General features: G+C 43.8%; 1 protein-coding gene and 1 pseudogene across 1 annotated transcript; both read left to right on the top strand.

Moving 5' to 3' along the window:
• The first annotated feature begins 17,692 nt into the window (after positions 1 to 17,692).
• On the top strand, positions 17,693 to 18,501 carry LOC146862245 (cis-aconitate decarboxylase pseudogene; annotated as a pseudogene).
• Positions 18,502 to 30,457: 11,956 nt separating this feature from the next.
• Positions 30,458 to 32,015, top strand: LOC146862244 (zinc finger MYM-type protein 1-like). Its single transcript, XM_085643248.1, has 2 exons — positions 30,458 to 30,570; positions 30,973 to 32,015. The coding sequence occupies exon 2, from the start codon at positions 31,012 to 31,014 to the stop codon at positions 31,948 to 31,950; it is 939 nt and encodes a 312-aa protein (XP_085499374.1). The 5' UTR covers positions 30,458 to 30,570; positions 30,973 to 31,011; the 3' UTR covers positions 31,951 to 32,015.
• The last annotated feature ends 25,028 nt before the right edge of the window (positions 32,016 to 57,043 follow it).

The following is a 57,043-nucleotide window of genomic DNA, read 5'->3' as shown; positions in this document are numbered from 1 at the left end:
AGTGATTTTAGTCAGACAATTATAAGTCCTCCTGTATGCGGATGATTCGTTAATTTATTTCTAACAAGTCAGTGTTAGACCTGACAGCCCTAGGGTGGTCTTCCCCTACATTTTTTTGCCCTCTTTGCCTACCACTGGACCACATATGTTTGTTGGACTTAGGACTCTGGGCCCCTTACCACTGCTAAACTGTGCTGAGGTGCAGGTGCTCTCCCTTAAAAGCATAGTGACACTAGTGTATCAGCCATAGGCCCTGCTACTGCATTGAGGCCTACTCTTCATTTGCATGCTGGTAGTCTGCACGGTCTGGGACTTTTTGCAACTGTAGCCTTTTGTCCCTATTGACAGACAGGTAGGGAAGCAAGGGAACACCCCAGAGCCTCCTGGATTTTTCCAGAGATTTCCAACCCCCTGGATTCTTCCAGAAGGTGCCGCCCCTCCCGGTCACCTGACCTTAGGGTATAATAGGGAGGGTTCTGGCCACACATCTCTGTTACACTACTGGACCAGCATAACTCTCTGCAGGAGTGGAGACTGCAGTGCCAGGAGTATTGCCACACTGTTGAGGCTGACTGCTCCCAGGATCTGCTGCCCCCAACGTGCTGAGCTGCCCTACTCACTGCTGATCTTGCCCTGCCAGGGAGACTGAGGTAACGTCTCCAGTGTGTCTCCACAATGATTTTTCTCCTGTGACTGGTCCCCTGCTTATTGAACTATAAAGATTCCTAAAGACTACCACAATCGACTTCTCCTGCAACCGACCTGTCAAGCGCTGTGAGGAAGAAGCGCTGTGAACCTAAAAGCACCGCCACCGCCCGGGACTCTAACTGAACTGTAAAGCGCTGTGGCAGGAAAGCGCTGTGTGCCAAAATCATCGCCGCTGCATGTGCACGGAGAACACCTTTCAACTGCCGACATTATTGCCCGTGACCTGACTGCGCTGGGACTGTGGAGCGCTGTGACAGAAACGCGCTGGTTTCCCCAAAGATCACCGTTGCAGGCCGGGCAACCCGACTGCATCCCAAACTAAAAGTTCTGCCAGCCCCGAAGTCACCGCTGCAGGCCCGAGTCGAGGTGCACCAAAATCGCTGCAAGAATCACCGCTGCCGGCCTGGGCGTATAACTGCATTGTAACTGTACCTAACTACAAACTGCCTCTGCAAGCGTTGTGGTGGAAGTGCTGTTAGCCGGGATCACCGCAGCCAGCCCGGGAGACTCGGGGAACCAGTGCGCGGCCCCGCTGACGTCAGAGCGGGGCTGCGCTAGGATTGGTGCAGCTCCAGGAGTGTTGCCCGGCAACGAGGGGCTGGTCCTGGAGCGCGGCCACGTTGAAACCAGAAGGGCTGCCCCGCTCCGGTCCTGACTCCGCCGTGACGAGAAACCCAGCGTCTTGGGAGACCCGCGGAGCCTCAAAGTCAGTGTAATTACTCAGGTAATGCACAGCGTGCCAGTTGAGCTGCCGTGTGGGAGTAGCTGGCGGGAGCGGGTTGTAGGCTGCAGGGACTTCCCTCTTTATGAGCGAGTGTCTGAGACTGCACCAGAATAGCGGGCCTAGCGGGGACTGCCTAAAGTGAGTAACCGGACTGCCGGGGACTGTAACAAACAGACTGCTGGGCCTTTCCTTTTCCAACCGGCGGCCTTTCACCTCTGCATCCCTTTACCGCAAACCAGTAAAGTCGTACTGCCCACGATACGAACAGTGCCAAGAGTGACATGCCCTACTCACCTCTCGATCTCTGCATTTTTGGCATAGACTGCCTACGGCATTTCTCTGATCCCCATTGTCAACGTCCCAAAGGGACTCGGACTCATAAATGCCTCTTTTGGGTGGGGGGTTGGGTGGGTTGGTTTTGGGGTGGCTGGGGTGGGTGGGGTGGTAGGGTAAGGACAAGTGCAGTTTTGGTTGGCTATGTGTTTGGTATTAATGTTATGGTGATAACATTTGTGAAATGTGATATGTCAATTGTTAAATTGCATTACAAACGGTGGATAGAGAGCAAGCAAAGGTTGACCTGTCCCTTTTGTCCACAGCCTTACTGTGATGGGTAAATTCTCAATATGTTCATGGAATGTTTGTGGTCTTAATGACCGGAAAAAAGGGGGGTTAAGGCACAAATCTTAACTACTATGCGGGTGGATTTGTTGTGCATACAGGAGACCCACATTTCTTGGAACAATCGGAAATATTTAAAAGATCTAGGCATGCAAGTAATTGGCTGTACTCGACCAAGCTCTACCACAAGAGGGGTTGCGATTTTGCAAAATTTTGGTTGGGGTGTTTGCAAGCGTGTTAAAGAAGATACTTTGGGTAGGTGGGTTATCATTGAACTTTGGGTAGGTGGTGTCCCAATGACGATATGTTCAATTTACGGTCCGAATTTGGATGACCCAGACATGCTGCATTTTCTTAGTATTGAGCTTGCGACATGGCCATCACCGCTACTTATGTGTGGGGATTATAACATTCATTTGGAAGGTGACTTTGACGTAAATAGCGACCAATCATATGTTGGGAAGAAGACTAAAGTATTTAAAGCCACTAGAGGGATTGCTAAAGAATTTGGGCTAGTCGATGCATGGTATGTCATGGGGAAAGGAGCAATGGGGGCAACCTTTTATTCTGCACCCCATAGGAAACATCTGCGCCTAGACTATTTCTTCTTAACAGTCGAGAAAGCTAAAAATGCCAGCGTTCACATTTTGCCCAAAATCATATCAGATCATAATCCCATTGTGTTAGATTTGGATTATAATAGCAGTCGTGGTCTACCAAGAATTTGGACTTTGATCGGAAATTGCTGTCGGATCCTGTATACTGTGAACAAATGAGTAAATGGATTACTGAATTCTTTAAAAATAATAATGGGTCCACTTCAGATTCTATTGTTTGGGACGCATTCAAGGCTGGAGTTCGTGGAGAAACGCTAAGCTATTCTATCAATAAGCAGCGGAAGGTTCGTGACGAAATTCAGTTGGTGATGAATAAGCTAAGGGAATTAGAAATTGAATTTATGGGGTTGGTAATCGGAGGTCAAAACACGACACAAATTATTAGTGATATTGCCTCTCAAAAAATGAAGATCTACCAAAATGTTGCTGAGAAATTAGCTTCTAAGATTGCTATCTATAAGTATGAATTGTATGAGGTTGGTGAGAACTCGGGTCGATTATTAGCAAAAAGATTACATCAGAAAGAAGTAGCTAATAGGATTAATAGGATACAGGACTCTCTTGGCCAGGTACAGGATACTCCAGCTGAAGTGCTTAATGTGTTCAGTAAATTCTACTATGAGTTATATACACCGGATGTTACTATAGCTGCAGAAGAGAAATTAAAGGAGTTTTTCTCCGATTTATATATTAAAAAACTAACAAATGATCAGATGTAGGCATTAGATGAGGATATCACGTGGGATGAAGTGGAAATGGCAATGACATCACTGGCAGTAGGTAAGGCCGTGGGACCCGATGGTATCCCTTTTGAATTTTACCGGACCTTTCGCCAAGTTTTAAAATCTGAACTTTTGGCCTTATGTCTGTCTGCTCAAAGAGGAAGGGTGCCGTCGTCTTGGTGTAAAACCACTATTATTGTTTTTTTGAAGAAGGATAAACCCGAATTGCTGCCTACTTCATACAGACCTATATCATTGATTAACTCCGATAGCAAAGTCTATTCTAAGATTTTAGCTACTCGATTAGCTGGTGTTATATCGGGGCTTGTTTCTAACTTCCAACACGGGCTTATCCCTGGCAGAGATACCACAGATCACGTGTGATCTCTTTCCTGGATTGGGCACAGGCAACTGATACTACATTAGGGGTAATCCTGCTGGATGCCGAGAAGGCATTCGACAGGGTTTCCTGGCCTTATATGTGGGAAGTTTTAAGTTTAAAGGGTTTTGGTCCTCAGTTTCGGCAAGCAATTCAGGCATTATATATCACTCCGGAAGCAAATATTAGAATCTCTTGTCAGGAATTCGATTCATTTAAGATAGGTAGAGGTACAAGGCAGGGCTGCCCTTCCTCTCCTCTTTTATTTGCTTTATATATTGATTTTTTTCTGAATAAATTGAATCAACATACAGATATAGAACCCGTTCAATTACGGCTTATGAAGTACAGAGCATTGGCCTATGCCGATGATATTGTTGTTATAACAAAAGATATAGGATCGGCAATACCTGCGATCAACTCACTGGCAAATCAGTTTGGTAGCTTCTCTGGTTATAAATTAAATATCTCTAAAACCCAGGTTCTTTATGTGGGTGGTGATCCTCCGGCTGAAGTGTTTGTTGTCCCAGAAGTTACATATTTAGGAATCAAAATTTCAACTCCAGTTGGGAATTTCCCAGAATTAAATATGAATCCAGTGTTGGCTGAAGTAAACTCAACATTGGAGCGGTTGGATCATCTACACTTATCTCTTTATGGGAGATCTAATGTATTAAAAATGTTGGTACTGCCAAAGTTTTTATATATGTTTAGAACGATTCTGAGCAGCTAGAGAGGATTTGCTCCAGATTCCTATGGGGTTACAGCCGGCAGAGAAGGTCCTACAAGAAAATGGTACTCCCAAAAGATCGTGGTGGCTGGGGTATCCCACACTTTTTATTGTATTATTGGGCAGCAATGATGCAGTATATGAGCCCTTTGGTAATTGGTGATCGGGCAGCAACTTTGTCCTGTCATAGGCCATCAATATATGAATTTGGGCTGGGGAGGAGATTAATGATTGTTTAGTAAAAATTCTAGAACCAAGTTATTTCAAGAAAACCAAATTTAAAGTCCTCAGTGCTGCCTCTTCTGTATGGAGACAAGTCAAACACAAATTAGGTATCGCTAAGTTTAATGCCAATACCCCATTCTCAGCTCCTTTGCTTCTCCCATTACTTTTCGCGATTAGGTAGCTTATAGATGGGGATTTAAGGGAATCTATAGGTTGGGTGACTTATGTGAAGAAGGTCAACTTATGTCATTTACAGACCTACAAGCGAAATATGGCCTAGCTAAACAAGATTTTTTTAAATTTCTCCAAATTCGAAGCTTTCTAACTAAACAAGGGTATGGATTGGAACACCAGCTTGCTCAGATTGGGCTTATTGAAAATATGAAGAGGAAAACACCTATTGGCCAATCTTATGATCACATATTAGAGATATTCCCAGACGATGTAGATCTATGTCAGGAGAAGTGGGAAAGGAAATTTGGGGTAGAGGAGGTTAATATTAGGGAATCTTTAGGACTTGCTAATCAAGTCTTGATGACAGGTAGGATGCGTGCTCATCATTATATGGCCTTGTTTGATTTGTACTATACCCCAAGCAAGATTTCTAAATGGGGGATAGCTGCGGGGATTAACTGTAAAAGATGTGGCCTTTTTGCAGCTGACTCGGTTCATATGTTTTTTCATGCCCCAAGTTAGGGGTATTTATTGGTGAAATCGAGCAGTTTCTTGGTATAATCATGGGAGCCTCTGTTTGTATAACGGGAGAATTGGTGTTGATTGGGGTCGGATTTGATACGGTAGCACATACAAGATCACGACCCACTAAATCCTTTCTGTTTATTTGTATGGCGGTGTTACGTGCTTGCATCACTAAGGATTGGATCAGTCCTGACCCCCGACCTTTGCGATCTGGCGCTCAAGGCTTTTAGCTATGTATAACTTGGAATTCTCAATATATAAAACTAAGGATATAAGGAAAAGAGTAATGGGAGCCAAGATCTGGTCTCTCATAACAGAATGGATTTAAGAATAATCTGGGTTGATCATATGTTGCATGGTTAATTAGGAACCGAAATTGGCCAAATCCCTTTCTTTTTATCTGTCTCCCATTGATGTATATGAGATCTGTTTGATTGTATATTTTGTTTTCGTTTCATGTGTGTTATATTTATTGTAACTGCATTTAGCCAACTTTACGTATTATTATGTCATCTTAAGATTTCTGTATTTATCCTTACCAAAATAAAAGGGGGTAAAAATAAAAAAAAAATAAAAAAAGAAAAGATAAATATACCTGTAAAATTGGTGTAGTGTCCTTTTGTGAGTGCTTTTACTGTGTTACTGTTGGAGTGTGTTGCACAGATACTTTACACATTGCCTCCTGCGTTTAGCCTACCTGCTTTGCGCCAAGCTACCCTGTCGGAAACAGTGGTTCCTACTTGGACTAGAGTGCATACCCCTGCCAACTAGAGACCCCGGTTCTAACAGACAGCATCTCTAATACAACTTTACCTTAAGAAGCATATCATCCTGGGTATTTGATTTACAGGTTGAGACATTTGGAGATGAGTACTCTTTGGGGTTTCAGTTCATTGTAAATCTACTCATAATTATTTTAGAGCTTCTCAATCTTTGTATTAAATACTTTAGTTTTAAAATATGTGGATATTTGATATGGACTGATGGTGCAACTATATCCTTACTGCTTCCTATTGCAAAGGTTTGTTGTTTGTATTCTTCAGGCCATGTGTTTGCCGCTGACAATGTGACAATTACACTGGATCATTTTAGTCAAATCTAGAGTAGATAATGCGTGCTAGTTTGTAAGCACATCCACATTCCAAGACCGGAATCTCTCACGTGCTACACTGAAAGGAATCAGCCAATGGATGGTTGTGGAAGTGAGACTTACATTGTCCAATCGGCAGATTGAGGCAGCAAGAGAGTATGGTAACTCTTGTTGGCAGCTCACTGTAATCAGACTTGTACCCTTCTAGTTTGCCCAGGTGTGCACGTGTACATGAGTGTTGTGTGGGCAGCAGATCCTCTGTGAGCAGGATTAACCCAGTGCAAGACATGTACCCACTTCAGTGCAGATGATTACATTGGATGGTCAGGGCAACTTCTTTATGTTGATTAGTATATACGTATGATAGAAGACTGCACCATGAAATGTTTATCAGCAGTTCTTGGTTGCACATAGCTGGCATCCCCTCCACTGTAAGTCACTGGCATGGCGATGATGCTTTACATGCAGGGTTGATGTAGGTCAATTTCATTGTAATGTGTATTTCACACTCTTGGGCATCATGGTAATATCAGCATGAGGGTCAGTTATGATTAGCAGACCCCTGGCACTCTGAGAGCACCCCAGCCTAGCTGAGCATCAGCGCTCATCCCTAGTAGGCCCGAGTTTTGAGCACAACTCTCTGGGTGCTGAGCAGCACCACAGAATGCCTGGCATATTGGGCACCATGAGAGTATTCCAGTTGTTAAGGTCCAAGTACTCTCTCACTGGGTAAATAATGCCCCTTTCGTTTATATTCGAGGTAGGACGTGGCTCGGGGGTTGGACCTTCCTTGCCCCTCTTGTTATTAATTGTTGAAGTAGTTAAGTATGTCCTCCTATTTTATTTTTTAAAGATGTTCTTGGTCAATTTATTTGTTTTTTTCGAATCCAGTATGCGAAGAGACACATTGTATCCTGTTTCATTTGCGGTATTGCTTTATAATTCTCAGATCATGATTTACATTATATTCATAGTATCTTGAACAAGGTGATCATTTTTGACCCTGAAAGGTTAACAGGCCATAAAGATGTGGCCACGGGGAGGATAGAAGCCTTCACTCTGTTCACATGGTTGTCAGTGGTAGGGTAATGTGGTGATGGCATCCGATGTATACACATGAAACATCAGCAATACCACACTGCACTGCTTTGATTGTGGCTTTAAAGAGACTCCCTATAGTCTTTCCCAGTCTCACGATTTCAGAATGGAAGGTTTTCCAATAAGCTATGCAACAAGCTATAACTGTGGCTCAGTTATCATATGCAACTACAAGCATTGAGAAAGTGAATAGTGGGGGACCAGGTTTGGGTCCCGGCACCGGTTCGCAAATATTTTGTCCTGGGAACACCATTGAAGGTTCCTTTGCCCAAGTCTGTTTGGCATTAGGCCCGGTGGAGGCAAGATTGGTTGGCCGAGGGTCAGTGCAGCTCAGGTTTGGTGATGCAGCATTCGGGCGCGACCGATTGTACATCGGGTTCGCCGTGGAATAAGGGGAGTTCCAGCCAGAGGGTTACAGCAGTGGATTTGGGAAAGGAATGTGGTTGGGCTGACTACTGTTTTGGTGAAGGTGGCTGGGGTAGGGATGCAGTGTCAGTTGTTTTCCTCCCCATATTCCTATTGCTCATCGTATCCTAGTGGGTGGCTGTTGACGGTAAGAGTCACTGTCGCCCATTCTGTCAGTCCTAACTTTGGACAGAGTGCCAAGGAACCTTTTCATTACAAGGTTAGTGTCTGCAGAAAAGTACACTTTGAAGAATACTTGGTTGCCCCTGTTGGGCCTAGCTATGTAGGGGATTCGTCAGTGCTGGGTTGGACCCCGATTCACACCCTATCAACTTATTTACTTGCATTTGCTATATTACAGGCTAACTGTGCCCGGTATGAGAGACAATTTTATTTTTACAGGTTGAGAATATGAAATAGAATTTGTACTTGACTGTTGCCAAACTGATAAGGGGCTGTGTTGACATGACATGTCTAGCCTGTTGGTGGGTATCATGGACAACCAGAAAGTCTAGGGCAGACAGCGCAGTAGGAAGGATGTGAGCCTTTACAAATTGTTCCATCCCTTAGGGTGGTAAAAAGCAAAACTATGCATTAAAGGCATAAAGGCATTCAGTTAGGCCGCCACATTAAGCCTAAGGTGTCTTGTTCCCTCCAACGTATGCACAGGCAGGGAGATGACTCCGCCACCCCGATGGCTTGAGTTGTCCTGCGCAGGGCTTAGCGTAGTTTCCGAATCCCACGTTAGGGACATGGGACCTCTCCCCGGTTTCCTGAGCCGGGTAACGTAGCTCACCTGGTATGTGCAGCACATAAAACAATCAATGGATGCACATCAGTGTGCGGGCAGGGGTGTACAATACCATGGCTTCTCTTGCAGCAGGGTAGTTGGCCGACAGTGAGGTTGATGTGTTGATGGCTCATCATGTGTTGTTTTCATACTGACACTAGGCTCTGTTTTAGAAGTAGTTATTTGGGTTTCCATAACTGGCATTTCCAGGGCTGACGTCTGGGCACTGGGTTCGTGGTTTCTGTTTACCATGCAACACCTATTAACTTAGCAGAGAGTGGCTGCTGGTCCCTGGCTAGCCCCCAGTATCAGAACTCATTCCTATGGCTTTTGGCTATTTATTGAAGAATAAGTCCGAAATCCAAGTGCATCAGTTGATTTCAGGACAGCCCCCTTTATGAGCAGTGCTAGTGACTCAGGAACATCTAGCATGTTAGGGCTAGCTTATGCCAGTCAGCTATCAATCAATCAATCAATCATAGAATTTGTAGAGCGCACTACTTACCCGCGAGGGTCTCAAGGCGCTGGGGAAAAACAAAAGGGGGGGTGCCGCTAATGGTCGAACAGCCAGGTCTTGAGTAGCCTCCTGAAGGTCAGCAGGTCTTGGGTCTGTTGTAGGCTGAGTGGGAGGGTGTTCCAGGTCTTGGCGGCGAGGTGGGAGAAGGATCTGCTGCCGGTGGTTGTTCTTTAGATGCGTGGGACGGTGGCGAGGGAGAGGTCGGCGGAGCGGAGCTGGCGGTTAGGGATGTAGAAGAGGAGTCGTCTGTTGAGGTAGGCTGGGCCGGTCTTGTGCAGTGCCTTGTGTGCATCGATGAGGAGTTTGAAGGAGATTCTCCTGTCGACAGGGAGCCAGTGCAGGCTTCTCAGGTAGGGGGTGATGTGTCTGTGGCGTGGTACGTCGAGGATGAGGCGTGCAGAGGCGTTTTAAATGCGTTGCAGTCATTTGATGAGCTTGGCCGGGGCTCCAGCGTAGAGGGCGTTTCCATAGTTGAGTCTGCTGCTGGCGAGGGCCTGGGTGACTGTTCTTCTTGTATCTGTTGGGATCCACCTGTAGAGCCTGCGGAGCATGAGGAGGGTGTTGAAGCAGGAGGAGGAGACGGCGTTGACTTGCTTGGTCATGGAGAGCGTTGAGTCGAGGATGACTCCCAGGTTGCGTGCATTGTCGGTGGATGTCGGGGCTGCCCCCAGTGCCATTGGCCACCAGGAGTCGTCCCAGGCTGATGGGTTGGAGCCGAGGATGAGGACCTCCATCTTGTCCGTGTTCAGCTTTAGTTGGCTGCTCTTCATCCAGTCGGCGACGGCCTTCATTCCTTCGTGGAGGTTGGGTTTGGCGGTGAGGGGGTCCTTGATGAGGGAGAGGATCAGTTGAGTGTCGTCGGCGTAGGACATTATGTTGAGGTCGTGCTGTTCGAGCGGGCCATGTAAATGTTGAACAGTGTCGGGCTGAGGGAAGAACCCTGGGGTACGCCGCAGATGATTCCTCTCATAGCACCGGCTATGAGAGGAATGTGGTAAAGCCTGGCTTTACGCTTACCCATGGATTGTTAGGCCTTGGGGCCAAGGCGTCAAGGTGATGATTTGTAGCTTCTTTGATTGCTATAGAATGCTTTCACTATATAGATGTGATGGCGGCCGCTGCAGTCTGGTGCAGCGAAGTGGGGCTTGTGTGTTATCTCGCCAGAGCATAACATGTAGAGAGCACCACTGCTGTAAATGAGTATAAAGACTCCCTTGCCATAGCATCTTGCAATTTTTTTAAATGCAGTGGGACCACTTTTATTGTCACATCCTATGGTATACAAACACAACTGCTCTTTTAATTGTGGTCATGCTAAGTGACATGGGGTCTGACTGGCCCGATTCCTGAAACAGAAATGTGAATAATAGGGATAAAATAGCCACCCACACGGCCAAGTCAGCCATAAAGTTCACCAGTCCTCCAATTTATACTAAGAAGACCCACAATAGGGTGGGCTGTGGAGTATTATGAACCGGCTGCAGAACGTATATCATGCAGTTCGCAAACGCATATAAGGTGAATAGGTTAGTGGGTGACCGCACTAGCCTGAGTGATCCTTTGTACAGCAGTTTAGAAGTTAAAATTCTCAAGCACCCCCCCATAGGACTTTTCAATGTGAGCCACAGCCAAACTTCTAGGTATGGATTTAGCATGATGATATTTCCCAAGCCTCAAAAGGGGTTCTTTAGTAGGGGAGAAGGACCCAGCAGCAAGGGGCGACGCTGTGCAACTGGCATGTTAACTGAGTGAGCAGGGGAAACTAGCACGGACCTGCAGAAGGCAACACAGGTATCCGCTGCACTAAAGGGCCCCTCTGCACTGTGCAAAATGTCACTTCATGGGCGCTGTCTCGAGATTTGGTGTAAGTGGGAAATTTGCTTTCTGCTGGTACAGCGTTTTCCCCCGAAGCCTTGTGTTACGGGTCTAAGTTCAAGCTGTTTCAGGCGCATCTCCACCAACTTCTCCAAGAATACGGGGACAGCTTTGTCAGGAAGGTCTTAAGATACCGGAAATAACTGCAGGAAGTCTATATTAGGCTCCATGCCGTCCATATGTGGTTAGATACCTCTCCAGAGGCGGGTGCATCAGCTCGAAACCTCCCCTAAGCAGCAGCACATTCAGTTGGTGGCTAGTTTGTCTTAAATCACATCAAGTGCGTCAAGGGAGCTAGACTAAGTACCTAGGTCATGCACATTAGGCAGAGTGGTTCCAATAGGATCCAAATAAGTGGGGACCGCACCAAAACATGAAACTGCATCACTTAGATTCCGACATAATGTCTCAGCACCACTCATATAGTTAACAGTTAAACAGCCTTTGAAGATGGGCAGCTGAACAGCACAGGATTCAACTTAACAGACATATTGAAATTACAAAGACTTCAATTTTTTCAAGGCCACCCGTTTCTGAGCACCAGAAACTGCACATTCGCGAAGCTGGTGAGGACTGCCACCAACGTATAATAGTCTTTTGTGTCCACTCAAGCAAGACATTTTCACACTCTTTTACTAACGGGAGCCCTTGTGTGGGAAACAGGAGTGGTGCTTGCTAGTAGTGCAGAGGACATGAGGGTCAAAGAGCATTTCTGGGGCCCCCTGACTTTACGACAAAAGACCACTGCACAGGACGATGGAAAGTGATTACAAAGGGCATAGTATGGGTGATGGCGATGGCAACGCAAGACTGTTAGCTTGCACTGAGTAAACTGGTTCGTATCACCAATTAGAATGGTTCTAGGCGGCAGACCAGTAAACAAGCTAAACAAGGCAGGCCTTCGATATTAGCATTGGATTAATAATACGCAGGACCATCTGGCTATGCGCGGTGAAAATCTTCCAACATGTACTACTAGGTGACTTGAAGGTGAGCCGAACCCGGCTCTGATTCCGTGGAGGGTAATCTATTCCGGGGATAATTAAGCAAACTAGGTCTATTGCTGGTTTAAATACCATGGGCAACAGCTGCTTAGCAGGTAGTGTGTATCTGTAATCGGACTGCAGTTAAGCAAGCCTGGCGGGCTGCGTGAGTTGTCACTCCAAAAAGGGTGTGGTGACTGCAATAGCGTGCACAATACAAACATTCCCTCAAACCAGATTTGACATCATTAATGTGTTAGCCATGGGTTAGCACTCGGAAAGGTCAGTGTGAATGTCTGGTCAAATTCAGCAAAGTATGTGAACTCTGGATCCAAGGGCATGGTGCAGGTTGCTTCAGTTAAGCATAAACCTCCCCACCCTGATAGCCTTAGTAGGTAGGCTGGTTGCGGAAGTTGACATCTAACAGGCATGCCTCTGTTTCAAAAGTTGGGGACACAAAGCTAAAAGGTATTAAGAACATTAGCATATCCATTATTAAGAAGAGGCAGGTACCTGTACGTTTTGTTCCTGTCCCCATCCTCTGGTCTACTCTATGGTACTCAGTAGCAGAAGTTTGGAAGGCACAACTTGCCATCGTCTTGGCAACACACCAGCTCTATAGATTGCAGTCAGTAGGTGAGGGGGTGGCAGACAATATGGTCCAGTATTAAAGTGGTTTACGGGAGGTCAGGCTCAACGCTACAGGTGTTACATTGGCCTTGCATGAGCAGAAGGGCACAGTGCCAGGAACCTCGTAAATAGTGGGTTTTTAGAAAGGGGTTGCGTAAGATTGCCATTCCATTTAAGGGTGTGCTGCTGCGACTCCAATGAGGGGGAGATAGAAGGTTTCGGTGCACTTATGCTGACAGTTCGAGAAAACAGCGTGTATACCTACTTGGAAGGAGCAGGTGAATTTCCACTTTTGGGGCGGTACACGGTTATCAGCTTGAACCGACAAATCTGGGGAATAGTCAGGAACGGGGTTAAACATGGGCTTAGTTAACCCTTAATGTAAGGCACATATTGCACGCAGTGCGCAATGGTTAAGAACAGACATAACCAGGATTTTAAGAAACAGTAGTTTTGCCTTCCTTCTTGGTTAAGAAGTATGACCGACGTGGTACTCCTATACAGGAGGAGGCCAGTTGGCGGAGTTAAGGGTATGGTATTGGCCACAAACAATAACTTGTTAACTATTATACTGTTGTCCTGTGAGGCGAACTCCAATAGGTTTTCCAGCCTATTCTGAAATCAGGGACTGGGCAGTGACGGGTAATGCACGACCTGGCAACACATAACAAGAAGGCCCTTCTTGGCACAGTGCACCATAGGGATTTCACCCTTAACTGCGGGTCAAGTAGAAGAGCAGTTCTGCGGGTAAAGTAGAGAGCAGTTGTTTCAATTCCGGGCGAGCCATCGAACATGCCTACGGACGGGTAAAATAAAACTGAGGTTATATCAGAGAACAGTAGTTCACATTTTAGTGGAGGCGATCAAACTTGCCTACTATGGGGTAAATAAGCCATGCATAAACCCACCAAGCAGGAGGGCTTGATTCCACTTTATTCAAAAGCAAATAAGTGGGCTTGGTAAATAAGCTGATAGGGAAGGGGAACAACTGCTGCAGACTGTTAACTTGTCAGAGATGGATAGGAATTGTCCAGCTAGAAGGACTGGTAACCTGTCAGGTTTAGATGGGAATTGTCTAGCTAGAAGGACTGGTACCAACACGTTGCAGGAGGTTATGGAGCCTGCCATGATGGGGGGCCCTGGATATGGCGGTGGGCACATCCAGGGCTGTGGTGGAGGTACAGGGCGATCCGAAGGCTGATTGGTACGAGGCGTACCCTTTCAGGAGCACAATAAAGGTGCATGATGCCAAAATCTCAGAAGTCTTTACGGCAGGACACTTGTTGAAAGCGACGGCGCCCGCTAGTTCTTCAGGCGGTTGTAAGCCTGAGCAACCGGGGGCTTGTCTGGTTATGCTCTGCCCCTAAAAAGACGTGAGTAGAAGGTATGGACTGGTGGTCCATGATCTGCCTATGACACTGATGCAGACACCCACAGAGTAACTTTCTGCACCATCCTCGAGGTCAGCTGAAATCGTCCGAGTGATGAAAGGAAATGTTATAAACTGTTTTCTGAACTCTGATGTTACATGGTGTAATATTTTTCTGGGGCCTAGAGATTTGCTGGGTGGAAGTACTATATACTCATCACTTAATTCTAATTCAGTATATCCAATGGACTACCCTATTTCTCACCCTATACCTCTATCAATACATCCTCTACATCCACTCTCTCATTTATCCCAAACCCCATACCACTACTATTATTCCCAAAATAACCCTTTCTAGACTCTCCCCATCTCTACTCCTCCTTGCATCAATTGACACCTCTTTTACTATACCATACCAATCCACCCAAAACAAACCTTTCTAAACTCTTCCTTTTGGCCCTTCCCCTCCACATCCCTTTTTACTCATCCCAAGTCACCTTCCACTGCTATGACGTCCCAAAAAGAAAGTCTAAATCCTTCACTCTTCAATCCCTCCACTATCCTTTTCAATCAAAATAACAGACTACATGTCCTCTTCTCAAATTTCATATGTCACTATGCTAATTCACCACTAATCCTTTATGGGTTCCAGGGTAGTGTGATACTCTCAAAAAAAGCGCTTCAACACCTCATCAGGTGTAGCAAGCACTATATAAATGCAACCTTCTTTCCCTCTTCTATCCCGCCACTACCCTTCTCTATCCAAATAATTGAATAACATATCCACAATTCAAATTAATTTAATATTTCACTATACTAATTTTCAACAATAATGCTTCATGGGTTCCAGAGCAGCGTGCTACTCGCTAAAAAAATTGCTTCAACACCCCATCAGGGTTAACAAGCGCCATATAAATACAAACATTTTTTTCCATCTACTATCCTTCCGATATCCTTCTGAATCCAAATAACTGACTATCCTATCCACCACTCAAATTACTTTCACATTTCACTATACTAATTCAACACTAATCCTTTAAGGGTTCCGGAGTAGCGTGCTACTTGCCAAAAAAGCGGTTCGGCACTTCGTCAGGGGTAGTAAGCGCTATATAAATGCAATTACAAAACGATACAATTCAATATGTAAAAGGGATAACCCCCACATAAATGGTAGAACCGAATGGATTGGCCATGGTGCAGTTTGGCCCATCAAGTGGGCAGGGCAGCTTAGGTTAGTCACTGCTGCCTGCCCTTGGATCGCCCATAAGTTAACCCACCAAGTTGACATACTTCTTGTATTTAATATACCTGCAGCAAACTTTCTCTAACAAAATCTTGTCTGATCTTTTATTTTTGCGCAGTGTGACTAATTACTGCTGAGCGGGGTGTTGCCGATATCAGCACTATAAGGCTGCCCGCGGCGCACGCAGTGGGCCACTTAAGAGGGTGGCCCCATGGTGCCTCTTCAGGCACCTCCCCACCTTTTTCACTGGGACTCCTTCACCTGGGAGTCCTCCCTCAGGTCTGGCACCTCCACGGTGTCATTTACGGTGCGCGGGGGACAGGTATTTATACCTGCTCCCACCCAGGCGCCACCCTCTTTGTCCCTCCACTGGACATGCTGTCACCCTCCCAACCGCTTACCCTGTGTGCCGGCGTGAGGGCTGGCTAATGAGGTACACTTTCAAAGGCACAATAAGGGTGCATTATGCCAAAATCCCAGGAGTCTTTACGGCAGGGCCCCGGTTGAAAGTGACGGCACCCCGCTAGTCCTTCGGTGGGTTGTAAGCATGAGCAACTGGGGGCTTGTCTGGTTACGCTCTGCCCCTAAAAAGGCATGAGTAAAAGGTATGGACTGTTGGTCCATGATCTGCCTATGATACTGATGCAGACACCCACAGAGTAACTTTCGGCACCATCCTCGAGGTCAACTGAAATCGTCCGAGTGATTAAAGGAAATATTATAAACTGTTTTCTGAACTCTGTTGTTACATGGTGTGATATTTTCCTGGGGCCTAAAGTTTTGCTTGGGTGGGGGAACTATATATTTATCACTTTCTTCTAATTCAGTATATCCACCATGAAATATTCATCCACTAATCACAGCCCTAGCTGCCATCAGATGTTAAGCAGTTAATATCTTGAGACAATGGCAGGACTGGGAGCATGGACTAGGGTACCAAAATAAGCATTGGAACCTCGGATCCCCTAAACAACTGTCCTTCAGAAACACTACATCTACTCGCAGAGACCACTTGCCTGCTCCTGCATTTCTTCTAATAGACATCACCACATATGCAGTGAATCATCCTCTGTTTAAAGTTAAAAGCACACATTCTCACAAGCTCCGCTGTTCCTCCACCAGGTGTCTGGGTGCACTTTCTATTCCTAACTTAATTCTGTCTCTGACAGGACAAGTACTCCTTGTTTGCCATCAGCTCTGTGTATGTAAGGAAAGGATTGGGACTCCCACTTATGCTGGCTACCTATGTCAATGGAGTAGCGGTAAGGATTTTCAAAGTTATAACTTTATCCATTAATCATACACTACGTGCGATGTGTTTATGAGAATTTTACCTAAATGCTGTCTCCTCCAATGGTCAATCTTGTCTGTTTCCACTTTTGTAAAGAGTCTACATTGAGCAATGGCACAGTCACTCAACCAAATCTTAGAATATGGATCCTACACTTCTGTAAATTGTTTCCATAGGTCGATGACACAATCTCTGTGTTTAACGTCACTTCCTGACACACACTTCTTTAAGGACCTTCTAATCCTCTACCCCTCTTCTAACAGATGCACTCTATGGACTTCAATGACACTTGGCACCCTGCCACTCACCCGTTAGGTGCTGTGCTGCCGGCTCTAATGGCTGCATCTCAGTTGTGGCCCGTGGGCTTCCGACCCAGTGGCTCAGACTTCCTGTTGGCATTCAACGTGGGCATCGAGGTGCAAGGAAGACTCATGCGTTTCTCCAATGAAGCCAGAAATATCCCTAAAAGGTTTCTATGATGTCCACAAGGGGCAGAAATATCCCATAACAAATTCATGATTCCAATAGGGGGCTGCAGTATCTTCCAGGCATGGCTAAGGTGCTCAAAGAGGGAAGAAATATTAGATGAGTTATGTGTGAGATCAATAGAGAGGGGGAATGTTATAACGTGTGCCTGATGTGCACAAAGGGTAGGAATTTCCGCCACAGCAACCTTTAATGTAAACAAAATCATATATGGATAGCACACAATACAATGTAAACATTATTGCGTTTATTTTTCAGTTCGCTGTTACTAGATTTGTGTCAAATGCCTGATTAGATCCTAGCATATTTCTGTTTCCTCGTACTGCATGATAGCATTAATGTCTAACATGCTTTAAGTATATTTCTGTAGTTCACACTTATTGTTAGCATTGCCCCTCATCTAATCCTATTCTGGTATTATCATTATTCCATGTCTCACCCAGTTCTTTGTATTTCCTGCAGGTTCCACCCTCCTTAAGTTGTTGGCACTATGGGCAGTGCTGCTGCTACAGCAAAACTCCTTTCATTGAGTGCAGAACAATGTGTCTATGCTTTGGGAATCGCTGCCTCTGTGGTGGGAGCACTTATGGCCAATGCGGCAACTCTTTCCAAACCTCTCCATATTAGCAATGCGACCCGCTTTGGGATGGAAGCAGCACTTCTAGGTGCCCGTGGGATGGAAGCCAACCCACTTATCTTGGACAATGTGCCCGACTGCTGGGGGTTCAGCGCTTTCTATGGTGACTACCAACCCTCGGCCCTGGCAATGCCATATCAAGATTACAGCTTTCTTTTGGAGAAGCAAGAAATCGCCTTCAAGGGGTTCCCAGCTAACTTGGGCATGCACTGGTGGCACATGCTGCGATCTCAGTCAGAAACTGAGTCACAAATATAATAGGCTCCTTTAACACTGCTGCCATCCGTGATATTCTTCTGAGGGTCCCAGTCTCCAAGTATATCAACAGGCCCTTCCCAGAGTCTGAACACAAGGCGCGACACTCATTCCAGTTGAATGTCTGCACAGCCCTTCTGGATGGTGAGGTGGGCATCTCTTCCTTCAGTGAAGACAACCTTAGGAGACCAGACCTCATCAACTTATTGAAGAGTGTAGATGTAGAGCACCCTGAAGACAATGTGGCTAACTTTGACAAGATGTACAGAGAAGTAGTGCTGCTCCTGGAGAGTGGAGAGATCGTGACCGGCAGACGTGACACCTTCTATGGACACTGGAGGAAGCCCCTCAGCCAAGAATCACTCCATGAGAAGTTCCTCTCCAATGCTACCTGTGTGCTCCACTAAGACCAGGCACAAGCAATTATTGACGTGGTGGAGGAGATGGAGAGCCTTGCAGATTGTTCTCAAATGACATCCTCCCAGCAGTAACCATGTTCAACCAAAATTCATCCCTCTCACAAAGTTGGAGTAAAACTTTAAATGAACTACCAGGTGCAATTATCTTTAGCATAACTTGTTTTACACAAGATTGAAAATCTACTCAAGGAGAGGGACATTACCAATTGATTGTATAAAACAATAAATGTCAATCATATCCTCTCCTAATATGAAAGCTACTGCATGTTTCAGAGTACAACGAGGTCCCCATTTAACCCAATACAAATACAAAAGCATCCGGCTGGCCAGAAGCAATAGGATTAAGATTCATAGAACCTCATCGGTACTTTGTAAGGACTGTTACATGCATTTTGTATTTATTGTTATTTATTATTTGTTTATTTGTTGTTTAATAAAATGTGACCTCATCTCACTGAAATACCATGTCTTCTTCCACTAAGTGATTCTCCCCTGGTTGAAAAATATAGGAAGAGCTGGATATTCAATTTTAGTCTAGTAATGAATTCTCCTTGTGCCCTGCTCTCTCATGTGTACTTTTCTAGAAACACAGGACAAATAGGTCATTACAAGTACTTTCGATTGAAATCTCTCATATTTTGTCAGTGAAATGTATTTTGTACTTTCTCTGGTTATTTATTTAATTTTGAATAAAGTCTCTGAATTTAATGTACAGTGATTTAAATTTTTGATGTGTAAAGCAGCTGACATTTTAGATGCTAACTCACAGGGCGGCTGCGCTTGTTGATATTGCGGCTGGATTCTCTCACATACAGACCTTACATATGAAACTCTATTTTTCAGCTGTTGCTTAACATACTGGCCCTCTTACTAGAGTTTCACAATCTTCACTGTTTTTAGAAACTGCCCTTAAATGCCCAACTACTTATATAACAGCCGGAATATACATATCTGAACAAGAACGAAAGATTGATCCGATCATGGCACAAATGTTTCAGCTGTTGCAATCCAGTTTGCACCACTGTGGTTATTTCTTAATCCCCAGTGCTCACAAACTCGTGCGATGTGCGCTGGAAAGTGGAGCATATTAATAATTAAATATGTGGGAAATACACAGAAAATCATACTTTTTGCCAACCAATTCTGTGACCCACTCCACTCAGTCAAACATACGGACCAATATTTAGAAACGCCATATAGTAAACTTACTTATGATAAAAAAAGAGGTTGGAGGTGGAGTTTTTGGATCCTCTCATACATGCATTTCTGAAGGCTTTGCCCTTTGTGCTGTATGTAATTTCTGGTCTCTATTATGCTCTGTCAAGAAAATATAGGCAAAATATGCCTACTAAATGAAAGTGATTCTAGTCTGACAAAAATACGTCTTCCTTTATGCAGATGATTTCTTAATTTATTTCGTATAAGCGCATCTCTAATGCTACTTTAGCTTAAGAGCAGTGGTGCCCAGCACAGGTAAGAGCAGTGAGTTGGGGCGGGGTGGGTTTAAGTCGAGAGTCGACAGGAGAGGTAAAAATATCTTAAAAAATAAATTAAAAACACTTACCTTGCACCTGCCGCATCGCAGACTGGGCAATGTGGCCGAGTCGCATAGCGCAGGTTAAGTGGTTTTCTTTATTTATTTTTACCACTCTCGTCGATAAAATAAAGTTTGATGATAAAGTTTGCTAGAGGAGTCATGTATATCTTGAAAAGTACGGGGATGAGTGATGATCCTTGTGGGACGCTGCAGATGAGTACCTGATTTGTAGTGTTCTTCTGGAGAGGAAGGAAGATATTCATTTGAGTGTTGGTCCTTGTGTTCCCATAAAGTGTGTAGTCTGGTGATGAGTGTCTGGTGGTGTAGTGTAGTTCCTATATTCCTGATAGGCTCTGTGCACTGGAATAATATACACTATAGTTTTGACATAGGACTGAGGTCAGTATGTCTCTATTGAGTACATTAAACTTAATTACTTGTGTGTGCCAGCTAACTCAGAGGTCACTAGAAACTTCTCGAATAAACAAGAAGGAATTAGTTTCTGACAACCGCATAAACATGACAACTTTGTTTCCCTTAGAATCGGAACAATCTCAGAATCATGGAAACAATAGATAATAGTTTCTCGCAGTCAATCGCGCATGCTTCGTTTCTACAGAGTTACACAGAAATAGATAGGCAGGCGTTTCAATAAAAAGAGTTTATTGAACAGTCTTATTTCTCGTGCAAGAGATATGAACTGCTACAATCGTAAGACAGAATGCGAAGTATAATACGTACAGCATTAGCAGTAAGATAAAATAATACTGCAATAGCATGGTTTATAGCTATGACAGATATTCATAAAAATACATACATAAATAACACAGGCTAAAATATTAATACTCATCTGATGCTACTAGCTAGTTCCACCCCAGTGTACCTAACCTAAGTGTAGTACAAGGTGAGAAGTAGGTGCTGTTTGTTTATAGTCTAGTTTAGATATAGTTGCCAAGATTTGCCAAAAGTCCCTCTAGGTTCTAGTCCGCTCCGCTCCATACCTTAGAATGAGTGAGGTTGGAATCTTTTTCCGAGTCTCGATCTCTAACACCCCGCAAGGGGTTGGGCGCCATGAAGTGTAGTTCCTATATTCCTGATAGGCTCTGCGCATTGGAATAATATACACAATAGTTTTGATATAGGACTGAGGTCAGTATGTCTCTATCGAGTACATTAAACTTAATTACGTGTGTGTGCCAGCTAACTCAGAGGTCACTAGAAACTTCTTGAATAAACAAGAAGGAATTCGTTTCTGGCAACCGCATAAGCATGACAACTTTGTTTCCCTTAGAATCGGAACAATCTCAGAATCATGGAAACAATAGATAATAGTTTCACTCAGTCAATCGTGCATGCTTCGTTTCTACAGAGTTACATAGAAATAGATAGACAGGCGTTTCAATAAAAAGGGTTTATTGAACAGTCTTATTTCTCGTGCAAGAGATATGAACTGCTACAATCGTAAGACAGAATGTGAAGAATAATACATACAGCGTTAGCAGTAAGATAAAATAACACTGAAATAGCATGGTTTATAGCTATGACAGATATTCTTAAAAATACATACATAAATAACATAGGCTAACATTTTTATACTCATCTGCTGCTTCTAGGTAGTTCTACCCCAGTGTACCTAACCTAAGTGTAGTACGAGGTGAGAAGTAGGTGTTGTTTGTCTATAGTCTAGTTTAGATATAGTTGCCAAGATTTGCCAAAAGTCCCTCTAGGTTCTAGTCCGCGCCATACCTTAGAATGAGTGAGGTTGGAATCTCTTTCCGAGTCTCCATCTCTAACACCCCGCAAGGGGAGTCAGAAACACTGGAGCTGGATTAGAATGACAGCGTCTGGTCAGTGCATCAGGTGGGGACTTGACTTCCTTCCGAACTTGCCGTGGCGAGCCGCGTCGTGCAAGTAGGCAGCCGAACCATGGTTTGCCATGGTAAGTGAAGGTATATTTATACCTTGAAGGTGTTTAGGAATACCAGTATTTACGTAAAAGTCGGGCAGAAGAACATCATGAATGAACCCCTAAGGAATAGATGTTCATGCATAATAAATGAGTTCTTGGAGAAATCAATATCCATGCATGGGGAAGTCCTAAACGCTTAAGAGTCTGGTTTTCCAGGAACTCGTTGTGACGTAGATGAACGGATGTAGGTGGCCATGCCTGTATTTGGTTAGCATAGATAAAGCCTAAATAAGGGTAGGATTTCTATGCCTAAATATGGGCAATGCGAATTGTGCCTATATAAGGACATAAATCGGGAAACCTATATACGGTATCTAAATCGACACACAACACCCACTCCACTTTCGTATGAACGACATTACTAAATTCTAAACATGCTAAACATATCTAAAATATAACTACATATAGATGGCTAAGAACATGTCTAAAAATACATTGTAAAATGCATAAAAACTTTCACCATGCATAAAAATGCATTGGTACTGTGCATATTAAAGACATTTTTCATTCCAAGCATATATTTACATCGAATGCTAAATGAATGAACATGCATATATAAACACATTATGAAATGGCTCGTAAATACAGAAGAAAAAAGGCCGAAACCATTTCATGTCAAGTTACATTGTTATTGACAAGGTGACATATTATCTCTGAAAGTGTATCAAAGAATTCTGTTCTCTATGAGTAGTTCTACTAAAAGCAGATTACTGTGCAATAAAAAGAAAAATACAAATTTGGAAAAAATAAATTATCATAGGAAAAAGTTCCAAGTTTAGTATTTGTTTTGAAAAATGAAGGCCAAATTCAGAGTCTTCCCGGTACACTGTGTGCTGAATCAAAAGTCAGTGTATGAGGATGGAGAAAACATGAAATTTTCTAATCCTGTAGACAAAAAGTCATCTACCGTTGTAGGTAAAAGTTGGATTACCTCGTTTAGAAGACTAACCGCACATATATGAGAAGCATCGCCGTCAGCATTGGTTGTATCAGCAATGTTCGCATCGGATGTTACCTGCGTGCCTGTTGTTTCCTCTCGTACCTCAGCAGTAGCAATTTGCGTCTGTGAGATCTCAATGAATGCCGTCATAAGGATTGGTAGCCGCTGGGGACAACACACAGCATGGGCCGTTACCGGTTCCAGCAGAGTATCGATATCCGTAGGCATGACTGATGGGAGTGTTAGACATATGTCTAGCACGCATTCTTCACCGCAAAGCAGGCAGCGTAGAACAGGTAAGATGCAATCTTGCCAGATTGGTCTGAATGACAGAAACCATGTGGTATTTAATTCTCATAGACGAGGTAAACCTAAAATTTAGACGATGCGTTCACGACACCTCATCTCCAATAGAGCTTTCTCTATAGTGCTTGGAGTGACGTCTGCGATTTGGCTTGCCATATTGGAGCAGTATGAGCAAAAATAGGATCCCTGCAACAAGTCCAAAAAGTAGTGGCAGTCCACCAAACACTGAGTGCACGAAGTTGGTTATTATTCCGAGGACTGCTTGAAAAGGTGCTAACAGTCCTGAACACACAGTCTTAAATACATGTACAATCCCGCTCGTATCAGACATGTTTAAAATACGCTCTAACATTTCTGAGAAATGTATAGGGCAGTTTGTATTCAAAAGGGTATGTATCTCGGCAGAAGTCCTTGCGACTTGTTGATCATAGGTTTCTTTGGCCGTATGTGGCACAGTTTGTTGTAAAAGAATGGCTTTCATTCTGTTTAGAGTATCAATTCGTATAGAAGAGATGTTAAGTGAAGGCCATAGAGGTGACTCCCTGATTGTCTGTATTTGTGGAAACAAGACTTTCATACAGCAAGTGACCCTGGATGTAACCGTTACTATATATGGGATACCTGGCAACATGCCGCAGCAGCTGTGATCATTCAACATGAGGTAACTTCCATTCGAAAGTAGTCCAAAAATTGGATTAATCACTGCAGCTGGTGAGCCTTGCAGGTGACAGGATAAGTTTGTAGTGGAACCATCGCAGGCCCCGTGTAAATTAATACCCTGAGAAAGGAGAGAAACGCTTAGTGCGTTTTCAAAGTTTGTACCGCTAAGAAACGCTTCACGGCCCCCACTCCAAAATGTATGTGTGTAAGGTAAATCCCAAGATGTCTTGATGTTTTCTTTACCCAACCTTTCATATTTGCCTGCTGCTATATGTTTCAGGCAATACAGAAAATGGAAAGTTGTAACAGGCAGAGTAATTTTACCATGTATGATCCACTCAGTAGCTGTTTTTTCTGCCACTGTGAATGGTAATTTCTTAAGTTTTTCAATGCTCAGCACCGTATAGTCTGCTCCCCTTTGTGCCAGTTTGATCTGTTTATCAGTGAGATTGAATTCTGAAAACAGTGACGTAGTATTGATTAAACGCCAAGTCACATAGCCTGAACGCAAGTTTTGGAGCGTCCAGCCTAATAGCATTATAGAACGTAATTGAGACTGACCATGTTGCAGCATGACCAAGTCTTGTTCCATGATGTCTATGGCAGAAGACACAATACTGTCCAATGAATATATCCTGGACGACAGAGTCGTTAACCCATTGTCTACTACAGAGAGAGATTTCTCTAAATTAATACGATCAATTTCTCGTATTCGTTCTGCAGTCTCTGCTTGGGTAATCTTCCATATTTCATTATAAGCAGCGTAGTTACCGGCATATATGAAACGTTTTTGACGCGGTTTTCTTGGTCCTAGCAAGAATTCGCTAAGGTCTGCGCCTTCTTTAAGTAAAGATAAGTGTTGTTTTACATCCTGCAGTGTAGCTTTCTGTAGCCAATCATGGCAGAGTTTCCCTACACTGCATGTTGTTACTACCTCTGGATGCTGTCTTTGAACATAGCGTGGGTCAGGCCTATTGATAGTGAAACCCTATGTTTTGTTCAGGAATCAATCTTGACAGTTGTTTGTGTCTGTGGGCTAGAGTCACAACTTTTTTCCATTCTGGATATGATCTGTCATGATGCAAAATATTTTGTGCGTCGACCTCCCCCTGTGTAGTGCTATTACTTGCAGGTATCGGTATGGTCGGTGTGTTCATGTATTTGATCTTGGCTAACCCAAGGCAAGACGTTTGTTGGACAGTGTCATTCAAAATCATAATTTGCTCAGGGATGATACAGGCTCTAAACAAAGCTTGTACCCCCTGCACTTGCCAATCTTTTGTACCCCAGACAGATTTTGTCTCAATGTTGTCTTTCCAAAAGTCGAAACCCTGTATAGACAGTTGGGCATTAAAGGCTGCAGAATAAATCTGTTTCGTATGGAAATTTAATTGCAAACGTTTTTGAGCTACCCTTCGGAGGTGTAGAACAATGTCCCCATTGGCTATACATAAATACATTTCTAGGTGATGAAGTGTTATCCAAAAAATGATGACCATAGTGGTTATAACAATACATTTGTTCATAGTCTGACAAACCCTCTAAATATTCATGATTTGTGAATACTGCAGACATTTCTAGATCAGACATCATGTTATTAACAGTCTTGAAGTCCCAATCATCAGAAAAGGTACTAGAGGCAATAAAGTCACTTAATGAAATTTGAAATAAGTGTGGAATCTTCAAATGTTCCGATGGGCCAAAAATGTCATATTCAGTTCTGTCCCAAACTATACCATCTGGTATAGGAACGGCTGTGATGTTCACTGCTGACAAGTCTCTTGCTTCACGATGGGATGATTTGTGTGGCTGCAGAAGTAAGTTCACTCTTTTACTTGCTGTGTCCATTTGAATATATCTTCCATTTATCAGCATACCCAGAGTTATTACCAGAGCTAACCAAAGTAGAAAGAAGAATATTCCCAAAACAATCCATAGTTCAATCCATGGTGAAACCAGATAAGTCTTTTTTAGAAGATGAAAAAAAGTCTGTTGCTTGTTCTTTGAAAATTCTTTGTGCTGGCGTCATTTCAGGTTCACTGGGATCCTCAGAAAACTTATCAAAGTTAATGAAATAGCCAGAGGCAGTTCTGTCAATGGTTTGAATTGCATCAAGATTTGTTGAAATCACTGGAACCAGTTGATCACTTGTCACTTCGTTGTAGACAGGTGTATCAGGACAAACTGTTATTTGGGTCTCAAGAGGGACGAGTTCCATAGCTTTGTTGCTTAGTCCTTAATTTCTCACTGTAGAATCTTCAAAGGTGATGAGTCTCTCAGTTTGAACCTCTTGGATTGTAGCCAGCGGAGTGCGTCTGCTACATTGGCGGAGTCCACTTGGCCTACTGCTTAGTATTCAGCGGCGGTGCGTCCATTGGGGCGCAGGGGCGGAGCCCCACTTACCACACATGCACGCAAATCAATCCCCAGACCGGCAGCAATGGCAATGCAAATGATGCATTGCGTCGGACATGAAGGGGGTGGGGCCGGGGGGCGAGCACTGACAGTTGAGAGTTGACAGACAGGCAGCGGCTCGCAATTTTATTGCGCATGCTCGAGTATGTCTCACGACAAGCACGAGCATGCGCATTCGCCGCACTGTCTGCCACTGACTACTGTACTGAGAGGAGGGGGCCGAGAGGCCGAGGGTTGCCTCTGCAGCAGCCCCCCTCTCGGTATCCGGGCGAGCCCTATCCGTGCTCTTTCGCCAATCCAGGGCAGGCGCTGACAATGCAGCGTCTCTGGATTGGCTGAGAGCCATACAGTCTCTCAGACCAACGAGTAACTGCTAATTGGGTGCCGCGCACCTATGGCCAATCACTGTGGCTTATGTCTGAACACAGTGACAGTGATTGGCCATGAGGTGCGCACTCCAGCAGTCGGTCGCGTCATCACGCACGCGGTGGTGCGACACTGTCTGCTCATCATAACCTCGTGGCGGCCGTGCGTTCAGAGTCAGGACCCGTCGTGACTGAGTGACTCGTGTGTCGTCGTGAAAAACTCGTGATATCACTGCATAAAAGTACCTGAAGTAAGTATAATGAGAAAACAATAAGAAATATGTACTAAAGAAATACAGCTGAAAGAATTAAATAATAATACATATTTTTGGAGATGAAAATGCCATTTGTCAAAGGGTAAGCTGATTTTCGGACTCTTCGGAGTACAAAGTTACCTGCGTCGTGGACATGCTGTAGCTCTTACACTGTCTGCGAGCTCCCCGCGCTGTTTACGTGCATCAAACTCCTCACGCCATTCCTCCAGTCCACGCCTAACCTTAACCTAGCTCCTCACTCTGCCCCAAGCCACACGCGCTATGTGCTGAATACTCCGCAGACCGCATAGTGTCCGTAAGTATAAAGCTCCAGACACAACATGTCGTCTACATCTGAGCTAGGCTAGCTTCTCACACCGTCGTCAAGCTCCCCTCAGAGTCCGCGCTAAGTTTCTCACACTCGGCCATGCGCGTCAAACACCTCACACACTGCCCATGCACGCCAAGCTTTTCACACTATGCCCATGCACACTGAACTACTCGCACGCTCTGTCCGGGTGGGTCAAGCTCCTTGCAGATTCACGAGACGCAGTTTCACGCTATTTTTTCACGTTGGACTACTACCAGTGTTTTCACAGCGAATTCAAACGGGTTGGAACTTGAGAAGGGGTGATTGGACCATGCCAAGTCACCCCCTCCACACCTGCTGCGCGCCCTCCAAATATCCATGATACACAGACACGTTCGCCCTGGAGGGAACTGTGAGGCCTGGTCGTCGCTCTGTAGTTTAGAGTGTGGTGGCCGAGGCCTGACTGACTCTCTTTCTTTCCTCGGCAGAGCGGTGTTTGTTTCTCGACCTTCATTGTCGCTCTGCCTCTTTCCCCCGAGGCAGGGCTGTGAAGAATGTCGCAGTGTTCCCTCTCCGGCCGCTGGGATCACTCCAATCTCAAGTAACTGGCCTGACAAGTTTTGCGAAACTGAAACCCGCAGAATTCACAAGAGCGAGCGCGGGGGTTGTGCTGGGAGAGGCCGGACCGATGCATGCCTCTCCCACCCTCTACAACAAAGGGAGTAACCAGACAATTTAAATAACCCCACTTTGAAATAAAACTTTTAATGGCACCAATCATGCGAAGCAAGTGAGTCCAACCCTCCCTAGAAGAGCCGCCTTGTCCATCTATTCATCCTTTTGCCCTTACATCCATCTTCTAATACCCGCTATTTCACCTTTACATCTTTCAACCATCATTCAATCTTTTCCTATTCTATTCTATCCATCTATTCATCCACTCTGCCATCCATCTGTCTATCCATCCAGCCATCCATTCATCTAACCACTCTGCCATCCATCCTTCCATGTATCCACCCCCATCAAAAAATCCATCCATCGATTCTCTATGCCTTCTATTCTGCCATCAGTTCATCCAACCATCCATTCTGCCATCTACCAATCCACCCATCATGCTTTCATCTACTCTGCCATCTACCCATCCATTTATCTATCCACTCTGCCATCAGTTCACTGGTCTTTTTACCCACTCATCATCCCTTTACTCTGCCGTCCTTTTACCTGTTCTTCCATCCCTTCACTACACAACCCTTTCACTTGTCCATCCACTCACTTAGCCACCCCTCAGCCATCCCTTTACTATCCTATCATTTCACCTGTCCATCAACCTAGCTATTCACTCACCCATTCACCCACTCATCCATCTACCCATGTATTCATTCACCCACTCATCCATACATCATTTCACCCTTCCTTCCATTCACTATTCCTCCATCTTTCCCTCTTCTATTTACACATCTTTCGCTCTTCTTTTCTCCTGCTTACTCTTCTGTTGACTTCCATTTCTTTATAGCAGTTTTCATCAGCTTTGTCTGGTGAGTTGCAGACAGAAGAGGCCCATAAAGAACCCCCCCCCCCCCCAGCTGAAGCTGCTAAAGCGGGGGTCCACAGCACCACTGCATACAACAGGCCCTCAAGAGTGGGCACAGGCCAAATACCAACGCTGACCAGTCTCAATTCCTCCTGATGCTTCTTTCTTCCACCACCCTACGCCTCCTGTCTCTTTATCTCAGTCTTGCATGCTGTTTTTAATCCCAGCTTTCACACTTTGTTCGTGTTTTCTTGTCTTTCTCTTCCTCCTCCTTTCTCCCGTTACTGCCTTTCTGTCTCTTGCTAAAAGTCCGAGGATGGAAAATTTGTTATGAGCCAAGAAATGAGAACTGGTGACACAGGTAAGGCACTGACCACAGCGCATGCAAGCAAATGATGTATTTATTATAGAGTCAGGTTCTTTTGGAGAAGTTAAAGATGTGATGGGGAGAAAAAAATTGTGAGCTCGTTGATGTGGAGAGTGGGCAGCACATACGTCTTGTTTGCCAGTTATGGGCCTTACCAAGAACTTAGTTAAGATTACAAAGAAGGCTAGAGTGTCTGTAACTCTGGATATTTTAGATATATTTACAGAGGGCTTAATGCACCAGCAGCTCCACCCACAAGATCCACCCAGAGTCAGAGATTCCATGTTCTAGAGGCCCTAGTGCGCGCAGTTATTTCTTTTTTTATCGCTCTCCTTTCCTTTCCTCTTCTCTCTCACTCTCACTGCGTGCTCTCTTTCTCTCTCAACTTCCTCTCTCTCAGGGTAATGCCTCATCTTCCAGCGATCGCTTATTTTAAGTCTCTTTCTTTCCGTTAATCCCCCTTCCGACTGGATCCTGTCCCACCTTTGCTGCCGGCCCAGAGCGGTGAAGGTGAGCTCGCAACTTCTAAAAGAACATCCCAGTGCAGGCCCGTTCCATCACATTACGCATATGTTCAAGGTCACACACTGTGGAAATCCTGCTTGAGCCAGTCACGACCATAGCCCCGGGGAAGGATTTACAATTATGGCGCGATTCCCCGTGCTCACATAATGCTTAAGCGTTGATCCCTAGGTGAAAAGGTGCAACCGCTTTGAGGGTCGGAAGGGGGGGGGGGCCTCCATACATGTTTCTGGCCATTCCCGGGGGCCTCGCCGCCTCTGCCGGCGGAGTCATTAAAGCATTTCACAAGGCAATAAACAGGCAGGAGGATTATGCTAATGAGATTCCTAGGTCCAGCTAGGGCTTTCTGCAGACGCAGGCGAGCAGAGAACGGCCTGACAACGCTGGCAAATGTAATTTTGAATAGGTTCTTGCACATATTTACACTATTTCACAAGTTATGGTTCTCTGCTGCACTTCTTAATGTATTGATTAAAGGATAATTTGAATTTAAAATTGTGATCTATTGTATTCCATAAAGATACTGAAAGCTAAAGATCATATCATTATTACATTTAAATGTAAGCAGGTTCCAATGGATAATTTTAATGTGGCAGACTAAAAAAAAGTCTGGTTTCCCCGAACATCAAACAAAATAAATATTTTAAGAACACTGTAGTTATTTTATGTTAACTTGAAGAACTGACGCTGGTAAAATTCATTGGGATTACTTGTATTTTAAAAGCAATGCTTGTCTAGTTACAGCACGTTATTTTTATTTTCAGCACCTTCTAAAGCTTGACAACCCTTACCAAATTTTTGGTCATATTTCCGGCGAAGAACAAGACCTCCTTTGCTGCTCTTTCACCCCGGCTACGACCCAGCAAACACCAGAGTTAAAGGTAAGGAAACTGATGCTATTTTTTTTTTTAGATTGGAGTTAGAGCTATGTGTGTGGTCACTGTACATGGTGGTTGGGGTAGGCACACATTCTGAACATTGTACCCTCAGTGGATGGAATTTACTAACAGCCTTAGCCCTGTGATTTGGCCAATAACGGTTGTTAACAGCACTAACTATCCCTTGCCTTGTTCAAGGCCCTCAAGCAGTGTCTGTTTCAGTGCCTTCAGCAACCACTATGGCACACAGAGGCAGCAGGCAGTAAGGCTGTATTTTTAGCAGTCATGTTGTGCAAAGGGGAGCTGTTGGAGATTTATTGCGATACTGCACAAGATATATGTATTTATACAGAAATTTGATATTATTGCACCGCACCTTATATGTTGTACTTTGATTATTGGCAGGTTTCTTTAATATATATTGGTAAGGCCAGCATCGTCATCATGAATACAGTACAAGAGCTGATTACAAGGTCATTCCAGGCACGGCCACTTCAAGAGAAAATAGATTTAAAGCAATTGGGACCTCATCGGCCTGACCTAAAACTACAGCAAACTTCCCAGGACAGAGGAAAAATGTCCACACGTACATTCTCAAACGCCTGGTACACAAAAGCTGATTGGCTTACAGGGTGCCCTTTAAGAAATTCTCTGTTCTGCTTCCCCTGCTTGCTGTTTGGTGGTGAGTTTTCTTGGACAAATCAAGGAGTAACAGACTTGAAGCATTTGTCTGAAAAAATAAAGAAGCATTCACGCACAAGAAAGCATATGGAAAACCTGACTAGACTGGGAATGTTGGGGGAAGATGCTCCGATTGAGCAGCAGATAAGTGATGCATACCGCAAAGCAATACAGAAACACAATGAAGCAGTTGATAGGAACAGACAGATTCTATCCAAAATAATTGATTGCGTTCGTTTCTGTGGTGCTTTTGAACTGGCATTGCGAGGCCATGATGAATCGGAAGGTTCCCCAAATCCTGGAATATTCAAAGGCCTTGTGGATTTAATAGCAAGCATAGACAAGGATATGGAAGCACATTTAGCACGTGCTACAGTCTTTAAGGGCACCTCTAAAACAATACAAAATGAACTTCTTGAGTGTATGCTCGAAATTATGAGAAGCCATATTGTGCAAGAATTGCAAAACACAGACTTTGTGGCTATTCAGGCTGATGACACCACTGATGTGGCCACTAAAACACAGTCCGTATTAGTGTTTCGATACATTGACAATGACAGACAAGTTGTGGAGAGGTTCTATGGTTTCACACATTTAAGAGACTCTAGTGCAGAAACCATTACTGCAGCTATACTGCGTCAACTGAGCTTAATTTTTCCAGAGCTGCCTCAAAAAAAAAAAACTTATTGCGCAAAGCTATGATGGTGCGTCCGTAATGAGTGGAAGCCTTAGTGGAGTTCAAAAGAGAATTCGAGATGTGTACCCTAATGCTCATTATGTGCACTGTTACGCTCACCAACTTAATCTTATTATGCAACAGGCAGTATCAAAGATCACCGAGACACGGATTTTCTTTCAGGATATAGGAGGCATGGCAGCATTCTTCTCGCGTTCCCCCAAAAGAACAGAAGCACTTCATGACATTGTAGACAAAAGCGTTCCAAGGGGATCCTCAACTCGTTGGAACTTTAACATCCGTACAGTCAACCTAATCTATGAACATAGAGAGGACCTTCTGAAATGTTTTGAAGCCATAGAAGCCAATGATGAGTTTGATTACAAAAGTCAGATTGAAGCCCATGGCTTTGGTAGAACACTACAAGACAGAGAGTTTCAGTTCTTACTGTATTTATTTCATGATATAATGGTAGCTGTCGACCTGTTATACAATCAGTTACAAGCACGAGAGATAGATACTGTCAAAGTGCAAGTATATACTACTATGTTTGTACAAAGCATAAGCAAAGTGAGAGATGGGGTTGACAATTTAGACAGCAAACTGCCAGAGAAATCTTTTTTCACAATCCGCAGGAAAAACATCACCACTATGGTCCGAATTGCAAAGGAGATCTGTGACATTGTAATTGTGCAGGCACGAGAGCGTTTTTCTTTCACTAAACATTTGGTGAGTGCCACATTATTGCAAAGTCAACAGTTTGCCAAATATGATGAATCCTTCCAGGAGCGTGCTCTGAATGAGGCTGTGGGAGCTTATCCTATGCTCAATAAAGAAGAGCTGAGAACTGAGTTGACTGTACTGTACGGAATGCCTGTGTACCGGAAGGCCACAAGTGCCTTGTCTTTGCTGACTTTAATACATAAACTTAATATGGAAAAGTCACTTGGAGAGACAGTGGCTTTACTTAAAATTGTCATAACCACTCCTATGACAACAGTCGAGGCAGAACGATGTTTTTCAGCCTTAAAGAGGATTACGACATTCCTGAGAAACACCATGCTTGAGGAAAGACTCAATGCTTTGGCAATGCTCTCTGTAGAGAGCAAGCTAGTTCAGAAAATCCCGGACTTTAACACTAAAGTTATTGAAAGGTTTGCTGCTCTTAGAGAGAGACGTGCTGATTTCATTTACAAAAAGTAAACAATGTTGAATGCTGCTACTTTGCAACCAGTTTAGTTTGTTAAATAAAAAACATCTGTGAGTGAGGTACTCAGAAATGCATTGTATCTCGAAGTCTGTTATGAAGCTCTGTGGTTATACACTGAATAAGCAGCTACCTACGTTATATGACATCTCTTTATTAATGTTATAACTGCACTTTCACAATTGCTTTATTAACCTTCCTGCTTTCTCAAATTTGCTTGAAAATGCACCATTTCTCTTCTCTTTTTTCAAAATTTTCTCGGGGGGACAACCCCCCCGAACCCTCCTTATAGGGGTTCGGGCTCGCTCGCTACGCTCGCTCGCAACGGTGAAGTATACCTATCATTTTACGCCCCACCACTTTAAAATGTCACCAGCCGCCCCTGTTAGTATCGGCCACATAGTGTGGTTTTATCAGGTCGATGGACACAAATCGTTTCTCCTTTTTATCAGCAAGGGGCGGCAGTAGTACTGTTCTCAATCCGTGGATTGCTAAGACAGGTACTGGTAGTCTGTAAGAAGGCCCAAATTCCTTCTTGTCCGGAATCTTTTCTCTGACTAGATCACCAAGCTTTGAGATCCAGACAGGCCTTGCTGGGACAGTTGGTTTTTCCCCAGTTGTGGTTGGCTTCAGGAACACTTTGCTTTGTTTCGATCTTAGTTCATTTAAGTCCTCTAAACGATATTTGATATCAAACTTTTTATTTTCCATCACTGTGCCTTTGATGTCAAGGTCCGGAATCAACATTCTAGTTCCAAATAGGACTTCAGATGGAGTGACACCCCCTAGAGAACTTCTTTGCAAATTGTTTAATGAGGGTTGGACCCCATAAAGATGTTTGACCCACCTATCACCCGAACCTAATACCCTAGCTGTTATAGACTGCTTTATGTCCCGTTTTTTTCTTTCCACAACAGAATTTCCCTCAGGATGGAATGGAGAAGAATATCGCCCAAACTGGCCATGGCTTCTTTGTAAACTCAAGAGCTAAACGCAGGACCCTGGTCAGAATGTGGTGTGCCAATTGCATATGTGCCGATAAAGACTCGCAAATCTTTTATAACAGTTTGTGCGTCAGCTGAACGCCGAGGCCACATCCAAAGGAACCTTGAACACCAATCCCCTGCAACCATGATATATTTATGGTTACCATCCCTTTGTAAAGGACCGCAGTGGTCCAGGTAAACACATGCTAATGGCTTATCTGAAATTAACAGGGGCGTCTGTGCGGGACGTTTCACAGTAGAGACTTTCATCTTCTGGCATATTTTGCAGTCCAAAACACAATTCCTTGTCTGTTTCCTAATGCCTGGCCACCAGTATTTCTGTTTTAATAACGATACTGTGGCGGAAACACCTGCATGGGTGGAGGCGATCCCTTCATGGGCTGCTAGGATTAGTCCTAATCTATGTTCCATGTTTGGTATTACCCAATCCCCCACTCAAGGGATTCGAGCAAACGTAACATTGTTCACATCAATTCTATATGAGTATTTGAGTGGAAACTTTTTAGGTAACGCTGCACCGCTGCCTTTGCTTGAAGCATTGACAGCCAGTATTATTTCACTGTCAATTTTTGTTTTTGAACGAGTGATTGCAGCTACGGAAGCTGTTTGCAGAGCCCCTTTATCAGCCAATGAATTCCCTTCAACGTTAACGCCATCACATTGATGAGTCAGCGTGTGTATCATATGAGTATTTTGTAGTCCGTTTCGCAACTGAACTACTTGTTCCCAAAGCATTTTATGCTTGTTTGTGCCACCTTGTGCATCTTTAAAACCATTTTGAAGCCAATTCTGTAAATATTCATTGTATGATTGAACGCAATAAAAAGAATCGCACACTATGAGTGTGGGGAATTCTCGATCCGTATTTTCAAGAGCCATTCTAAATGCTTGTAGTTCAGCTCGCTGAGCTGTACAATCTCCTAGAGATTGCGTTTTTGTGACCATTGGTCTAAATTTGCCATCGAGCATACGACCTTTAACGATTGCTCATGCTGCACTATAAGCTTGCTTACCCCACCGTAGCGGCTTGTGCAGATCCGTCAGTATAAATTATAAATTCGTACTGGTCAAGAGGGAGAATTTCAGTAGGCAGAGATAATTCGTGTTCGTATGGCAGGAATGCTTGTGTTTTTAAATAAGGGTCAAAAACATATTCAACATCAGTTGCAGCAAGCGAATTAACCCATTGTATCCATCTTGGATGCAAAGCTTTTGCATTCAGAATACTCGCTTTTGTAACTGCCTCTAAGGCTGGTACAGGGGTTACGACCATAATGCTTTTCCCCTGTGCTAGGGCTCTTTCTTTTGCTCCAACGGTTTGAACTGCTGTCAGAATTTTTTCTGTTGATGTAAATTTCATTTCTGCTTGCGTATACAAATGTGATTTGTACGCAATTGGTACTTTTTCACCTTCGTTAAAAGTTAAGTAGGTGAAGCCGCATTGACCCGGAATGATTCGGATCACTAAGTTGCATACGTTTACACGTGTTTGTAAGTGTTTTGTTTCTAACATGTCAGCTTGAAGTGAACTCAGGATATCTGTGTGTTACTGTGTCCAATGTGTGATTTTAAAATCAGGTTTGATTAATTCATAGAGAGGTTTCACCCTTTCTGCGTAGTTTAGAATGTATGTTCTTCCAAAATTTAGGAAACCTAGAATCGACTGTAAGTTTTTCATTGTTTTTGGAGATTGGTGCAGCGCACACTTTTCTAAAAAGTTGGCTGCCAGGCTTTTCCCTTCATTTGATAGTTCATATCCTAGGAAAAGGACGTTGAGATGGGCAATTCTTGATTTTTTAAAATTTAATTTATAACCTTCAGAGGTGAAGCCCAGTATAATGGTATTCACCCTGTTCAAGTGCCTGTTCAGGTCATCGTCTGTCAGATAGATATCTTCGACAAATGACAATGCCTCGTCATCATAAATTTGTAGTAACTCTGTTACCCTTGCTGAGAATAACCCTGGACTATTCTTGAATCCCTGAGGTAGACGACAGAATTGACGCTGGGTCCCCATTATTGAGAAAGCATTCAAATACCTACTTTCAGGTGCTATGTTTTGACAAAAGACACCGTTAGAAATATCTAATGTTGTTTTATATTTTTTACACACAATGTTATTCATTAATGCTCTACTATGTGCATTTTGCACTGCAAATGTTTTACAACAAGAGTTTAAGTGTCTGTAATCCAAAACTAGACAATATGTATTGTCTGGTTTGGAAACAGGAAACAAAGGATTGTTCATTGATGAGGTGCATGTTTCAATCACCCCTTGGTATTCAAGTTGAACTAAGATCTCCCTGGCCTGTTTTTTAGCTTCTTGCTTAATTGGATACTGCCTTTGTGCAGTTGGTTGATTTTTTAACTGGATCTTATGATGATGTGAGTCCTCATCCCATCCTACATGATTTTTGTATAATGCTGGGCTTGGGCCACTGCCCATTTCCTGGCATAAGTATATTTTAAATGTACTGGAACATGGTTAGAGAAGGCTGGCATAATGATGTCTTCGCAATGTGGGCACTCTCTGACAAATTCTGGTGGCCAGTCCCGTTCTGCTAGAAGTATATCATAACCCCTTGAAAGATGCTCCCAAAAGAGTGCTTTCACTTTTCTTGGTATGTCTCCCTTTATCCGGAGTGCTATTTCATATAGCCTATGTGGAGACCTAACCCTGGTGTCTACAGTCTCAACTTGAATGTCTTCATTCATGTCCACTGTCTCCAGAAGTCCCTTCAGGTTCTGGCGAGCTATTGTTACTTCTGCTGCACTGTCCAACATTGTCTGAGCCCATTCTCCATTCTTGAGTTGTGTTCTCAGAATCCTCTGCATGTCTGATCTTAAGACCTGCTACTTTCTTCTTGGAGAATTGAGGTTTTGGTTTGTTTTTCTGAACGTGTTGATCGTCTTTGGACTTCACGCGTCCTTCTTTTTGATCTGACTGCCCTCTTCTTTCGGATGTCTGTGACGATATCTGAAAGGTACAAGAGGAACGTGTATCAGTATCTTGATACCTGTCAGGTTTTCTCAAATTATCCATATTCCTTAGGATATACCTCCTTTCAGAGGGCTCCTTTTGAGGAGACCTACCTCGGGATTGGAAATCTTTCTCTTTTGAATGTCGTTTGCTATTTTCCCACTTCTTTTTCGAAGAGGTAGGATTGTTTTTTGTAAAGGACTTATCAGGACTTTCAGACAGTTGGTGTTTGACTGTGTAATTCTATTAAAGTTTGTATCTGATTAAGTAATTCTACGTCTGACATTGCTTCAATGTCAGGATGAGGTGTGTAGCCGGCTAAAATCTGCCATGTTGGTCCTGGTCTACCTAGTTGACCGAGCCTGGTAATGTGATTGTAATGTTTTAGGGCGCCTTTAAAACAGAGATCATGCTCCTGGTATGTAAGTGGAATTTCAATATCCTCGAAAGGAATATATTCCTCAGGTGGTTCATCTTCTTTGTAGAAGTGAAACGTTTTAGTTACTGGATTTGATTCTGGGAATACTATCCATGAATAGAATACCTTTGTCTGGTGAGATCCATGTGCCTCTATCACAAAAACTGCTCTACCACCTCTTGGTGTTAGGCCATGTTTTATACGTTTTAGAGTGATGGCTCTCCTTAAATTTGGAGCGATGATTTTCGCATTTTCATCGGTTTCATTAAAACCTGTAAATTCAAAATCTGCTGCGATATCGTCGGGTACAGCTCCACCGGTTCTGGTGTTGTTATCCCTGTTTTGGGACATTTGTTTAATGAAAATTGCAGAGCAAGTTTCAAGGGAACAAACATAAGGTGCACAGTATTTTGGAACAATGTATCTTTCAACGCTGAACAAACCAAACAGCTAATACATAGGATTTTTGTCCTACTTAGCTATGGCGGATATTATCCCTACCCACTCCAGACGTCTTATGGAGTATTATGAGTAGGGGTCTCTGAGAAAAGCACAACTGAGTTACTTCAGTATCTAGCGTTAAATTAGGGCCTTACCAAAACGTTGGGCGCCATGTAGTGTAGTTCCTAAATTCCTGATAGGCTCTGCGCATTGGAATAATATACACTATAGTTTTGACATAGGACTGAGGTCAGTATGTCTCTATCGAGTACATTAAACTCAATTACTTGTGTGTACCAGCTAACTCAGAGGTCACTAGAAACTTCTTGAATAAACAAGAAGGAATTAGTTTCTGACAACCGCATAAACATGACAAATTTGTCTCCCTTAGAATCCGAACAATCTCAGAATCGTGGAAACAATAGATAATAGTTTCGCTCAGTCAATCGTGCATGCTTCGTTTCTACAGAGTTACACAGAAATAGATAGACAGGCGTTTCAATAAAAAGGGTTTATTGAACAGTCTTATTTCTCATTCAAGAGATATGCGAAGTATAATACGTACAGCGTTAGCAGTAAGGTAAAATAATACTGCAATAGCATGGTTTATAGCTATGACAGATATTCATAATAATACATACATAAATAACACGGGCTAAAATGTCATCTGATGCTTCTAGCTAGTTCTACCCCAGTGTACCTAACCTAAGTGTAGTACGAGGTGAGAAGTAGGTGCTGTTTGTCTATAGTCTAGTTTAGATATAGTTGCCAAGATTTGCCAAAAGTCCCTCTAGGTTCTAGTCCACTCCATACCTTAGAATGAGTGAGGTTGGAATCTCTTTCCGAGTCTCGATCTCTAACACCCTGCAAGGGGAGTCAAAAACACTGTAGCTGGAATCTCTGCGAGGAGGATGACAGCATCTGGTCAGTGCGTCAGGCGGGGACTTGACTTCCTTCCGAACTTGCCGTGGCGAGCCGCGTCGTGCAAGTAGGCAGCCGAACCATGGTTTGCCATGGTAAGTGAAGGTATATTTATACCTTGAAGGTGCTTAGGAATGCCAGTATTGACGTAAAAGTCGGGCAGAAGTACGTCATGTATGAACCCCTAAGGAATAGATGTTCATGCATAATAAATGAGTTCTTGGAGACATCAATATCCAAGCAAGGAGAAGTCCTAAAGACTTAAGAGTCTGGTTTTCCAAGAACTCGTTGTGACGTAGATGAACGAATGTAGGTGGCCATGCCTGTATTTGGTTAGCATGTATAATGCCAAAATAAGGGTAGGATTTCTATGCCTAAATATGGGCAATGCAAATTGTGCAAATATAAGGACATAAGTCGGGAAACCTATATACGGTATCTAAATTGACACACAACAGTGGGAGACGGTGTCAAGAGCAGCAGAGAGTTTTAGAAGGATGAGGGTGGCGGTCTGTCCATGGTCAAGGATGGTGCATATGTCATCTGTGGCAGTGATGTGGGCTGTTTCTGTGCTGCGGTTATATCAGAATCCTGATTGCGAGTCATCATAGTTTGGTCGTAATTGCTGAGCACTTTGGGGTTGGCTGAGGGTACTTTGAGGAGGGCTGAGATTTTGGCGTGTTTTCAGATACCTGGGAAGGTGGCTGTTATGAGGGAGGTGGTGATGATGGAAACGAGTGCAGCACTGACCGTGGGTCTTCCTAGTTTGCAGATATGGAGGGGCATGGGTGTGTGGGAGCCCCTGAGTTGACTTTATTCATTATTACTGCAATGTCCCTGATGGATAGAGGGTTCCTTGCTGTCAGTTGTAATCTTTGGCTGTTGAGGTTAGCAGGCTGTGAAGGTCGATGGGGGGGGTGGCTGGGGTTCAAAGTTCCTGTAGATCTTGGTGAATTTTTCATGAAAGAAGTTAGAGACGTTTTTACAGATTTATTCTGCAGTGGTAATGGTTTGGGTTGCAACTGTTGGGTTGGTGAATTCCTTGACAATGGTGAAAAGTTCCTTGCAGTCGTTAGAGCTAGATTTGATGCTCAGGGTTCAAGCCTTTTTCTTCATCTCTTTTACTTGATGGTGATTGTGTCTAAGGTTTTTTTTAGTGTGGTTCCTCAGATGCTTCTCCTTTTCCTTTCGAGTTGTTTGTAAACTCTCTATGATTCTCTGAGAATTGCAGCGTTGTGCCAGCTAGCTTGTTTGTTGGATCTTTTTGTTCTGGTGTTTTTCAGGGGCACCATGTTATTTGTGCAGGTGATAATCTAGTTGTTGAGGTTTTTTTTGTCATTGATGAGGTCATATGGTGGTCTGGGTAGTTTAGTTGGAGGACGTTGGGCATTCCTTTTCTGTAACTTTCTTCCAGCGGTGGCTTAGTGTGTTCCTAGGTTTCGCAGGGGTGCTTGGTTGCCCTGTTATGTGGAAGTGTGCTATGGAGTGGTCAGTCAATGTGAATGGAAGGATGTGGCTGACTTTAACCTTGTCTCTGGAGGAGTAAATGGAGCCCAGGGTATGTTCAGCAATGTTGATAGGGCTTGGGATGAGCTGGGTAAGGCCGATGTTCTGTAGGCTTTCGAGCAAATCTGTGGAGTTGGAGTCTGTGGGGTTGTTGAGATGAAAGTTGAGATCGCCTAGGAATATGAAGTCTTTAGTGCCGATGGCGAGGGGTGCGGTGAGGTCAGTGAGGAGGTTGCTGAGGTAGTTGTGAGGACCTGGGGGTGCCTTTGATAGTGGTTTTACTGTCCGTCTGAAGCTTGACGTGCATGTGCTCTATAAAAGTGGCTACTGGGTCAATGTAAGAGGTACACTTGATGGTGCCTCTGTGGATGATGGTGAGTCCTTCTCCTGGTTTATGGGCCGGTCCTGGTGCAGGATTTTGTATCCAATCGGAATAGCTGCAGCGATGTCCATTGCTCATGTAGTGTTGAGCCAGGTTTCAGTGAGGAAGAAGAGGACCGGCACATTGGAGTCGATCATCTCCCAAATCTCTGTGGAGTGTTTACGAAGTGACAGTGTGTTTAGGAACATGCATACAAGTAAGTGTTGTTGTGCGGGATGGGTGTGTGGGACTGTGTGAGTGCGGGTCTTGAGTTCTGACTTGGTGAGGGGTGCGGTGTCTGTGTGAGTGGTGGGGGCTGGTGTGTGGAAGCAGGTGTAGGGTCAAAGCGAGAAGGCAAAGGGGCCCACTGAAATTGAAGTGCGGCTCAGCAGCAGCATTAATGGCGGCATCCAGTATTGAGCAGGTGGAGTTCATCAGCGGTGTAGATGCAGGAGGTTTTTAGACCAGGGTTCCTGGCACTGGACAAAGCCCAGGTGTGGACTTGCCCAAATATGCTTGCCTTTGGCATGCCTTCGGTGTGGCCTCTGTGAGGCCTCCATTAAATAGGGCCTTAGAGAGTGGTAGATGCATGAGGGTGGTGGGTGGGCTCAGCAAGAGTGGGAAAATACAGCAGGGTGAGCAGAAGAGTCTGGCAAGAGCTGCAAAGTGTGAGGGCATGATCAGCAGAGCAAGTCGGGCGGTCAAAAACAGGCAGAAGAAACCTTTTCATTGCTAATTGTTTGAGGTTGAAACCCCGGGCTGAGTTACATGGTTTCTGCTGTGCCGCAGCTCTACAGCTCATGAAGTGACATCTCTCTTTCCCAATGAAAAGAAGATCACATATGTTTCTTTGAATCCTTAGGAGTCATCGTATGGTTCTTGGTGACTTACAACAGCTGCCCTGTTCAATTCGAAAAGTACAAGGCTCTTTATTCTTAACTTTGCTTTCAATATATGTGCCTCTATGATGATACACTGCTCCCACCTGAGGCTTAACGCTGGATTGATGATACTTCTATAAGTGAGACACCTTCCAGTTGGGAAAAATATTGATCTGATGTAACAGTCCCATTGAACTGAGCAACTCACATATTTGTGTCAAGTGTGGTGCCTTCACCAGAGCTTATTTTGTTTTGGTGGAAGCGGCTGCATTCTTTTTCTCTTCTGGATATTCTTATTTTAAGAAAATTCAGAACAGCCCATGCGAGTTCAGTACTACTCCTTTGTCCACATATGATTCAGAGGTGGACTTACCTCACTTAGGACCCTCTCTCCAAGATTTACATAGAATTAGCTTAGCTCAGTCTCGACAAGCAATTCTATCTTGTAAATCAGACTCCCCTTTTGACCCCTTCCCTCCTTCCATTCTTCATACCATTGTGGACACTGTGAATCCTGTGTTCAATAAGATCATAAACTCCTCACTAGCCACTGGAGAAGTGCCAACTGATTGGAAACTTGCTGCTGTTAAACCACTATCAAAGAAACATGTAGGTGATCCCCCTACCCTCCCTAACCTCCGTACTATCTCACTACTCCCTGCTCTTGGGAAAATCATCAAAAAATTGATAGCCAACTGACTAATTTTTGGGAAGATACCTATATTCTCAACCTCCGGTAATCTGGCTACAGTCCCAAACACTCTACTGAGTCAGCACAGCTGGAAGTTACAGATACCCTAAAGCTAACTCTAGAGGCTGGAAAGAATGCATTGCTGATTTTATTAGATTCATCAGCTGCATTTGATACCATCTCTCATGACATCTTGTTACAGTGTATTAAAAATAGTGGCATTTGCCATCTTGCCCTGGCATGTTTGAAATCCTTCCTGTCAGATCGCAGGCAAACAGTAGTACTAGGACCATATATATCACCTGAAAAGACCATCACTTCGGGTGTACTGCAGGGCTCATCTCCTAGCCCTGCATTGTTATTTATATACATGGCCCCACTCATCATGCTGATCTCCTCTTTTGGTATCGAAATAACCTCATATGCTCACGATATGCAGCAGATTCTGGTTTTGGACAAAGAATCAACTGACTCAGAGCTCAATTTCAAGCTTGGCCTAACGGAAGTTATTCACTGGATGCAATCCAACCACCTTAAATGCAATACAGATAAAACAGAGATTATGTTTTTAGGGAAGACCAACCCCTTCACCTCAGTGGTATGGTGGTCAGATTCTGCCCGACACACAGGGCTGGATTGGAAAGACGGGCATTCGGCCGGTGCCCGTGGCCCAATCCCTGAGGCGTGATGTTGGCCAGTTTTTACTTCCTCAAAGTTCAGTCCTGCTCTGCTGCTTTGAACACGAGAGCCCCTTCCCAACCCACACAGTTTATCGCAGACCATTGTCATATTTGGAAAGACAACGGGCCAACCCGAGCAAACACAGCATGTGGTGTGGGCTCGCGCCCCGGCCTTGGGGTATGATGGTGAGGCCTCGCCACGGGAGATGATGCTTCTGAGCAGCAGAGTTTTCACTCCTTTTGGAAGGGGAAGTGATGGGGCAATAAACGAGGTTCTGCTTTAGTCCCCGCAGTGGATGGCTACACTCCCATTCATGGTTATCAAGCAAGGGTCTACTAACCTCCCATCACAAAGCCAGAGTTTAACCTGAAAAGTACCCCCTTCCTTACCTGTCTCTTGCAGATTTGGCACATAATTGAGAGGCTTTGTCAGGAGATTCCCTTGGCAGTGAGTTTGCAGAACCTTAGTGCCACTGCATTGCAGTTTATCAATTCCCTTAGTCAAAGGACATCCCCACAGAAAGTGTTACTATTTTTGACACAGAGATCAGATGTTTGATCTTGTACCCCTTCCTTGGAGAAAACAAAATTAAGCTCTTTCAAACAAAACCAGTGAAACTGAAAGTGTTTACGCCTGTAGCTTAATCGTTAAGATTTGACAGTCTTTAACATAATGTCTGCTGGGGTGTACTGATATAACCAGGGCCACTGGAATTATGTGGCAGAGGAGGGCCATATTATGCAGCATGGCTAAATAAATTATAGGGTAAGAAAAAGAAAATGATGAGGCAAAATGCAGCAAATTTTATAATAATATTAATTCTATTATTTTGACATTTGTACACTTTTTAATGTGTCAGTGTATTGGCTGCACCTCATTATTGCCAGTTTGACACTCAAAAAAAGAAATAAGCAACAGAAAGGTGAGCAGTCAAGCATTGCAAAGGGCCTTCTACTCCACGGAAACATGTCGCTGCGTTTTAGGTTACCTTTGAACCCTTTGAGCTAGAAACAACTTTTTTTTGTTAAAATCTATGGATTATACAAGAGTTGATGGAAAATGCGCCAAATCTATATGCAAAAAAAGGCATAGCTGCAGAATCGCATAATTCCCATGGCCATGGATGTAACTCAAAGGCTTCATTCTACACAGTACAAACCAAGTTATTCCTCTTTCTGAGAAAAATGTATCATTGTATTAAAAACACATGTTAGGTACAGTTCTACGGACTGGCGGAAAATTCAGTGGAATGCACTATGTAACAACTCAAAGTGTCAGCACCTTTCCTTTCTTTTTCTGCCTCTTTCAGCAACGCTCTGCTTTTTGATTCTGTTTCACCAATGTCTGTAGCTCACTTTATTTTGACCTCATTGAACACATCACCTTCCTTTTATCACAACATCAACACAGTGCTTAATTTGTGCAGATCGTTGGTGGTGGTTGGCACAAGCACTCACTTTTGGACACCAGGGTTTACTTTTTAACATGAAATTTTGACCAGCGCAAGAGAGAGATAAGCACAAAACGAGGGGAACAGAATCATAGGAAAGCACTGCAAAAGGGAGAAACAAGAGAGGAAAATGAACTTGCAAGAGTGAAATAAAGAAAAAGGAAGAGTAGGATGGTGGAAGAAAGCAGAATGAGGTGAAACTAAGTGTTGCTTGCCTCGGTACTGAGCAGCCCTGTGTTCAACAACTCAGATCAAGAGTTCCTTAATGAAAATCTGAACCTGACACAGATATAACGTGTGGGTGTGTATATATAAACACAGTTTGTTTGTGTTGGTGGTTTGCCTCCTCCACTGCAGAACCCTTGGTGAGGGCCTACTTACATCCTTTTATCCATGTTGGGAATCTGTCTCTTCCACAGCGCATTGACAATGAGTGTCTCTCTTTTGCATTCCAGAGGACTTGAGCCGAGTTTGCCTTTTCTATCTTTTTGTCCATGGTAAGAGTCTGTGCCTTTAGATTATTACAGTACTATTTGCATCTAGAGAGTATCTCACCACTCTTCGTCAAATCTAGTTTCAATAGTGATACCACTCTCATCATTACTTCTCAACTGATACTTCATCCTCACAATTCCAACTACATATATTTCTATCAGCCATCATCAAAAGGAAGAGAATCACTGGTATCATCTCATCTTTATTGCTGTATACACAAATGTAATCTATACAGATTTAAAACAGTTACCAGCTATTCACATTTTCATAATTGTTTTCAATCAAATACCATTTGATTCATGGCATATCTATGAAAATATTTTTAAAAAGTAAATACTATTCCAGGCACCTCTTCTCATTCACACATATCTACTGAATAAGTCCTGGAAAAGGGAGACAAAAACACCAAGCAGAATGAATTTTATCCAGTAGTTCCCTCTCCTTTCTAGACACTTTTTCAACAATTATCAGCTTTGTATAGAATATTTTGTCTCATCATTTGTTGCCTTCATCAGGATATATATGGATTGTGGCCCAATAGACAGGAGGAGACTCAGAGATATGAAGGGGAGCATAGGATAATGTAAATTTATGAACTTTGTTATGCCTAGCAATGCTTGTTTAGGTGAGCTGAATATTCTCTGTGGTTGTCATGAGAATCTGATGTCAATGAATTCTACTCTGTGACAGTTGGGACCTCTGATGCACTGGAAGTGAGGAGCGGTGGCTCGTTGAACCTACAATAAAGCTTACAGCTTACTAACAAGTATTTGGTCAACCCATTGAATCCAATAGGGTTATAACATAATTTTTGGCGACGAGTGGGCGAGCCATCGCAACGGTGAAGCAAAGGCGAAGTGCGTCACGGAATCGGTGCAGTGTCACGCGAAAAAGAGCGTATTGAGAAAGAAAAGACGACTTGCTGCAGTGTTGCTGTGTCACACTTTGAAATGGGAAATCAACCTTAATGTGCTGCCGAAGGATGATGTGAAAAGACGTTTTGGCTGGGTCGCAAAATCGAAGAAACTACCACCCCTGTCCTGAGGGTTTGGAAAGAGATTTCACGCTCAGCGGGATGTCCATGCGGCAAAAGAGTTCGTGCTGATGAAAGCTAAGAAGGAGTAAGGAGTACCTGCTCACGAAGAGTTGGCGCCGATCGGGCAGTCAAGGTGGTGTTACAGCATCAGGAGTTGTTTCTCCGGCGAGCGCAGTGGTGGAATGTTGACGCATTAGAACAGTGCGTACCGTATTGGTGGAAGCTTGGTGGGGCAGCAGCCTATCACGTCTGCAGACGTCTCCGCAGCAACGTGGCTATTAGTGGCGTCAGCACGTCGGCTTCCGAGTGAGGAAGTGAAATATTCTGTGTGGCTTCAATCCCAGAAGAGAATTCCTTTACAACGCCGTCACGAACAGATCACGGTTGTGGAAGTTTTTCCTGTCAAATGTGGTGCGTGTCGAGCTGTCTACTAGCAAAGACTCTGGTATTTTTGTTCTTTTCATTTTTATTGTCTTCCTGTTCGAGAGTACTCTAACTTTTACAGCCTGTTGATCCATCGAGGGAACTCTAATTTTTACAGCGAGTTGATCCATCGATAAGACTCCGGTGGTGGCTTAACATTTGACCTGTACGAGGGGTCTTTGCCTCTGTTGTGGCCATAGTGACTTTGCGACATTCAATCTGGAAAATTGGTTGTGATGATGCCGTCATATTTATTTTTTGGGGGGGGGTTTTGAATGGTGAAGTGACATGTTATGTTTAATATTTTGTTAGTGTTGGTCACTATATTTACAGGGAATTGTGTGGGGGTGGTGTTGGTGGTTCATCTATCTGGTCATAAATAGCATTGGGTAGCAAGGAAAATTTGTGGACCTCATTATGCAAGCTGTAAATCCGCCTCCTCCATTCCTAGAAAGCCCTGGCACACCACCAATACAGTGGAGGCAATGGTTTGATGCTTTTGAGACATATATTGGGGCAATTGGAGCTTCGCGTTATAGAGCGGAAAGGAAGAAGTTTCTGCTCTTAAATTCACTAGGTTTTGAGGGAAGAGAAGTTTACCAACATCTTCCTGTGTTAGTGTTAGCTGAGGGCGAGGTTATTGATGAATATCAAGAAGCAGTGAAGAAATTAGTTATTAAGTTTGATGTTCAGCCCAATTTGCTTGTGTTAAGACACAAATTCTTCAAAAGAGCACAGTTGCAAGGAGAAAATGTTGACACGTATCTGAGTGCATTAAGAAAATTGTGTGCGGAGTGTGATTTTGGTGAATACAGAGACCAGTTGGTTAGAGATCAATTTATTGCACATTGTGTAGATGGACAAATACAACAAAAATTACTCACTATGGGGAACCCTAGTCTGGAGGAAATAATAAAAGTGGCGAAGAGTGTGGAGTTGGCACAGAATTCTATCAAGGAGTTAAATATTGTTTCTGGTCCAAAAGATTCTGTAAATGTTGTAGCCTCTACGAGTGCTGTGGGAAATTCGGTTAGAAAAGTTAAAAATCAAGAGAAGGGATTTTTCAAGAAAACAAATATGTGTTACCGATGTGGGTATTCTCCGCATGGCAAGGACAACAGATTTTGTCCTGGGAGAAATGCAAAGTGTCATAAGTGTGGCAGAATGGGGCTCTTGGCTAAGGTGTGTCAGTCAAATTTTCTAAAAAATGAGAAAGTGAATAGTGTAGTCAAAGATGAGTGTCTGAGTGAGAATGATATAGTGCAAGAGTTTCAAGATATGATTGTGACGGTTACTGGTGAGAGTATTGTTTCTGGGGATCCGGAAGATTGTGTTGATCCATATGAGGACATAAAAGTTGGTGAAGTGACTTTGAAGTTATTGGTGGATTCAGGGGCACGTATCACTATGATTACCTATGATCTGTTTAGAAAATCTTGGGGTGAGAGACCGCTGTTTCCACCAGATAGAGCACCTGTATCCTATGAAGGACGCAAGATAGATTTGTAGGGATTCATTGAGGATGTGCTGGTGTTTAAGGGTCGTAGAATCCAGCGTAAAATCTATGTGGCTGTGCGTGGTTCAAACATCCTTGGGTGGTTTCACCAAGGCCTGTTTGGGATGGTTTTGAAACCAGGAACGAGTGAACAGGTGTTGATTGTGCAGGATTTTGTGGGATCTGACGGTTTGGAATGTGAATTTCCGGGTGTATTCTCTGATTCTCTTGGAATAATTAAAGGCTTCAAACATAAAATTAAGATTAAGAATTATGCTATTCCAGTCAAGCACAAGGTGAGGTCAGTACCATTCAGTCTTAGAGCTGATCTTAAGGCAGAGTTGGACAGATTGGAAAAATCTGGTATTATAGAGCCAGTAGAAACTAGCTTATGGCTTTTTCCGTTGGTGGTCGCACGTAAACGCAACGGTGAGATTCGTTTATGTGTAGATTTGAGGAGTCTCAACAAGGAAATTTGGGTGGATGTACATCCCCTACCTAAAATTGGAGATTTATTAGAGGAACTGAGAGGGGCTGAAGGGTTCTCGAAAATTGACCTAGCGTCGGCATACCATCAGGTGTTGTTGGATGTGGACTCTCGGCATTACACGGCGTTTAATTCACCCTTTGGGTCATTTCAATTTTGTAGAATGCCTTTTGGGCTAGCTTCTGCAGCGTCTGTTTTCCAAAGGGTTATGCAGTCTGTGTTGCAGGATGTGAAAGGAGTGGTAATTTTTCAAGATGATGTGCTGATATTTAGCAAGCATTTGGATGAACACGACAAGGTCCTTAGATCTCTCCTAAGCATTTTTGAAGAAAAAGGGATTGTTGTTAAAAAGAGCAAATGTGAATTCTGGAAGAAGGAGATAGAGTTTTTAGGACACTTGGTCTCTGGTGTGGGCGGGAGGCCGAGGCCTGGGTTGGTTAAAGCAGTTGTGGAGTGTCCTTGTCCCAAGAACAAGGATGAGTTGCGCTCGTTCTTAGGATTATGTGAATTTTATTCACGCTTTATTCCGGGGTATGCTAGTAAAATGAAAGCATTATCCCATATGTTGAGATCGAATGTCACGTTTGTGTGGGATGATCTATGTCAAGAAACGTTTGAGTTAGTCAAGGCTGAAATGACGAATGCGAAGTCTTTGAGGGCATATGATCCAATGGTACCTTGTATCATTACTGTGGATGCCAGCAACTATGGTTTGGGGGCGGTTCTTACGCAAGTTGTGGGTAAAGATGAGGTCACTATCAGTTATGCTTCCAGGCTACTAAGGGATGCTGAGGTCAATTATTCCGTGATAGAGAAGGAATTGTTAGCATGCTTTTGGGCATGTGAGAAGTTTAGGACGTATATATGGGGCAGGAAATTCCAGATTCCCACTGACCATAAACCGTTGGTCTATATTTTAGGGGGTGAGCAGGTAAAATATGCTACTCCTAGGATTGCGCGGCTCACCACAAAGTTGTTACAGTATAACTTTGTCACAAAACATATACCTGGAAAACAAAATGTCAGGGCCGACATGCTGTCTAGACTACCATTGGGTGATGATGACCCTTTAGATTTGGATGAGGACAAAGAGGATTGTTTTATTGCGGTGGTTGATGCAGTGGATAACAAGGCTTGCAGTGAGATGGAATGGAGTGTGGCGGTGAAAGATGATCGGTGTCTGGACATGGTGAAAGAGTTCATTGTAAAGGGATGGCCACGAGAAAAATGTGTGAGCCAGGAAATTCAACCCTTTTGGAAAATCTCTGAGGAGCTGTCTATTGAAGATGGTGGGATTATGAAGGATGGTAGGTGTGTACCTCCTTCTGGCATTCGTTCCAAGCTTATTGATTGTGCGCATGACGGCCATCTGGGGGCAACCATGACGAAAAGGCGCCTTAGGTTACATTATTAGTGGCCTTCTATGGATAAGGACATTGAAGAAAGTGTTAAGCTGTGTGGTGTGTGTAGTGGTGCGGAGAAGAAGCTGAGGGTTGTTACTCCTCCACTTCAACCTATTGCTTATCCCATGAAACCGTGGTTGAAAGTGGGAATTGATCTTGTTGGTCCCTTCAATTTTCTTCCTTATAATCTTCGTTTTGCTTTTGTTTTAATGGATTTCCATAGTAAATGGCTGGAGGTAAAGTTTTGTGCTTCACCCACGTCTAACAATGCTATCTTGTTCCTCAAAGAAATATTCATGAGGGAAGGTTTTCCGGAAGCCATTGTGTCTGACAATGGCGTGCAATTTGTAAGTCAGGACATGGAAGATTTTTTGAAGGAGTCGGGTGTGAAACATTTGAAGAGTTCAGTCGGACATCTCCAAACCAATGGGTTGGTGGAAAGAATGAACAGGGTTGTGGTGGATTGTATCAAATGGGCAAAACGAAATTGTCTTGATATTGAAGGTGCGGTTAGATCTATGTTGTGGTTCTATCGCACGACACCTCACTCTCTTACAAAAATTGCACCATTTGTATCTTTAAAAGGAAGAATTCCTACCTCTGTGTTGTATCCTGCTTGGTTGTTGAGGACTGTGGCTAACAAGGTTTCGTGTAACATTGATAATGATGCTTTGGAGTTACGAGTGAAGGATGCTCAGAAGAAGATGGCTGACAGATATAATGTAAAACAATCTGTCAAATTTGTTGGGCTTAGTCCTGGGGATCTGGTTCGCATTAAAAATACACGGTATGTCAGTAAAGGCGGTAAGAACTTTGGTGAACCTGTTTGTGTGGAAAAAGTGTGTGGAGGGGCAGTTATTGTCAAAGGTGGTCACTGGTGGAACTTGAACAAGATTGTCAAGGTTCAATCCTCATGCGATACATCTCTTTCTGCGAACGTTAGTTCTAGAAAGTCAGAGGATGCTGATTCTGCTGGTTAATCTACGGTGCCACGGAGTGATCGTTGTGAAAGCAATGTGTCTTGTTTTGGGTCAAGAAAGTCCACACGAGTTAAACAACTGCCGTGGAAACTGCGGTGATGGGAGCAATATGATTTGCAATTGTTAACTATTTTTTTCTGTACAGGTTTGCTATAGTCTCTTGAACTTTCGTAATGTTTGTTTCTTATTTTTTTTAGTGTTACTTTGTTTTTGTTTTGTTCGTGTTTTATTATTATGCTTAGGTAACTATGTATTGTTTCTTGTTTATTTCAAAAAGAGATATTATGTTATGCCTAGCAATGCTTGTTTAGGTGAGCTGAATATTCTCTGTGGTTGTCATGAGAATCTGATGTCAATGAATTCTACTCTGTGACAGTTGGGACCTCTGATGCACTGGAAGTGAGGAGCGGTGGCTCGTTGAACCTACAATAAAGCTTACAGCTTACTAACAAGTATTTGGTCAACCCATTGAATCCAATAGGGTTATAACAAACTTCAAGTTGAGTGTCAGAAGAGTGAGTGGAGTTTCAGTGGAATAATGCAATACAAGACTTTCTTTACTATAATGTTCTCCTAAAATTATCTCCCTCATACTAAAATAATTGATGCTTCACAAAAGGTTGCAGTTCGGAAATGTGGGGCACTTTTTTTGGGGTGCCCGGGCCTATTTTTGGTTCCAATCTCACCCTTTACTCCCGCCTAACATAATTGAGGTAGTAAAAAAGCTTGGTGTGAAATTTGACATCTCTCTTTCCTTTCGTCCACAAACACTAGCAGTGGCAGGAATGTGTTTCATGTTAATAAAATCATTGAAAAAATGTTTTGACAATCTTCCCTGATCAGCAAGAAAGCCAATTGCCTTTGCATTAATTACATCGAGACCTGACTATTGTAACAGTTTATCTGCAGGCGCCACCAAATGTATTACAGAAGCTGCAGATGGTGCAACATGCAGCCTCTCGGCTTATATTGAAAGTGCCACGCCATTCCTTGGCCTCAGTGGCTCTTAAAGACCTTCATTGGTTTCCAATACATTAAAGGATTTTGTTCAAAATCCTGTTGCTCACTTTCAGAGCCTATAGAGCATTAGGACCAAAATATCTAATCTCCAGATCAGCAGCGGCTCCTCCATTAGAGAGGAGGAGCGCCTCCACCACCCTCAAATAAAACATGCTTTAAACCTGTTTTTATAATCTTTTTATTTGAATCCCCCTGGACCCGCCCCCAGGACTCTGACGAGTCTTGGGCACGGGTCCAGGGGGATGACACTGTAGTGGGGTAGTAGTAGTGCACTCCCCTCACTGCACATGATGATTTGGAAACCGTCATGTGCAGTGAAGCTCTCTCCAGCCCCAGATACGTTGCTGGGGCTGGAGAGAGCAGGCACAGACTCCCAGTCTGCTTGGGAGCGCACAATCCCAGCACTCAGGCCAATCCTGACACTGCTTTCATGCAGCATCAGGATTGGCCGCATTGCATTCTGGGCGCCTGTGTTCAGAAGAAACCTGGAGGGCTGCAATGCAGCGGGCTGCAGCGGCGATGTTCAGGTACGGTTTATTTATTATTATTATTTTGTCCCCCGAGCCCCCCTCCTCCCCAGCTCCCTCGTCCGGCTCGCACTGCCACTTTGGCAGGGCATGGGCCTCTACTGCTCCAGATTTATTCATTACACCACCACCTGGACTCTGAGATCTTCATCTGCTAACCTTCTCAAACCGCCAACCTTTAGTTGTAAGACAAAAGGTGGCAAATCTCTTGTTGTCATTGGGACCAGGGCCTGGAATCAACTCCAGAGACATCTGAGATATATTGACTCAGAATTGTTTTTTAAGAAACATTTGAAAACTTGGACCTTCACAGCCTCAGATTGCTTATGCCACTCTCTTATATAGGGATCCTCGCCCATGCTCAATCTTGCAGCATTGAACTCTGTTCTTCTCCGCTCAGCACCAGGATGCTCAATTTGGAGCGACAGTTGCGCTTTACAAATGCAAGATTCATTCATTCATTCATTTGTTAATTGATTTACAATCTGTTTTAATAGTGGTGAACGAGGGTTGGCTGTATAGATTCCCTTTGGGGTAAGTGTGTTTATGGCCTCTGTCTGAGGATCCAGCTTCAAAGCTCATAGAGATATTGCCTAAAATTAGGAAGCTCATAGAGATCTGCTGCTAAGGACGTTAATGCAGCCAGTGTGCTTCAAATGTTTTCAGTTGTACCTTCCTCCATTGTGGCATGTCTTCATCGTGTTTTCAACCATGGCATCTAATAGGGGGAACCACGCATTTTTTAGAGTGATTTTTTGCAGGGGTGAGCAAGGAATTCGGATCTGCCGGAGGAGTTTGGAGAGTTTTTTCCACTCCATGCTCTGCGAAGTGATGCAGAGCACAGTTTTTTCTCTCTATCAGTTCGCCAATGTATAGTTGGCGCGTGCTAGTGATGTGTGCTAGACCTCCTCCCTAAGAGATTTGGGTGGTCTCGCCTGGTCGCAACCGCTTGCGTTGAGAAATCTGCCGCTCGCGTTGAGGAAGCTGCGGCTCATGTAGAATGTCGATTCGAGCAACAGGAAGCAGAAACGCCCTGTGGCGTAACGTGTAGTGCTTTTCATGCTGATTTTGAAGCGCGGGACAAACTCAGGGCACTAAAAATCACTGTGAGCAGCGTGGCTTAACAGACTCTGCAGAGTGCAGCTGAGGTTTTTGGGCACTTCACAGAGTTGCATGAAGTAAAACTCCATGAACTCCATCCAAATCTGATTTGTTTGTAGTAATCAATAATTTGCTGGTATAGGGTTGTTAGTATTTCAACATCAACACATAATATGTGGATCCCACGTACAAATACTACATCACTTGTCACTAAGAGCTTTTCATTAACTTGTTTGAACACCTTCCTGGCATCATTAAGAAGTATTCTTCATTGTGTGGCGTCACTTGTATACTTGTTGCAAAGCAGAGTCCCTTGGCATCTTGTCTGCAATTTGCTCTAATGCTGTCTTAGTCTGTTGTTGCACTATGAAGTTGGCATATTGTTCTTCAACTGAAAGACTTGTGACAGTTCGAGGCAGAGGCTTCTGTTGATGTAATCGGAGGGGCTGTGCTCCTTTCCTGGATTGTGAATAATGTTGAGAAATCCTAATCCAATAAGCGGAAACCCTACATTTTAATGTACGGTGGCTTGGGACTTTTGGGTTTCCATAAATTGTCAGCTACGCTTAAAGGTCTCTTGCGTTAGTGAAGGACGCAGCTGCTTTTCACCTGGTCTCTAGGTGTTTTCATTTATTGTGGGCAGTATATATTCATTGAAATGACGAAAGGAGCAGGTCAGCTTCAACACGTTTACTGTCAAATCTCCATAGATTAGGATCCCATTGCAACTCACATTGCAAGCAGACTTCAGTTCCAGTTCTTACACCCAACACCAGAGAAAGAAAATATGCACCTGTACTCACATTACTAACACTGTGAGGACTGGTCGGGTACTCACAATTTGCGGGTTACACACACACACATACATACGCACACACACATGTTCTCTCTCACTCTTTACTCACACAGCCTGGTACATACCATTAAAGACCAAACATACATGGCACTGCAGAAATAGAGAAAGGGAAATGGCAAAAAGAAAACAAATAAGGGTAGGATGAAATATGTCTTCCACACAGAACAACAATATGTAATTCAATACAAACATAATAACTAGAACACTAACTTGGTTTCTTAATCAAATGCTTTCTTTGTACAGCAATTTGAGCAATATAATGAACAGAATATCTACATACAAAATTAAACTCTGTATACCCTAGATGCAACGTGTCGTCATTGGACAAAAGCCATCAACCAAAAACCTGACCAGCCATGCCAGCCACACAGAACAGCAAAAACTATTACTTGGAACATAGCATATATTTTAAGATCATTCCTTCTGTGTTCAACCAGGTTTCTCTTGATGTGGTTGTCTGTACACCACCAGCAGCTTTAAAACCCAACTACTTCCCCCGTAGCCTTGAAGGCTGTGACACCAGCTCACAGAACTCTGTTCCTTATCCCAGAAAGAACCTCACTATTGGTAGGTTGTTGCCACCACTGGACTGGGAACACAAACTAGCCCTAGTACCGCAGGCGGACAGGCCCAGAGAAGGGGTGCTGTTGTACCAACACAACTACCAACCACCACACACCGAGCAGTGTGACATCTGAGACTATTTTAGGCCCCCATAGCTATAAGAATGGCTTGTGACACGTTTTCGACATTTTCAATTTATATTGAATTACCAAACAAATGTTGTTAAGCTGCTCTCTAAGTTTGAGCAGTCTACTGCATGGTGACACTGTTTGTCTAAGTGCCGGTGTTGACAATTAAGTGCCGGTGCTGAGCACCGGAAACCACTAATTAAACACTGGGGCCGATATTGCAGCGCTGCTGCAAAACCGGCCCCCAGTAACAAAAACAGCCCCCACTGCTCCAAAATCGGCCCATATCCTTCTAGTCCACAGTGAAAATTGCCAATGCCCACTACAGCCAGTCCGGCCCTGTTTGTGGCATGCAATGCATGGAATACATTTTTCTCCTCAAACTACTTTTGATTTGTTTGACAAGAGTGATTGCTGTCTGCCCTCTCTCAGATAAAATAAGATTCACTCGCTCAACAAGGCTATTTAATAGTGGATTATTTATACAGTGTGTGTTTCCTGTGCACAGTTTCACTCTTCCCACAGCCATTCTGTGTAGGAAGTGATAAACTGAACATTGTTTTCCTAATGACAAACAGTAGCCCTACTTTTAAGGGCATTTTGCAAAAATTCAATGACAGACTTTGTTGCGCACTATTAAACAAAAGTCACAAAACATAGTCTGTTGGAAATGGCCCTTTTTGCAGGGTCATCCCTAATCTTTTTGCCTTCCTCCTGGCTTTGTTCTAACCTGTTTTGGTGGCTTTATGACTCTGGGCACTTTACCACTGCTGATCAGTGCTAAAGTGCATATGCTCTCCCTGTGTAAATATGATATGTGAATTGGTATAGCCAAGATTGGCTTATTTGGTTTGACTGTTAGTCCCTAGTAGCATGGCCTGTGTGTGCCCAGGGCTGGTAAACCAAATGCTGCTGGTGGACCTGCAGCGCTGGTTTGCGCCACCCACAGAAGCAGCTTGTAAAGTGTGTCTCAGACCTGCCACTGCAGAGTCTGTGTGCAGTCCAGAACTGCCATCTTGGCTGTGAAGTGCACCCACTTCCCGGCCCCTGAACCTTCCCTTGGCATCGTGTAAGTCACCCCTATGGTAGGGTGCATTGTATGTGTAAGGTAGGACATGCCTTGGTGTGTGCAGCATGTCCTGGTAGCGAATTACACCCAATTTTGTTTTTCACTACTGTAAGGCTACTGTTCTCCATAGGCCAGAATGGGCAGTTGGACTATTACATCCTATAGTCCTAACTGACCCAAAGAACATGGTAGAAAAGCAAATTTAGTATGCCTGAGCTCAGAATATTAAAATACATCTTTTAGTGAAGTTTATTTTGATATTCTGTGTTTGAAAATACCACTTTTAGAAAGTAGGTATTCTCTTGCCTAAGCCATCCAGTGTGCTCTGCTGTTATGTATATTGGCTGTCTGGTTTTGGAGTGACAGGGCTGGGTAATTCCAGGAGACAGGGTGAGGTGTCCCAATGGTGAATAGAGAGATCTGCATCTAGATGGGTGGGAGGAGTTGCACCTGGTACCTGAATAGAGCTGTGCCTTCCCTCCACAATGCTGGCTCCACCTCCTGTGGTGCGTCTGATGGCAGACCCCCTCTTTCTGAAAGGAAGGATGCAGCCTGGTAAACAAAGTGCTCCAGGACTGAGCAGAACTGGTTCTGGCTGGGTTCAGTGACTTGTGACTCTTGATAACAAAGACTTTTGGGGTATAAATATCAGTGCTGAAACCCCTACAATTCGTATTGCTCCTGGACAACAAGAAGGACCTCTGTCCGTGTAACTGAAGGAATCTGCAGGAGAGGACTGTCCTTGTGCTTGTGTGCTGTTTCTTGGACTGGCCTGCAGTGGTTACTACTGGACTTGGAAGAAGAGGAAAAGGACTTTGAAGGAACTTTTATTTTATCTTGCTACAGCAATCACCCAAGGGCTAGAAGAGAGCTAGCCTCCTGCAGGAGTCTCAGGCACATCAGACTCCACCACCAGCCTCCTGTTTCCTCCCAGCAAGGATTTCTATCTGCATGTGAGGCTCCTGTGAGTTCCATGGCCTCTAGTTCTACT

This window comes from Triturus cristatus, chromosome 2_2, assembly GCF_964204655.1.
Source record: "Triturus cristatus chromosome 2_2, aTriCri1.1, whole genome shotgun sequence".
Taxonomy (NCBI): Eukaryota; Metazoa; Chordata; class Amphibia; order Caudata; family Salamandridae; genus Triturus; species Triturus cristatus.
This window is presented reverse-complemented; position numbering and strand designations above follow the sequence as displayed.

Coding starts and splice junctions, on each gene's coding strand:
- LOC146862244 (XM_085643248.1), top strand. CDS start 31,012: ATGAATACAGTACAAGAGCTGATTACAAGGTCATTCCAGGCACGGCCA.